Here is a 51,976-nt window from a genome sequence, read left to right as displayed (position 1 = left end):
AAAAACACTCCAACTGTTCCGCCCAGTGTCCAGTCAGACTTAAACTGTGACCCCCCCTGAATCTGAACCTGTGGTTTTATTTCGGAGACAGTTAAAAGTTCGGTCCAAAACATTGTCTCTATAAATTTCAATTATTATTGTCCTGAAACTGATGCTTTTTGTATCTGCCGAGATGAGAACCTGATGTGTCCTGGAATCTGGATCGTAATTCACCCGCCACCCAAACCCACTTTATAATAACAACCTTGTAGTTCGCTCGATTAATAGTGAGACAGGTCGGAACACCGCACACTCCCTGGCGCCGTTTCGGAGTCTCCGCCTCTGCCGGGCGAGTCCCAGTCGTTCTCCCGCACCCACCTGGCGGGACAAGAAAACACTTGTACAGAAGGATATTTTTTAGTATGTGAGTTGCCCAGTGCATCCTTCCAACTGATGAGCTGTAACCGCAGCAATGTACAAACACGGCCTGCTGGCTCCAGACATTTAATTGGTGCAATTTTAAGCTACCCTTCCACAGTGCTCTGGACTGGGCCTGGACTTTCGGCATTAGTCCGATCCTGGGGGAGAATATTATGGCCTGGGTGTTCCTTCCTGGCATTAACTTCCTCTCATTTCTGGTGTCCCTTGTTCAATGTATTATTTTTCTAACACCTATCAGGAATGAATGAACAGGCTGAGGCTCTTTTCTCCACAAAATGAAGACTGACAGATGACCAGTCTTTGATATTATGAAGGGGTTCGCTCGGGTAGATGTAGAGAGGATGTTTCCACTTGAGGGCAGTCCAAAAGTTGAGGCCATAAATATAAAATAATTACCAATAAATCCAATAAGGAATTCAGGAGAAACTTATTTACTCAGAGAGTGGCGAGAACATGGAACTCACTACCACGTGGAATGGTTGAGGCGAATAGCAGAGATGCATTTAATGGGAAGGTAGATAAATACATGAGGGGAATAGCAATAGAAGGATATGTTGATAGGGTGAGATGAATTAGTGCGGGAGGAACATCATGTGGAGCTTAAATCCCGACATGGACCTGTCGGGCTGAATGGCCTGTTGCTCTGCAGTAAAATAGTATGCAATTCTGTATTTTTTGCATTATACCTGGCCTTCATTAACACAGATACTGTCAGTAATATCAGCGCTATATTGAGCACAGATACTGTCAATAATATCAGCGCAATATTGATCAAAGATTCTCTCAGTAATATCAGCTCTATATTGAGCTCAGAAACAGTCAGTTATATAAGCTCTAGAATCAGAACAGGTAATGTCATTAATATCAGCTCTATAATCAATACAGGTAATGTCATTAATATCAGCTCTATAATCAATACAGGTGCTGTTCGTGAATTCAGCTCGATAATGATGAGGGGTACTGCCAGTAAAATCAGCGATAGAACCAATAAAGATACTGTCAGTAATAACAAGTTGATAATCATTATAGACAGTGAGCATAATACCAGCTCTATAATCAGTACAGATAGAGTCAGTAATAGCTGATGTATAATCATCACAGATATGTAGGAACAGATATGTAGGCAAATCTCAGAAAATTGTGCAAATAATAGGGTAATAATAGTGGGGGATTTCAACTTCCCCAATATTAACTGGGATACTCAGAGTGTAAAAGGCTTAGAGGGTCCCAAATTCTTAACGTGCATCCAGGAGAGCTTTTTGAGCCAGCATGTAGAAAGTCCGACAAGAGAGGGGGCGGTACTGGACCTAATTCTAGGGAATGTGGCCGGCCAAGTGGAAGAAGTGCTAGTAGGTGAGCACTTTGTTGACAGTGACCATAATTTGGTGAGATTTAAGGTGGTCATGGAAAAGGACAGGGAGGGGCCGGAAATACAGGTTCTAAAGTGGGGGAAGGCCGATTTTAATAGGATAAGGCAGGATCCGGCCAAAATGGACTGGGATCAGCTGCTTGTAGGAAAATCCGCATCGGAGCAATGGGAGTCTTTCAGAAGGGAGATTGAGACCATACAATGGCAACATGTTCCCGTAAAGGTAAAGGGTGGTTACAAGAACTCCAGGGAACCTTGGATGTCAGGGGATATACGAGAATGGATTAGGAAAAAAAGGAGGGCTTTTGGCAGATACAAAAGGCTAAAGACGGAGGATGCCCTAGAGGAGTACAAAAAGTGCAGGGGGATACTTAAAAAAGAAATTAGGAGATCAAGGAGGGGCCATGAAATAACACTGGCGAGCAAAATAAAGGAAAATCCTAAGATGTTTTATAAGTATATTAAGGGTAAGAGGATGACTAGGGAAAAAATAGGGCCCATTAGGGACAAAAATGGCAATCTGTGTGTGGAGCCGGCAGATGTAGGAGGGGTCCTAAATGAATTTTTTGCATCTGTTTTCACTATGGAGAAGGACGATGTAGACATTGAAATACGGCAGGGGGACTGTGATATATTCGAACATATTAACATTGAGCGGGAGGAGGTATTGGCGGATTTAGCAGGCCTAAAAATGGATAAATCCCCAGGCCCGGACGAAATGTTTCCCAGGCTACTGTGTGAGGCAAAGGAGGAGATTGCGGGGGCTCTGACACATATATTCAGAACCTCTCTGGCCACAGGGGATGTGCCAGAGGACTGGAGAACCGCTAATGTAATACCATTATTCAAGAAGGGGAGTAGGGAAAAACCGGGGAACTACAGGCCAGTGAGCCTAACATCAGTGGTCGGAAAATTATTGGAAAAAATTCTGAACGACAAAATTAGTCTCCACTTGGAGAAGCAAGGATTAATCAGGGATAGTCAACATGGCTTTGTCAAGGGAAGATCATGTCTGACTAATTTGATTGAATTTGTTGAGGGGGTGACTAGGCGTGTGGATGAGGGTAACGCAGTGGATGTGGTATACATGGATTTCAGTAAGGCCTTCGATAAAGTCCCCCACAGGAGACTGGTCAAGAAGGTACGAGCCCATGGAATCCAGGGTGCCTTGGCACTTTGGATACAAAACTGGCTTAGTGGCAGAAGGCAGAGGGTGATGGTCGAAGGTTGTTTTTGTGACTGGAAGCCTGTGGCCAGTGGGGTACCACAGGGATCGGTGCTGGGTCCCTTGCTGTTTGTGGTCTACATTAATGACTTGGATATGAATGTAAAAGGTATGATCAGTAAGTTCGCTGATGATACAAAAATTGGTAGGGTGGTAAATAGCGAGGAGGATAGCCTCAGTCTGCAGGACGATATAGATGGGTTGGTCAAATGGGCGGAAAAGTGGTAAATGGAATTTAACCCGGAAAAGTGCGAGGTGATGCACTTTGGAGGGACTAACAAGGCAAGGGAATAGACAATGAATGGGAGGACCCTAGGCAAGACAGAGGGTCAGAGGGATCTTGGTGTGCAAGTTCACAGATCCCTGAAGGCGGCGGAACAGGTAGATAAGGTGGTAAAGAAGGCATATGGGATACTTGCCTTTATTAGCCGAGGCATAGAATATAAGAGCAAGGAGGTTATGATGGAGCTGTATAAAACACTGGTTAGGCCACAGCTGGAGTACTGTGTGCAGTTCTGGTCGCCACACTACAGGAAGGATGTGATCGCCTTGGAGAGGGTGCAGAGGAGATTCACCAGGATGTTACCAGGGCTGGAGCGCTTCAGCTGTGAAGAGAGACTGGGAAGATTGGGTTTGTTTTCCTTGGAGCAGAGGAGGCTGAGGGGGGACATGATTGAGGTGTACAAAATTATGAGGGGCACAGATAGGATGGATACTAAGGAGCTTTTTCCCTTCGTTGAGGGTTCTATAACAAGGGGACATAGATTCAAGGTAAAAGGCGGGAGGTTTAGAGGGGATTTGAGAAAGAACTTTTTCACCCAGAGGGTGGTTGGAGTCTGGAACTCACTGCCTGAAAGGGTTGTGGAGGCAGGAACCCTCACAACATTCAAGAAGCATTTGGATGAGCACTTGAAATGCCATAGCATACAAGGCTACGGACCAAATGCTGGAATATTGGATTAGATTAGACAGGGCTGATGGCCGGCGCGGACACGATGGGCCGAAGGGCCTCTATCCGTGCTGTATGACTCTATGACTCTATGACTCCATACTGCCAGTAATATCAGCTCTATAATCAGAACAAGTACTGTCGTTAATATCAGCTCGATAATCAATACAGGTGCTGCCAGTAAATTCAGCTCGCTAATGAATAAAGCTGCAGTCAGTAAAATCAGCTCAAGAATCAATAAGTCTACTGTCAGTAATAACAACTCCATAATCAGTCGACATACTGAGCGTAATATCAGCTCTATAAACAGTACAGGTACAGTCAGTAATAGCAGATCTACAATCATCACGGATACTGCAAAAAATATCAGCTCTGCAAACAGCACATATATTATCCGTAATATCAGCTCTATAATCAATACACGTACTGATAGAAATATCAGCTCTATAAGCAGTACAGATACTGTCTGTAATATCAGCTCTATAATCAATATACATACTGACAGTAATATCAGCTGTATAATCGTACTGATACTGTCAGTAATATCAGCTCGATAATCAGTACAGATATTCAGGGGAATATCAGCTCTATAATCAATACAGGTATTGAGCGTAATATCAGCTCTATAATTAGTGCAGATACTATCAGTAATATCAGCTCTATAATCAGTAGAGAAACTGCCAGTAATATCAGCTCTATAATTAGTACAGATACTGCCAGTAATATCAGCTCTATAACCAGTGCAGATACTGTCAGTAATATCAGCTCTTTAATCTGTTTAGGTACTGTCAGTAATATCAGCTCTATAATCAATACAGATACTGTCAGTAATATCAGCTCTACATTAGTAAGGCCACACTTGGAATACTGTATACAGTTCTGGTCACCCTTCTATAGAAAGGATATTATTAAACTAGAAAGAGTGCAGAAAAGATTTACTAGGATGCTACCGGGACTTGATGTTTTGACTTATAGGGAGAGGTTGGATAGACTGAGACCTTTTTTCCCTGGAGAGTAGGAGGTTTAGGGGTGATCTTATAGAAGTCTATAACATAATGAGGGGCATAGATAAGGTAGATAGTCAAAATCTTTTCCCAAAGGTAGGGGAGTCTATAACAAGGGGGCATAGATTTAAGGTGAGAGGGGAGAGATACAAAAGGGTCCAGAGGGGTAATTTTTCACTCAAAGGGTGGTGAGTGTCTGGAACGAGCTGCCAGAGGCAGTAGTAGAGGCGGGTACAATTTTGTCTTTTAAAAAGCATTTGGACAGTTCCATGGGTAAGATGGGTATAGAGGGATATGGGCTAAGTGCAGGCAATTGGGACTAGCTTAGTGGTATAAACTGGGCGACATGGGCATGTTCGGCCGAAGGGCCTGTTTCCATGTTGTAAACTTCTATGATTCTATGATTCTATAATCAATACAGGTACTGTTCGTCAATTCAGCTCTAAAATGAATAAAGGTACTGTCAGTAATATTAGCTCTGTAATCAGTACAGATATTGTCAGTAATATCAGCTCTATAATCTGTTTCGGTACTGTCAGTAATATCAGCTCTATAATCAATACAGATACTTTCAGTAATATCAGCTCTTTAATCTGTTTAGATACTGTCAGTAATATCAGCTCTATCATCAATACAGATATTGTCAGTAATATCAGTTCTATAATCTGTTTAGGTACTGTCAGTAATGTCAGCTGTATAATCAATACAGATATTGTCAGTAATATCAGCTCTACAATCTGTTTAGATACTGTCAGTAATATCAGCTCTATCATCAATACGGATATTGTCAGTAATATCAGCTCCATAATCAGTACAGATACTGTCAGTACTATCAGCCCTATAATTAGTACAGATACTGTCAGTAATATCAGCTCTATAATCAGTACAAATACTGTCAGTAATATCAGCTCTCTAATCAGTACAGATACTGTCGGTAATATCAGCTCTATAATCAGTGCAGATATTGTCAGTAATATCAGCTCCATAATCAGTACAGATACTGTCAGTAATATCAGCTCTGTAATCAGTAGAGATGGTGTCATGAATAGCAGCTTTGTAATCGGTTCAGATCCTCTCAGTACTTGCGGCTCTATAATTAATACAGTTAATATCAGTAATATCAGCTGTTTTCAGTTCCACAGATGCATGCTGTAAAGGGGCTTATTGAGGGTCTGGGTAATAAGGGTGTCTGATGTGCTTAATGTCTAAGTAAGTGAAAGCTGTGCGTTAATGTATCGATTGGACAACATAACTGACTGCTGCTTATTTACTGAAATGCAAATTGTACTAACTGTGACTGCTTGCTGGAACTGGTTTCCACATTGTGAAACGAGACAGGTTTGTGATGAGACAATGAGCCTCCGATACTGATAGAAGCCGGACAATGTTGCGAGATTTATATTGTTAACTATATGATTAATGTTAAATCAATTGGCCATCTGGAGTTCTATGACGAACTAACTCATTTCTGGGGGTCTTGCGAACAACAATAAAACAATAATGGTTGTTCAGTGAGAACAAACGGTGAATATAAACGCAGGACAAACCGACATCTTTATTGTAGAGGTCGAGATGAAGCACCGCAGGGAGCAGTTGAACTTTTCGGTCCACCGAGAGGAGGAACGGGGTGGTATCATTTTACTTGAGGGAACGGACCAGTCTCTGAGCGGACGGGTCGGGATCTGAGGGGGCGGGCCGGGGTCTGAGGGGACGGGCCGGGGTCTGAGGGGGCAGGCCGGGGTCAGTGGGGACGGGCCAATGTCTGAGGGGACGGGACTGGTTCTGAGGGGACGGGCCAATGTCTTATTTAAGGTTGAGTGCCATCTGTTCCGAACTTCACAGAATTCCAGGGGAGTAAAAGATCAGACAATATTTGCGAGAGGATCGAGAGAATAAATGTTAAATATAGTTTAGTAACACCCACTGTTCCTCCCTGTGCCAGAATTAAAGAGTGACTCCCTGAAACTTAAATGTGATTCTATTTCGGGGACAGTTAAAAGTTCGGCTCAAGACATTGTCTATTAAAAAATTTCAATTACTGGGGTCGTGAAATTGAGGCTTTTTGTATCTGCTGAGATGCGAACCTGCTGTTTCCTGGTTTCTGGATCGCAATTCACCCACCACCTAAACCCACGTTATAATAACAACCTTGTTGTTTACTCGATTAATATTGAGACAGGTCGGGACACCGCAATCTCTCTGGCGCCGTTTCGGAATCTCCGCCTCTGCCGGGCGAGTCCCAGCAGTTCTCCCGCACCCACCTGTCGGGACAAGACAACAATTCCACAGAAGGATATTTTTTAAAATGTGAGTTGCCCAGTGTAGTCCTTCTAACTGATGAGCTGTAACCGCAGCAATGTACAAACACGGCCTCCCGGCTCCAGATATTTTATTGGTGCTATTTAAGGTATCCTTCCACAGGCTCTGGACTGGGCCTCGATTGTCGGCATTAATCCGATCCTGGGGGAGAATATTATGGCCTGGGTGTTCCTTCCTGGCATTAACTTCCTTTCATTTCTGGTGTTCCTGTTGAATGTATTATTTATCTAACAACTATCAGGAAAGAATGAACAGGCTGAGGCTCTTTTCTCGACTAAAGTGAAGACTGGCAGATGACCAGTCTTTCATATTATGAAGGTGTTCGCTCGGGTAGATGTGGAGAGGATGTTTCCAACTCAGTGCAGTCCGAAACTAGAGGCCATAATTATAAGATAGTTGGAAATAAATCCAATAAGGAGTTCAGGACAAACTCCTTTATTCAGAGACTGATGAGAATATGGAAGTCACTACCACGTGGAATTGTTGAGGCGAATAGCAGAGAAGCATTTAATGGGAAGGTAGATAAATACATGAGTGGGATAGCAATAGAAGGATATGTTGATAGGCTGAGATGACGTCGTGCGGGATGGGCGTCATGTGGAGCATAAATCCCAGCATAGACTTGTTGGGCCGAATGGCCTCTTGCTGTGCGGTAAAACAGTATTTTTTTCATTATACCAGCTCTTCCATTAACACAGATACTGTCAGTAAAATCAGCTCTATAATCAGTGCAGACACTCTCAGTCATATCAGCTCTATAATCAACACAGGTACTGTCAGTCATATCAGCTCTATAATCAATTCAGATACTGTCAGTAATATCAGTGCTACAATGAGTACAGATACTGTCAGTAACATCAGCTCGCTAATCATCAAATATACTGTCAATAATATCAGCTCCATGATCAGTGCAGATACTGTCAGTAATATCAGCTCTATAATCAATTCAGATACTGTCAGTAATATCAGTGCTACAATGAGTACAGATACTGTCAGTAACATCAGTGCTACAATGAGTACAGATACTGTCAGTAATATCAGCTCTCTAATCATCAAATATACTGTCAATAATATCAGCTCCATGATCAGTACAAATACCGTCAGTAATACCAGCTCTATAATCAGTACATATACTGTCAGTAATATCCGCTCTATAATCAGTAGAGATACTGTCAGTAATATCAGCTCTTTTGAGTTTCACAGATGCCATTTCGGGAATTGAACTCAGGAACTTTAGGATCCTGGTGCAGTTTTGTCACCACTGGGCTTGCACTTTCGAACGGTCCCGAAACCCCAATGCCATGCCACATTCCCTCGCCACATTATTTCAGGGACTCTATAGTCGCTCTGATGCTCCGACGCGGGATAATAACGTACCCCCACGGGTTTTCTGCCAACCGGGTGCTCTATTTCACACACAAACCCACTGGAGTCATTATCAGGAGCGGGGCCCGGGACGCTGTATCATTAAATCTCTGATTGTCCCTTAGTGTGGGAGGGAGTTTAAGCCACTGGAGTTTGTATAAGGAGCGGGGACCAGGACCCGGTATCAATAAATCTCTGATTGCCCCTCAGTATGGGAGAAGGTTTAACCAACTGGAGTCTGGGTAAGGAGCGGGGCCCAGGACCCTGTATCAATAAATCTCTAATTGTCCCTCAGTGTGGGAGAAGGCTTAACCCACTGGAGCCTGTATAAGGAGCGAGGCCCGGGACCCTGTGTCAATAAATCTCTGACTGTCCCTCAGTGTGGGACAAGGTGTAACCCACTGGAGTCTGTATAAGGAGCGGGGCCAGGGACCCTGTATCAATATATCTCTGATTGCCCCTCAGTGTGGGAGAGAGTTTAACCCACTGGAGTCTGTATAAGGAGCGGGGCCGGGGACGCTGTATAATAAATCTCTGATTGTCCCTCAGTGTGGGAGGAGGTTTAACCCACTGGAGTCTGTATCAGGAGCGAAATTTCGGGGCGTTACTGTTCAATTCTGACTGGGCACCGAGGGATCAGTGGGTGTTTTTAACAAAATTGATATTACAAAGTTTGTCCTAGATTCTCTCGCACCGATTATTTGATCTTTTCTCTCTTGGAATTCTGCGAAGTTCAAAACAGATGGAACTCAACCTTAAATAAAACAGCCAAACATATCCGTTTAAAGGGAATGATCAAACATTCCAGCACTGAATTCAATGTGGAGGGAGAGTTCACATGAAGACAAATATTGGGGGATTTTTGGGACCGCTGCTTCAGGCTGTGCTTCCAGCCCGAATCAATCCTTAATCCTGGTCAAAAACAGAGGGGAAATCAGAGAGAAATGGGGAAAATATCGCAATCGGTCCCTGGGATTGATCACAATAATCCGTCCCTCGGGATTATCACCACAATCTGTCCCTGGGATTGATCACAGGAATCCGTCCCTCGGAATTATCACCACAATCTGTCCCTGGAATTGATCACAGGAATCCGTCCCTCGGAATTATCACCACAATCTGTCCCTGGGATTGATCACAGGAATCCGTCCCTCGGAATTATCACCACAATCTGTCCCTGGGATTGATCACAGGAATCCGTCCCTCGGAATTATCACCATAATCTGTCCCTGGGATTGATCACAACAATCCGTCCCTCGGAATTATCACCTCAATCCGTCCTCAAACACTTTCTCACTGCGGACACTTCCATCCCAGGGAATGGATATTTATTCAAAAGCAAAATACTGCGAATGCTGGAAATCTGAAATAAAAACAGAAAATGCTGGAGAAGCTCAGCAAGTCAGACAGCATCTGTGGAGAAAAAAACAGAGTTAATGTTTCAGGTCGAAAACATTTCTTTAGAACGGGAAGGTGTGCAATGAGTCAAATTTTTGAGCAAGTGCAGAGCTAGGGCAAAGGGATAATTCTAACTGTTTGATAACCTCCCTGAAAATGAGGATAATCCAATCTTTATACCGACCACAGCTCAGGAATAGTCCTTTCTGGATTTAACAATGTAACGGGTGTATCTGCTGAATATTTACCATGATAAATTTAACTGTGGAAAGTCAGTGCTCATTTCACCAGTCACTGAGGTGATTGATGCTCAGGGACAGTTTAATTCGGCGGTTAAAAGGTTAATGTCCTCACTCACAGAAACAGCCTCCCCCTCAGCTCACTGACGCACACTGGCGCTTGGGTCCTGGATTGAAAGCGCCAAAACATCAGGGGCTTTTAGCAAACAATGTCCCAGATGGAAATGTAACAAGTTCTTTCTAACCAAGTATCTGATTTACTGAACTTCCCTGGAACAAGAAGAGTTAGTTAAATGAATAACTAACTCTGTTCACAGTTGAAGTGGCAGCGAACTGTCAAACCGGTTCGATCAGATTTCACCAGAAAGGCCGCTCCCTGTTCTCAAACAAACGAGGAATGTTTGAGTTGAAATCCATCCTGAGGTTTGACAGCAGCTTTCACACAGAGGGCGGAGTTCAGATCAAATTCACAATGAGTGACTTGTTCAAATAAAACAAGGAACTTCCAACTGATTGGTTGTGATGAAATAACAAGGATATCAGTTGCAAAATCTACACGGACATTGAGAGAGAGAAAATCCTTGCGGGATCAAGGTAAGTTAATGTAGCTTCTCAGCTTCATTTTGTGATTTTGTTATCGTTTTCTCCCTTTCCTCTTTGTTTCTAAAGTCGATTTCCCGCGGTCAGATATGTTTCCCGGCGTGGGGAGCTCTGTATTCATCGCGCGTGCAACAATTCACCGGGTGTTCGCTCGGACAGTGACTGAAGGCGGGCTATTTTGCACCGGGGATTTCAGTCAGTGGGTCGGTGTGGGACTGTGTTAGTGGGGTGTGGGTGTGGGAAGCGTTCAGTGGGTGTGGGACTGCGTCAGTCAGTGTTGTGTCGCTGTGAGACCTTCTCCTGATCTCAACTCGTCTCCCCACGGACACAATATTAGAAGAGCGGTTACAGGACAGAAAGCAGGAACATGAACTCTGGGAATTTACCATTTTAGAATTTGTAGTTCAGTAAACAAAAGTTGAACCTGGGTCCATGTAACTCCGTACGGATTTTTCCTGTAACACTGGCTCTTTTTACTCACTGGACCGTTTGGTGCGCGGTACACTTTTATTTAACTGATCAAAGGCGGGACCAGCTGTTCAGGCCGAACACACAATTCAGCTCAGTGAAGGGTTCACACATTCGCACTGGCCGATTATCGATCTCTGCCGGGCGCCTGGAAAATCAACCTCTGGTTACCTGAAGCCGGACTGAACGCGAACCAGTCACAGGATAGGAGCAATTTCGGAGATGAAACGTGTGGCGATTAATTACAATAATGAATTACTATTTAATGCGGCACTGTCAGGTAGAAACGGACGCGCATTCGGTTGGAAAATCGAGCAGGGACTTTTGTTTTTGATAAATAAGTTCATGTTAATGAGGAAGTTATTTGCCAAACTGGCTCAACTGAAAAAAACAAAGGCCGCTCCCTTTAGAGAGAAATAAACTTCAGGAATGTTTTCGATCGAAACTGGTTCAGGGCTGAAACGATCTTTCACACAGATAGGAGGTCCCTGATCGTTAATCTTGGTAATTAGTTTAGTTACTTTTTATATCAACTGGTAGGAGGGTCCATCACTAATCTTTATATAAAAAGTAAGTACACAAATTTCCAACAGCTGGGAGGGTCCATCACTAATCTTTATCTCAAAAGTAACTACACAAATTACCAAAAGGTATTAGAGTCCATCGCAAATCTTTATATAAAAAGTAACGACACAAATTACCAACAGGTAGGAGGGTCCATCACGAATCTTTATATAAAAAGTAACTACATTAATCACCAACAGCAAAATATCTTTCGATAAGATGTAACTGCTCTAATTACCAACAGGTTGGAGGATGTCCGTGTGGGACTGGGTCAGTCTGGTGTCGGTGTGGAACCGGGTCACTGGGCTATTGGTGTGGTACTGCCTCAGTGGGGGTTGGGACTGGGCCAGTAGGGTGTTGGTGTGGGTTTGCATCGGTGGGTGTTGGTGTGGGGCTGGGTCAGAGGGGTGTGGGTGTGGGAATGGGTCAGAGGGGTGTTGGTGTGGGACTGGGTCAGTGGGGTGTGGGTGTGGGCCTGGGTCAGTGGGATGTCGGTGTGGGACTGGGTCAGTGGGGTGTCGGTGTGGGACTGGGTCAGTGGGGTGTCGTTGTGGGACTGGGTCAGTGGGGTGTCGGTGTGGGACTGGGTCAGTGGGCTGTCGGTGTGGGACTGGGTCAGTGGGCTGTCGGAGTGGGACTGGGTCAGTGGGGTGACGATGTGGGACTGGGTAAGTGGGGTGTGGGTGTGGGACTGGGTCAGTGGGCTGTCGGTATGGGACTGGGTCAGTGGGGTGTGGGTGTGGGACTGGGTCAGTGGGGTGTCAGTGTGGGACTGGGTCAGTGGGGCGTCGGTGTGGACTGGGTCAGTGATGTGTGGGTGTGGGACTGGATCAGTGGGGTGTGGGTGTGTGACTGGTTCAGTGGGGTGTGGGTTTGTGACTGGGTCAGTGTGGTGTCGGTGTGGGACTGTGTCAGTGGGGTGTCGGTGTGGGACTGTGTCTGTGGCGTTTCGGTGTAGGATTGGGTCAGTGGGGTGTGGGTGTGGGACTGGGCCAGTTGGTTGTCGGTGTGGGAATGGGTCGTTGGGGTGTGTGTGTGGGACTGGGACGGTGGTGTGCTTGGGGGACTGGGTCTGTGGGGTGTGGGTGTGGGTCTGGGTAGGTGGCGTGTAGGTTTGGAACTGGGTCGGTGGGGTGTGGGTGTGCGACTGGGTCAGTGGGGTGTCATTCTGGGATGAGGTCTGTGTGGTGTCGGTTTTGGACTTGGTCAGAGGGATATCGGTGTCCGAGTACGACAGTGGGATGCAGATGGAGGGATGGGTCGGTGGGTTGTCTATGTGGCACTGTGTCTGTGGGGTGTCGCTGTGTGATTGGGTCAGTGTGGTGTCGGCGTCACACATATGTGAATAAAAATATTCCAATAGCCCCAGACTGTAAAATCGTGTGAAGGAACGTTTAGTTCATCAATTTTACCCGGTCCACATTGCGATGCTGAATATTCACTGCCTCAGGATTAAGGCTGGTGCTGACCTGAGCTGTGAGTAAATCTTACCAATGGGTGCTCCCAGGGCAGAGTCTCAGCCGTCTGGAATTTGTTTGTGGAGATCAGCAGGACTCACTGGAGTTCACTGGGCAGCTGTCTGTGTGACACCTGATGTGGAGCTTTGAACATAACATTCGATAAATGTTCAATCCCAGAGCTAACAGCTGTTGTACTGATGGGGGAGGAGGGACTTGGTATCATGTTTAAAAAGGGACCGCTCTCCTGCTCATTTTAATATTTCTGTCTAAACCCCCTATTAATATGATATTTATTACAGAGCATCAGAATCTGGAAATTTGTCACCACCATGGCTGAAGGTTCAAACAGGGGAGAAGTTCCAACATCATCAACAAGAATGAGAATGGACACAGGTAGGTTCAGAAAATTCTTCAAAATATAATTTCTGTCCTGACAAAGGGTCCAGATCACGAGCAAGAACCTGCAGCTCAAACAGGAAGAGGTAACATCACAGATACTGTGTAGATAAAGGTAAGTGAGTGACAATATAGAGGGACAGTGCAGTCACAGATGAAGGGATCTCCTGAGTACTGGAACTGTCCAATGGATACCTGGTGCTGGGGAATGTAAGGTGGATAGAGACAGTGACTCAGAGGATGGTCTTCCTGAGTAACAGTGTGAAACCAGGGAGCAGGGGGATACCCCGAGTGGGGCGGAGGTGAGAGGCAGGTAGGTCATAGGAATGGTAGAGTGATAGTGGTGCGATATTCCATAGTCAGTGGAATAGACGGACTCTTCTGCAGCCCTGAGCAGGTCCCGACTAGTAAGTTGCCTCTCTGGTGTCAGAGGGAAGAACATCCTGGAACAGGTGGGACCAACTCTGGGATGGAAACGAGAGCAGTGAATAGTTATGGTCGGAATCAATAACACGGATAGAAATACATTTATGGAGGGAATAATAAGGATTAGGGTCTGGACTAAAAACAAGGCCTCTAGCTGGTGATCTCCGAATTGCTTTGCACAGGGCTGCTGAAGGAGGTAAGCAAATGTATGGCTGCAGGGCTGTAGCAGGAGGGAAGGGTTCACGGTCTTGGGGACTGGAGTGAGTTCAGGGAGAAGGGAAGGGATGGTCACGGTGTGAACCGACCGATAATAGTTTTACAGACTGGGTGAATGGAGCAGTGGAAGGGTTTCAGCTGATATGACTGGAGGGTGGGAAATATCCGGGTCTGAGGCTAGAGATTGGAATTAAGAAATCTGTTGGAGAAGAAACGGAAGATTTATGGAATGGTGAAAAGTTATTAGTGGGAAAATGGAAGGTGGTTTTGAAGTATTGAGTGATAAAGTCACTTGGTATTAAAAAAACGAAGAAACGAAAACGGGTCAACATTCCAATAAAATCGGATTGTGTGTTCTGTCTGTGAATCTACAAATCATTCCAAAGACATTCGGAAAGTCAGAAGTATAAGTGATGTGATTTCGTTTCGTTTCTAAGTTTTCACAGGACTCAGAGCGAAACGTTCTAGTTATAACATTTTGAGGGGAGAGAAAAATAGTCTGGACTCCAGTATTAATAAAGGGTTCAATGACAGAGCTGGAGCAATAATAACTTGCATTTATATAGCGCCCTTAATGTAACAAAACGTCCCAGGGAGCCTCACAGAAGCGATTATCAAACAAAAGTTGACACCGCGTCAAATAAGGAGATATTAGGATGGGTGACCAAAAGCTTGGTCAAAGAGGTAGGTTTTAAGGAGAGTCGAAAAGGAGAAGAGAGAGAAGGAGAAGTTTCGAACATAAGGATGTTCCAGGGTGCTGTGTTAACATAGAATCCATCTGAACGCAGTTAAGCAATAGGAAGGGAAATAGCACAATTCCCAGTGGGATTTGAAGACCAGTAATCAGTGGAGGTGAGATAGAGGGAGAACTGGGGGAAACTAGTTGTGGATGAAGTTTTGGGGAGATACAGAACATTTCCTTTATTTTCGAAAAATGATGGTGGAAGTGAAAATGTTGGTGTACTCCAGGAGGATGTGGGAGCATAGTTAGAGATAACTGTATAGAAGCTTTTGGATCTGAGAAACATCGCCGAGGTGGATAAATCACTGGGCCCAGAGATAACACACCCGAGGTTGTTAAAGGAAGTCAGAGAGGAGGTAGGAGGGACTCTGACCATAATTTCTCAATCCTCGTTTGTTATCAAAAATATCCAGGTGGACTGAAGGAGCCCAAGTAATGTCTCTGATAAAATAGGAGAGTGGGTCAAGGGGTAACTGGAGACCAATTAGTCTCCGTCAGTCGTGGGCAAACTCCTCGAATCTGTAATTCCAGGTCGATTTAGTTAACATTTAGAGATACAGGGGATGATCAGGGGAGGCTGGAACTGATTCTCTGCAGACAAGTCGTACTTGACAAATCTGTTACAGCTTTGTTGAGAGGTGACGATATAGATCGATGCAATGTAGCCCAGGTGGTGTCTATGGGTTTTCAGAAGGTGTTTGATAATGTGGTCACAGGAGGCTTCAGCCGTTTGGTACAAGAGGAAATGTAACCGCCCGGATAGAAAGTCGATAATGTGTTTAGTTTTCTCCATTTTTGTTCACAGATCCGAACACTGCAATCACTGAGTTCCTCACAAAGTGCGACGATTACCAGCTGTTCCAGATGACGAAATTCTACCGGGACAGACTAGAACAGGCGATTGAAGAAGTGGTGGACGGAGTCAGCTCATTGTTAACATACGCGAGGCATTTCAGTGGACAGGAACATCGGGTAAGTGGGAGGGACACAGAATGAGTTTGGATTATTTAAACATCACAGAACTAACAGGATATCATATCTTAGAATCGTAGAATGTGACAGGGCAGAAGCAGGCCAAATAGGAAAGAAATGGATCAAACTGAAAATGCAGTGAATCTGAAACAATGATACAAAGAGATGAAAATACCCAGTGGATCGGTCGGTGTCAGTACAAAGGGCAGGGGAACGGTTCAGGTATAACTCTTGTGTGGAACTGAAAACAAAAGGGAAACAGTTTAAGTGGGACTGGGAAAAGGAGGGACCAATATATTCAATATTATTCTTTACAGAAAGTCGTTGATCTCGTGGAGAAGGGAAACAGGGCGGACAGTTCCGACCTTCTCCTAAATCTGGTGATGGAGAAAGGCTCTCGGGCCCGAAGGGTGATGTGGGAATCCTTTGTGAAAATGCACCATACGGTACCAAAGTTGGACAAAATACTGAAAGAGATGCAGGAACTTGGTACGGTAAAATCACACACTGAATTCAATTTCAGATTGAAACACTGCTGAACTTACAATAATATTGCACAGATCTGATTTCATGAAAGCTCATTGATTTAAACAGGTCCTGATCCATTTGATTATATGAACATCGGACGAGGTTTATCTGAAATACCCAGTCACCTGAAAGGTAAGTGATGAAATGGGGATTTCAAACCGTTTATTTCACGTCTGAGAATCAGAATGTTTGACTGTAGCCGTTTAATTAGAGATTGTCACAATCTGGGAATCAGAAATACGAAGGGTGGAGGCAACAGAAATTAACATTGTTTGGATTCATCATCAATCCTCAACTATTCTGCATAGATTCAAATTATACCACATACTATTTCTGACATATCCTGTAAATATACGGAAGTTGAATTTTTTCACTTGCTCCAAATGCTGATCACTATCAGTTCAGAAATCTCATACACATCTGGAAGGATTCAGATAAACCGTGATTCCCCATACAGACCTGGCAGGATCCCGATATACTGCGAATCCCAATACACACCCGGCACGGTCCAGGTACATTGTGAAACTCCATACACATTCAGCATGATCCTGATACAATGTAAATCTCCTCACACACCTGGCAGGATCATGATTCACTGTGAATCCCCAGGCACACCAGGCAGATTCCTGATAGTCTGTGAAATCCCATGCACAACTGGTTGGTTCCTGATAAAAAATGTGAAGTCCCGTACACACCTGAAAGGGTCCCGATACACGGTGAAACCCCACATAAACCTGATAGGTTCTCGAACCACTGTGAATCCCCATACACATCTGGCAGTATCCAAATACACTGTGAACCCCCGAACACACCTTAAAAGATTCAGAGTCACTCTGAATCCCTTTACACACCTGGCAGGATCCTGATACACTGTCAATCGCCGGACCCAACTGGCAGGATCCTGATTCACTGTGAGCTCCATACACACCGCTCAGGTTTCTGAAAGACTATGAATCCCCATCCACACCTGGCAGGATATTGATACACTGTGAATCCCCATACACACCTGGCAGGCTCCTGATACACTGTGAATCCCCATACAAACCTGGCAGAATTCTGATACACTGTGAAAACCCATACATTCCTGGCAGTATCCAGATACACAGTGAATACCCATCCACACCTGGCAGGATGCTGAAACACTGTGAATCCCCATCCACACCTGGCAGGATCCAGATGCACTCTGTATTCCCATACATACCTGGCAGGATCCTGAAACACTGTGAATCCCCATCCACACCTGGCAGGATCCAGATGCACTCTGAATTCCCATACATACCTGGCAGGATCCTGAAACACTGTGAATCCCCATACAAAACTGGCAGGATACCGATACACTGTGAATCCACATCCACATCTGGCAGGATGCTGAATCACTGTGAATCCCCTTGCACACCTGGCAGAATCCCTGATACACTGTGAATCCCCATCCACCTGGCAGGATCCTGATGTATTGTGAATCCCCGTACACACCTGGCAGGATCCTGATCCTTTATGGCTCCTCATACATATCTGGCAGGATCCTGATTCAATTTGAATCCCCATACAAACCGGGTAGGATCCTGATACACTGTGAAAACCCATAAACACCTGACAGATTCTGACAATTTCTGAATCCCCATGTACACCTGGGTGGTTCCAGAGACACTGTGAATCCCCATATACACCTGACAGGATCCTGATTCATTCCGAACCACCATAAACATCTGGGTGGCTTCTTACACACTGAATCCCCATACACACCTGGCTGGATCCTAATACACTGTGAATCCCCATACACACCTGGCAGGAACCTGATACAATGTGAATCCCCATACACACCTCGCACGTTCCTGATGGACTTTGAATCCCCATACACACCTGGCAGGATCCTGATACACTGTGAATCCCCATACACACCTGGCAGGATCCTGATACACTGTGAATCCACACACACACCTGGCAGGACCCTGATTCAATGTGATTACCCAAACACACCTGGCACGATCCTGATGGACTTTGAATCCCGATACAAACCTGACAGGATCCTGATACACTGTGAATCCCCATACACACCTGGCAGGATCCTGATACACTGTGAATCCCCATACACACCAGGCAGGATCCTGATACACTGTGAATCCCCATAAACACCTGGCAGGATCCTGATACATTGTGAATCCCCACACACACCTTGCAGGATCCTCATACACTGTGGATCCCAATACACACCCGGCACGGTCCAGATACATTGTGAAACTCCATACACATTTAGCATGATCCTGATACATTGTAAATCCCCTCAGTCACCTGGCAGGATCATGATTCACTGTGAATCCCCAGACACACCAGGCAGATTCCTGATAGTCTGTGAAATCCCATGCACAACTGGTTGGTTCCTGATAAAAACTCTGAAGGCCCGTACACACCTGACAGGGTCCCGATACACGGTGAAACCCCACATAAACCTGACAGGTTCCAGAACCACTGTGAATCCCCATACACATCTGGCAGTATCCAAATACACTGTGAACCCCCGAACACACATTAAAAGATTCAGAGTCACTCTGAATCCCTTTACACACCTGGCAGCTTCCTTATACACTGTGACTCCCCATGCACATATGCAAGGAACATGAAACTCTTCGAATCCCCATACACACCTGGCAGGATCCTGATACACTGAGAATCCTCATACACACCTGGCAGGATCCTGATTCACTCTGAATCCCCATGGACACCTGGTAGGATCCATAAACACTGCGAAACCCCATACATACCAGACATGATCTCGATACACGGTGAATCCACATTCACACTTAGCACGATCCAGAAACTGTGCATCTCCATATACGCCTGGCAGGATCCTGAAAGAATTTGACTCCCCATACACACCTGGGAGGAATATGAAACACTTCGAATCCCCACACTAAACTGGCAGCATCTGGCTACACTGTCAATCACCGGACACAACTGGCAGGATCCTGATGCACTGTGAGCCCGAAAACACTGTTCAGGTTCCAGAAACACAATGAATCCCCATCCACACCTGGCAGGATATTGATACACTATGAATCCCCGTACAAACCTGGCAAGCTCCTAATACACTCTGAATCCCCATACACACCTGTCTTGATCCCGAAATTCGGTGAATCCCCATACACAACTGGAAGGTGTCCGATACATTCTGAATCCCCATACACACCTGGCAGGACCCTGATACAATGTGACTTCCCATACACCCCTGGCGGAATCCTGATAAACTGTGAATCCCCATACACAACTGGCAGGATCCTGAAACACTGTGAATACCCATACACACCTGGCAGGACCCTGATACATTGTGAATCCCCATACACACCTGGCAAGATCCTGATACACTGTGAACCCTCATACACACCTGGCAGGATCCCGATACGCTGTGATTCCCCACACACACCTGGCAGCAACCTCATAAACTGTGAAGCCCCATATACATCTGGCAGGGTCCAGATTCAATGTCAATCCCCATAAATATCTGACAGAACCTGATCGCTTGTGAATCTCCATACACACCTGGCCTGATCCTCATACAATCTGAATCCCCATAATTAACTGGCGGGATCCTGATTCACTTTGAATCCCCATGGACACCTGGTAGGATCCAGAAACACTGCGAAACCCCCCACACACCTGTCTGGATTGCGATACAAGGTGACTCCCCATTCACACCTGGCAGGATCCCGAAACGCTTTGAATCCCCATAAATACTGGGCAGGAACCTGAAACACTCTTCATTCCCTTACACACCTGGCAGGATCCTGAAACACTGTGAATCCCCATGAACACTTGGCAGACGCTTGATACCCGGTGAATCCCCATACAGAGCTGGCAGGGTTCTTATAATCTCTGAATTGACATTCACACCTGACAGGATGCTGGTACACTCTGAATCCCCGTATATATATAAGAGATCCTGATATATTGTGACACCCCATGCACAACTGGCAGCATCCTGATATTCTCTTCAACCACACACAGCTGCTGGGATCCTGATACACTTTGAATTCGCATACACATCTGGCAGGATGTTGATACACTGTGAAAGCCCACACAAACCTGGCAGGGTCCAGATTTACCAGCGGGATTCCTTTTTTTTATTCGTTCACGGGATGTGGGCGTCGCTGGCGAGGCCAGCGTTTATTGCCCATCCCTGATTGCCCTGGAGAAGGTGGTGATGAGCCGCCTTCTTGAACCGCTGCAGTTAGTATGGTGAAGGTTCGCCCACAGTGCTGTTAGGAAGGGAGTTCCAGGATTTTAACCCAGCGACAATGAAGGAACGGCGATATATTTCCAAGTTGGGATGGTGTGTGACTTGGAGGGGAACCTGCAGGTGGTGTTGTTACCATGTGGCTGCTGCCCTTGTCCTTCTAGGTGGTAGAGGTCACGAGTTTGGGAGGGGCTGTCGAAAAAGCCTTGGCGAGTTGCTGCAGTGCATCCTGTGGATGGTGCACACTGCATCCACAGTGCGCCGATGGTGAAGGGAGTGAATGTTTAGGGTGATGGATGCGGTGCTAATCAAGCGGGCTGCTTTGTCCTGAATGATGCCGAGCCTCTTGAGTGTTGTTGGAGCTGCACTCATCCAGGCAAGTGGAGAGTATTCCATCACACTCCTGACTTGAGCCTTGTAGATGGTGAAGAGGCTTTGGGGAGTCAGAAGGTGAGTCACTCGCCGCAGAATACCGAGCCTCTGACCTGCTCTTATAGCCAAATTAATTATATAGCTGGTCCAGGCAAGTTTCTGGTCAATGGTGACCACAAGGATGTTGATGGTGGGGGATTCGGCGATGGTAATGCTGTTGAATGTCAAGGGGAGATGGTTAGAATCTCTCTTGTTGGAGATGGTCATTGCCTGGCACTTGTCTTGCGCGAAAGTTACTTGCCACTTATCAGCCCAACTCCGGATGTTGTCCAGGTCTTGCTGCATGCGGGCACGGACTGCTTCATTATCTGAGGTGTTGCAAATGGAACTGAACACTGTGCAATCATCAGCGAACTTCCTCATTTCTGACCGAATGATGGAGGGAAGGTCATTTATGAAGCAGCTGAAGATGGTTGGGCCCAGGACACTGCCCTGAGGAACTCCTGCAGCAATGTCCTGGGGCTGAGATGATTGGCCTCCAACAACCACTACCATCTTCATTTGTGCTAGTTATGACTCCAGCCACTGAAGAGTTTTCCCCCTGATTGCCATTAATATCTATCAAAAAAAGCAGTGGTCCCAGCACCGACCCCTGGGGACACCACTGTATAGCTTCCTCCTGGCCAAAAAGCAACCGTTCACCACTACTCTCTGTTTCCTGTCACTGATCCAATTTCGTATCCATGCTGCCAATGCCCCTTTTATTCCATAGCCTTCAACTTTGTTAACAAGCCTATTAAGCGGCACTTTATAGAACGCCTTTTGAAAATCCCTGCGCACATCAATCGCATTGAACTCCTAAATGCTATCTGTCACCTAATTTAAAAACTCAATCAAGATAGTTAAACACGAATTGCCTTTAACAAATCGATGCTGGCTTTACTCAACAAATCCACATTTGATCGAGTGAAGATTAATTTTGTCCCGGATTATCGTTTCTAAAAGCTTCGCCACAACTGAGGTTAAACAGAAGAATACTGCCCATTCAGTCTATCCAGTACACACAATATCCCAGATAATCTGCCCTGGACCTCACACAATAACAGTGGAACTTCTGTACATTCACAGTCTGTCCCTCTCCCAGTGCCCACAATATCCCAGATAACCTGCCCAAGACTTGATACAATAACAGTGGAACTTCTGTCCATTCACAGTCGGTCCCTTTCCCACCACACAGAAGATACCAGATAACCTGCCCAATCCCTGAAAAGTAACACTGAATATTAAAATGATATTGAGAAGTTGTTATTTTTTCAAAATAACTAACATTGAGAACCACTTTCTGTCTGTTCCAATTGAAGATGTTCAAAAGAAACACAAGGAAACACTCCGGGTCCGAACTGAAACACTGAGAGTAAACACTATCCTAATAAAAGAGAAGATTAAGATTTTCCAGCTGGTCACTCTATACACTGAGCTAACGGTCATCTCTACTGTTCGAGATCGGACACTTGTAGAACATGAACTGCTGGCAAGAGGCCGAGACCATGAAGAGTGGAGAAAGAAACATCTCCGGAGAGAACTGGAAAAAATCCGAACTGATCAATTGTTCCACAGCAGTTTTTCCAGGAGGCGCAGTTTGCACCAGAAAATGAAGAGTTCCTTCCGGCGAACCAATTCTGGGAGTTCAGCAGCAGTGAGCGGAGTCGCGGGGATTGGAAAAACAACAATGGTACAAAAGATTGTTTATGACTGGGCCACTGGGAAAATATACCCACACTTTCAATTTGTTTTCAGTTTTAAATTCCGGGATTTGAACGCTATTAACTGTAAAATAAACCTGAGGAATCTGATACTGAATCTGTATCCTTACTTTGGGAATATTCTGGGAGAGCTCTGGAAGAACCCAGAGGGATTATTGTTTATATTCGATGGTTTAGATGAATTCAAGGATAGTATCGATTTTGCTGACAATCGGAGAAATACAGAGGCTGATTACATCTGCACAGATCCTGAAGACTGGTGTGAAGTGTCTGAAATTGTGTACAGTTTAATACAGCACAAGCTGCTCCCAGGATGTTCAGTGCTAGTGACCAGCCGCCCCACTGCATTACATGTATTGAAAAAGGCTGAGATCAGTGTCTGGGCTGAAATCCTGGGATTTGTTGGTGAGGAACGGAAGGAATATTTCAACAAGATTTTTGAAGATCAGGTGGTGGCAGCAGCTGTTTTCAAACATGTGGAGGAGAACGAGATCCTGTACACGATGTGTTACAACCCTTCCTACTGCTGGATCCTCGGTCTGTCACTGGGCCCCTTCTTCACACAAAGCGACAGGGAACAGCGGCAAATTCCCAAGACCATGACCCAACTATATTCCTACTATATTTACAACATTCTGAAAAACCATGGCCGAGAGATTGAATGCCCCCGTGATGTGTTACTGAAGATCGGTGAGATGGCCTTCACTGGAATCTCCGAGAAGAAGATTGTGTTTAGAAATGGAGATTTGATCAAGTACAATCTGCAACCTTCCCAGTTCCTGTCTGGGTTCATGATGGAACTTTTGGAGAGAGATGATTCTGGCCAGAGTGTGGTTTACACATTCCCGCACCTCACCATCCAAGAGTTTATAGCCGCACTCGCACAATTCCTGACTCCAGATCCAGGGGACATCCGGAATCTCCTCAGTGAAGCCCACAGCAAGAAAGATGGGCAATTTGAGATATTTCTCCGTTTTGTTGTTGGTCTCTCCTCCTCACAGTCAGCTCGGCCCCTGGAGGAGTTTCTGGGTCCATTTCTTCATCAAACAATCTGCGGAGTGATTGAGTGGGTTAAGGAAAAGGTTGAAGGAACGTTTGGAAAGGCAGAGAGTATAACTGCGAAAAGGGTCCTCCTGAAAACATTCCACTACCTGTTTGAGTCTCCGAATCAAACACTGGCTCGGACCACGGTGGGATCTGCGAAAACACTTACATTTAGTAGATTGGGACTGACCCCGATTGACTGTGCGGTCCTGTCTCACGTCATTGGACTCTGTGATACAATAAAAGAACTCAATCTGTGGAACTGTTCCATTCAGTGTGAAGGACTCCAGCGGCTGGGACACGTACTGCACAAATGCCAGGTGTTGAGGTAACTGTTTATTTGTTTCCAACTGTTCGGCCAATTGTAGAACAGTCATTGCTGCTCCGTAATGAAGGGAAACAAACAGTTCAGTTAAACCAGAGAGAAGCAGATTCAACACAAATATGACAAATGATAAGAGGATCGGTTAGTGATCCCCTAAGGACTGGAGAATCTAAAATGTATCATTGTGAACACGTGGAGATTTTACAGTCTTTATCGGATCATTAAATACAGGTCACTGAAAGAGTCTGATAATTTAATTGTAATAAATTATATTTATTGCTGTTTTTCTCACTGCCTAAGATAAGTCCATTGAAGAGGCTCCTTCTCACTGTTGCTTAAACGTAGACCGACACTAACTGCAGCAGTCGATGTGTCGGAGCATCCCACCCTCTTACCGAGGTGACAGTCACCGGACTGTTAACGTGTGTAGGAGAGGGAAGCAGAAACACCAAACATTCAGTAACAAAGAGCAAAACAAGCTTTCGGGCAGTCAACCATCAGTGGGCGAGCTGAACTTTCCCCGCAGGACGTCGTTCCGTTATCTTAACTCATCAGTGACACAGCCCCTCACACTCTCCAATACATCCACCATCTCTTCTGCACTCGTGCCTGTGAGTCAGAAGATCGTGGATTCAGGCCCCTCGCTCATTAATCCAGACCGACACTTCAGTGGGATTTGTGAACTAAAATCTGACGGTAAAGAGGTTCAGGTCTAACGGGTTGTGTGATATTAGCCCAGCAGTACAGACACACACCGGCCAGCGGTGGGGCCTCACACACAGCGGGAGGCTTCTGGGTTAGCCAGGAAGGGGTAGTGAACGCGGAAATTACCCATAATCTGCTCCCTGTGAGTGAGGCCCCGCTTGAGGAGGGAACTTCAGAAAATTCCCCATAAGCTATCGGGCCCGTTACACCTGAAATAAATGTAGAGCCATTTTAATGGGAATGAACTGAGGAACCCCCTCCCTATAAACGAGGAGTACAGGGACATTTAAAACTTGTAAACGGGACATAATAAACTCTCCTTGTTACATGAAATCCTGGGGAACGTATTTTACAGCAGCCGTTAGCGCCGTTTCACAATATAACTCAACCCAAGATATTATACAGACTAATATAATACTACATAAAGTACAGGTAATCACCGCTTTATCATTTAATTCAGGGAAAATCGCCCCATTCCCATAAAATCTGGGATTTACGACATAGGTAGGTCTAAGAAAAAGGTTCTGCAGAGAGAGTTTGAGCAGCTAGGGACTAAATTAAAAAGCTGAACCATAAAGGTAATAGTCTCCGGATTATTACCTGAGCCACGAGCAAATTGGCACAGGGTAAATCAGATCAGAGAGATGAATGCGTGGCTCAAAGAAGGGTTTGAGAAGGGTTTCGATTCGTGGGGCACTGACACCAGTACTGGGGAAAGAGAGAGCTGTTCCTTTGCGACGGACTACACCTGAACCATGCTGGGATCTGAGTGATCGCGAATCGAATAACTAGGGAGTTAGATAGGGCTTTAAACTAAATATGGGGGGTGGGGGTAAGGTCCCGGTGGAGAGAAATCTAGAATGCTAAAGAGAAAAGTCAAAGAAACAGTGCAGGAAAGTGATTGAGGTAAGGATAACCAGATTGTGTCAGGAAGGGACAGAGCACACAAGCAAAAGACAACAGATAGGGTCCGGGTAAGAAAAAATGGTAATAAGACAAATAAGACCAAAGTACAAAAATTTTTTAAGATATCTAAAAATGTGAAAAAGACAAATCTAAATGCTCTGTATCTGAATGCACGAAGCATTTGTAGTAAGGGAGACGAATTAACAGCACAAGTCGATGTAAACGGATGTGATATCATAGCAATTACAGTTAGATGGCTTCAGGGTGACCAAGGCTGGGAGCTGAATATCCAAGGGTATTCGTTATTTAGGAAGGACAGGCAAAAAGGAAAAGGAGGTAGGCTGGCGTTGTGAGTGAAGGATGAAATCAGAGCATTCGTGAGAAAGGATATTGGCTCAGAAAATCAAGATGTGGAATCAGTTTGGGTGGAGTTAAGAAGCACCAAGGGGCAGAAAACATTGGTGGAAGTTGTCTATAGACGTCCATACAGTAGTGGTAATGTAGGGGATGGGATCAAACAGGAAATTAGAGATGCATGTAACAAGGGAACTACTGTAATCATGGGTGACTTTAATCTGCATATAGACTGGCCAAAACAAATTAGCAATAATACTGTGCCGAATGAATTGCTGGAGTGTGTACGAGATTTTTTTAGACCAGTACGTTGAGCAGCCATCCAGGGAGCAGGCAATCCGAGATTGATTATTGTGCAATGAGAAAGGGTTAATTAATAATCTTGCTGTGCGGGGACCTTTAGGGAAAAGAGACCATAACATGATAGAATTCATCATTAAGATGGAAAGTGAATAGTCCAATCTGAAACTAGGGGCTTAAATCTAAACAAGGGGAACTACGAAGATATGAGGAGTGAGTTGGCTTTGATCGATTGGGAAGCTTCATTAGAAGGCATGATGATGGATCGGTAATGGCTAACATTTAAGGAACGAATACGTGAATTGCAACAGTTATACATTCCTTTCTGGTGCAAAAACAAAAAAGGAAAAGCGGCCCATCCTGGCTAACAAATGAAATTAGGGATAATATTACATACAAATAGGAGTCATATCAAGTTACTACAAAAAGTAGCAAGCCTGAGGATTGGGAGCAGTTTAGAATTCAGCAAAAAAGCACGAATTGATTGATTAAGAGGGGAAAAATAGAGTATGAGTGTAAACTTGCAAGGAACATAATAGTGGACGGTAAAAGCTTCTACAAGTATGTGAAAAGAAAAAGATTAGGTCCCTTACAGTCAGAAACGGGAGAATTTATAATGGGGAACAAGGAAATGGCAGAGCAACTAAACAAGTACTTTTGTTCTGTCTTCATGGAAGAGGACACAAATAACTTCCCAGAAATGCTCGGGATCCAAGGGACTAGTGAAAAGGAGGAATTAAAGGAAATTAGTATTAGTAAAAAATAGTGCTGGACAAATTAATGGGACTGAAAGCCGATAAATCCCATGGCCTGATTATTTGCATCCCAGAGTACTAAATAAGGTAGCCATGGAAATAATAGCTGCATTAGTTGTCATCTTCGAAAATTCTATAGATTATGAAACATTTCCTGTTGATTGGAGGGTTGAAAATGTAACCCCACTATTTAAAAAAGGAGGGAGAGAGAAAACAGGGAACTACAGACCAGTTAGCCTAACATCAGTAGGATGGGAAATGCTAGAATCTATTATAAAGGATGTGATAACAGGACACTTAGAAAATATCAACAGGATTAGACAAAGTCAACATGGATTTATGAAAGGGAAATCATGTTTGAAAAAACCTACTGCAGTTTTTTGAGGATGTATCTCATAACATAAATAAGGGAGAACCAGTAGATGTGGTTTATTTGGATTTTCTGAAGGCCTTTGATAAAGTCCCACGTAAGAAGTTAGTGTGCAAAATTAAAGCACATGGGATTGGGAGTAATGTACCAGCATAGATTGAAAATTGGTTAACAGAAAGGAAACAGGAAACAGGGAGCAAAAATAAATGGGTCTTTTTCGGGATGGCAGGCAGTGACTAGTGGGGTACCGCAGGGATCAGTGCCTGAGTACCAGCTATTCAGAATATATATCAATGATTTGGATGAGGGAACCAAATGTAATATTTCCAAGTTTGCTGATGACACAAACTAGGTTGGATCGTGAGTTGTGAGGAGGATGCAAAGAGGCTTCAAGGCGATTTAGACAAGTTGAATTAGTGGACAAATACATGGCAGATGCAGTATAATGTGGATAAATGTGAAGTAATCCACTTCAGAAGGAAAAACAGAATGGCAGAGTATTATTTAAACGGTGATAGATTGGGAAATGTTGATGCACAAAGGGTCCAGGGTGTCCTTGTACACGAGTCACTGAAAGCAAACATACAAGTGCAGCAAGCAGTTCGGAAGGCAAATGGTATGTTGGCCTTCATTTCAAGAGGATTTGATTACAGGAGCAAGGATGTTTTACTGCAGTTATACAGGGCCTTGGTGAGGCCACAGCTGGAGTATTGTGTCCAATTTTGGACACCTTACCCAAGAAAGTATATACTTGTCATAGAGGGAGTGCAGCGAAGGTTCACCAGACTAATTCCTGGGATGGCAGGACTGTCGTATGAGGAGAAATTGGACCGACTCGGCCTGTTTTCACTCGAGTTTAGAGGAATGAGAGGGGATCTCATTGAAAAGTATAGAATTCTGACAGGGCTAGACAGACTGGATGCAGGTCTCCAGAACGAGGGGTCAGAGTCTCAGGATACTTGGTAGGATGTTTAGGACTGAGATGAGGAGAAATATCTTCACTCAGAGGGCGGTGAACCTGCGGAATTCTCTACCACAGAAGACTGTGGAGGCCAAGTCACTGAATATATTTAAGAAGGAGATGGAGAGATTACTAGAAAAAAAGGCATCAAGAGATTTGCGGATAGAGCGGGAATATGGTATTGAGATAAAGGATCAGCCATCATAATATTGAATGGCGGAGCAGGCTGGATGGGCCGAATGGCTTACTCCTGCTCCTACTTTTTATGTTTCTTTATTTTGATGTACTTGCCGCCATTTTGTCCAAGACAGCCGCCTTACTTGCTGCCATTTTGTCCAAGATGGCTGCCATACTCGCCGTCATGCTGGCCTTGTGTAAATACAGATATTGAAAACATATATATTCCTTATATCTTATAAATACAAGTTGTTGTTGTTGAATATGTAGTTGTTGTTGTGGTTGTCTAAATAAAAGGAATGCCATTCTGGGATCACTCTGGGGTCTCTCGGTGCTCTCTGGGATGCATAGATGATCACTCTTCTTTGTCTGGATGCACTCTGGGATCCCGGTGTGCAATCTGGGATACCTGCGTGAGCTCTGAGATCAATCTGTGGTGACTGGGTGCGCTCTGGGATCCCTGGGTGTACTCTGGTTTCCCTGAGGGGGTCAATGGGACAATCTGGAGTCACTGTGGTATCACTGGGGACACTCTGCATGATACTTGCCGCAATTTTCTCCAAGTTGGACGACGTACTTTCTGACGATTTGTGCAAGATGGCCGCCTTACTTGCCGCCATTTTGTCCAAAATGGCCATTGTACTTACTGCTATGCTGGCCGTGTGTAAATGCACCTATATATAAATATAAAACACATATATATTACAAATACAAGTTGTTGTTGTATTGTTAATTGTTGTTGTGGTGGTCTAAATATAAAGACTGCCACTCTGGCATTACTCTGGGGTGACTGGATGCACTCTGGAATCCATTGGTGCACTTTGAGATCACTTCATCGTGACTGGGTTAAATCTGGGATCACTTTGGGCTGCCTCGGTGCACTATGGGTTGCTGTGTGAACTCAGCGGTCACTCTGGGGTGACTGGGTGTAATCCGGTGTACTGGGGGGTCACTGGGACATTCTGGGGTCACTATGGGATCACTTGGGACACTCTGCGCCGTACTTGCGGTCATTTTGTCCAAGACGACCACCATATTGCCGCAGATGGCTGCTATACTTGCCACAATTTTGTCCAAGATGGTCGCTGTGCTTACCGCCATTTTTTCATAGATGGCTGCCGTACGTGCCACCATGCTGGCCGTTTGTAAATACAAATATATATAGCAAATATAATATGAATATACGTTGTTGTTGTAGTAGTAGTTGTCGTGATTGTAGTCTATTTTAAAGACTGCCAATCTGCGATCACTCTGGGGTTACTGGGTGCATTCCGGGATCAGTCTGGGAGACTGGGTGCAATCTTGGCTTCCTGGTTGCATCCTGGGATCACTCTGGGGTGTCAGGGTGCATTCCAGGGTCCCTGGGTGCAATCTAGAGTCAATCTGGGGTAGCTGGGTGCAATCTGGGATCACAGATTGCACTCTGGATTCACTGCGTCGTCACTGGGACATTCTGGGGTCACTGTGGTTTCACTGGGGACATTCTGCCCGGTACTTGCCGCCATTTCGACCAAGGTGGCCGACAGACTCATCGCCAATTTGTCCAAGATGGCTGCGGTACTTGTGGCTATTTTGTCCAAAATGGTCGCCATACTTGCGGCCATTTTGTCCTTGATGGCCGCTATGCTTGCTGCCACTTTGTCCAAGATCCGGCCGCACTTTCCGCGATCTTGTCGAAGATGGCGGCCGTACTAGCTCCCATTTTGGCCAATATTGCCTCCGTACTTGCAACCATTTTGTGCAAGACGGCCGCCATACTTGCCGCCATTTTGTCGCATTTTTCCTCTGTACTTGATGCCAATTTGCCCAAGATAGCTGCCGTACTTGCTGCCATTTTGTACAAGATGTCCGCCAAACATACCGACATTTTGTCGAAGATGGCCGCCGTACTTGCCGCCAATTTTTCCAAGATGGCCCATTTACTTGCTGCCAATTTTTCCAACATGGCTGCTGCATTGCGGCCATTTTGTACAAGATGGCTGCCGTACATGCTGCCATTTTTTCCAAGATGGCTGCCACACTTGCGGCCACATTGACAATGATGGCCGCCATACATGCTGTAATTTTGTCCAAGATGGTCGTTGCACTTGTGGCCATTTTGACCAAGCAGGCCGCCGCACTTGCTGCCATATTGTTGAAGATGGCCGCCGAACTAGCCGCGAATTTGTCCAAGGTGACCACCATATTTGCTGCTATGTTGTCCAATGTGGCTGCCGTTCATGCCGCCATTTTTTCGAAGATTATCGCTCTACTTGCTGCCATTTTGTCCAAGTTGGCCCACCTACATTCAGTGAGGTGGTCACACCGCAGGTAAAGAATACACTGGCTGAAAGGAAATGGCAGAGTAAAAGGACTAGGCAGGTAGAGCAGGAGTCCCCTGGGGCCATCTCCCTCTCAAACAGATATTATGCTTTAGATACTGTTGGGGGAGATGGCTTATCAGGGGAATGCAGCAAGAGCCAGGTTCGGGGCACCACGGGTGGCTCTGCTGCACAGGATGGGAGGAAGAAGAGTGGCAGGGCTATAGTGATAGGGGACTCAATTGTAAGGGGAACAGATAGGCGTTTCTGCGGCCGCAAACGTGACTCCGGGATGGTATGTTGCCTCCCTGGTTCTAGGATCAAGGATGTCACGGAGCGGATGCAGGGCATTCTGGAGGGGGAGGGTGAACAGCCAGTAGTCGTGGTCCATCTTGGTACCAACGACATAGTTAAAAAAAGGGATGAGGTCCTGCAAGGTGGATTTAAGGAGTTAGGAGATAAATTAAAAAGCAGGACTTCAAAGGTAGTGATCTCAGGATTACTACCGGTGCCACGTGCTAGTGAGTATAGGAACAGGAGAATAGACAGGATGAATGCGTGGCTGCAGGGATGGTGTAGGAGGGAGGGATTTAGATTCCTGGGACATTGGGACCGGTTCTGGGGAAGGTGGGACCTGTACACGTGTGACGGGTTACACCCGAGCAGGACCGGGACCAATGTCCTCGCGGGGGTGTTTGCTAGTGCTGTTGGGGAAGGTTTAAACTAGAGTGGCAAGGGGATGGGAACCTGAGCGGGGAGTCAGAAGGGAATAAAGTTGAGAGCAGCAAGAGAGGGGAAGACCCAGGGGAAATCTACAATACAAATAGTACAAACAGTTTTTCAAGAACAAGTGAAAGGGAAAATCGTAGAGCAGAGGAAAGAAAGTGTACTTTAGGCACGAGAGATAAAATAAAAACTAGAAGGTGCAAGGCGATTAACCCAGCATCAAAGCTGTGGCAGGGGGTTGGGAACCTGAGCAGGGAGACAGAGGAAAGCGTGTCAGGAAGGGACAGAAGGTATGGAGAAAAAGGTAAAGTGTTAAAAAAGGAAAAAGCAGGAACTAAGTGTCACAAAACATATTTGAAAGTTCTTTATCTGAATGCACGTAGCATTCGTAACAAAATGGACGAGTTAACGGCACAAATAACGACGTATGGGTATGATCTTGTGGTCATTACAGAAACATGGTGGAAGGGTGACAACGACTGGGAATTAAATATGTCAGGGTATTTAACAATCAGGAAGGACAGGCAGGAAGGAAGGGGAGGTGGGGTGGCTATGTTAATAAGGGAAGGAATCACTGTAATACAGAGAAAAGATATTGGGACAAAGGATCAGGATAATGAAACAGTTTGGGTAGAGATAAGGAATAATAAAGGGAAAAAAACACTCGTGGGCGTAGTATATAGGCCTCCTAATAGTTGCAACTCTGCTGGAAGAAGTATTAATCAGGAAATAGTCGGGGCATGTAATAAGGGAACAGCTATAATTATGGGGGATTTTAACTATCATATTAACTGGACAAATCAAATTGGGCAGGGCAGCCTTGAGGAAGAGTTTATTGAGTGTATTAGGAATGGATTTCTTGAGCAGTATGTAACTGATCCTACAAGGGGGCCAGCAACCTTGGAACTGGTCCTGTGTAATCAGCCAGGATTAATTAATAATGTCCTAGTTAAGGATCCCCTTGGAATGAGTGACCATAACATGGTTACATTCCATATCCAATTAGAGGGTGAGAAGGTTGGTTCTCAAACAAGCGTACTGAGCTTGAATAAAGGAGACTATGATGGTATGAGAGCAGAATTGATTGAAGTGGACTGCGAAAATATTTTAAAGGGTAAGACGGTACTTGAACAGTGGTGTTCATTTAAGGAGTTATTCTACAACTTTCAAAAAATATATATTCCACTGAGGAAAAAAGGGTGTAAAAGAAATGACAGCCATCCGTGGCTAAGTAAAGAAATTAAGCATAGTATCCGACTAAAAACAAGGACATATAAGGTAGCCAAACTTAGTGGGAGGATAGAAGATTGGGAAGTCTTCAAAAGACAGCAAAAAAGTAACGAAAGGATTGATTAAGAAAGGGAAGATAGATTATGAAAATAAATTAGCAAAAAATATAAAAACAGATAGCAAGAGTTTCTACAGTTATATAAAAAGAAAAAGTGTGGCTAAGGCTAATGTAGGTCCCTTAGAGGATGAGACCGGGACATTAATGGTGGGAAACATGGAGATGGCAAAAATGCTGAACAAATATTTTGTTTCAGTCTTTACGGTAGAGGACACTAAGAATATCACAACAGTGGACAAACGGGGGGCTCTGGGGGGCGAGGAGCTAAATACGATTAAAATCACTAAGGAATTGGTACTTAGTAAATTAATGGGACTCAAGGCGGATAAATCCCCTGAACCTGATGGCTTACATCCCAGGGTCTTGAGGGAAGTGAGAGTAGGGATTGTGGATGCTATGGTAATAATTTTCCAAAATTATCTGGACTCGGCAAAGGTCCCGGCAGATTGGAAAACTGCTAATGTAACACCGTTATTTAAAAATGGTATTCGGCAGAAGGCTGGAAATTATAGACCAGTTAGCCTAACATCTGTGTTGGGTAAAATTTTGGAGTCTATTATTAAGGAGACAGTAGCGGAACATTTGGATAAACATAATTTAATAGGACAAAGTCAGCATGGCTTCACGAAGGGGAAGTCATGTCTGACAAATTTGCTTGAGTTCTTTGAGGATATAACGTACAGAGTGGATAAAGGGGAACCAGTGGATGTAGTGTATTTAGACTTCCAGAAGGCATTCTACAAGGTGCCACATAAAAGATTATTGCTCAAGATAAAGAATCACTGGATTGGGGGTAATATTCTGGCATGGGTGGAGGATTGGTTATCTAACAGGAAGCAGAGAGTTGGGATAAAGGGTACATTCTCGGAATGGCAACCAGTAGCCAGTGGTGTGCCGCAGGGGTCGGTGCTGGGTCCTCAACTCTTTACAATCTATATTAACGATTTGGAGGAGGGGACCGAGTGTAACATATCAAAGTTTGCAGATGATACAAAGATGGGAGGGAAAGTGGAGAGTGAGGAGGACATAAAAAACCGACAAGGGGATATAGACAGGCTGGGTGAGTGGGCGGAGATTTGGCAGGTGCAATACAATATTGGAAAATGTGAGGTTATGCACTTTGGCAGGAAAAATCGGAGAGCAAGTTATTATCTCAATGGCGAGCAACTGGAAAGTACTGCAGTACAAAGGGAACTGGGGGTCCCAGTGCAAGAAAATCAAAAAGTTAGTATGCAGGTGCAGCAGATGATCAAGAAGGCCAACGGAATGTTGGCGTTTATTGCTGGGGGGATAGAATATAAAAACAGGGAGGTATTGCTGCAGTTATATAAGGTATTGGTGAGACCGCACCTGGAATACTGCATACAGTTTTGGTGTCCATACTTCAGAAAAGACATACTTGCTCTCGAGGCAGTACAAAGAAGGTTCACTCGGTTAATCCCGGGGATGAGGGGGCGAACATATGAGGAGAGGTTGAGTAGATTGGGACTCTACACATTGGAGTTCAGAAGAATGAGAGGCGACCTTATTGAAACATATAAGATTGTGAAGGGGCTTGATCGGGTGGATGCGGTAAGGCTGTTCCCAAGGATGGGTGAAACTAGAACGAGGGGGCATAATCTTAGAATAAGGGGCTGCTCTTTCAAAACTGAGATGAGGAGGAACTTCTTCACTCAGAGGTTGGTAGGTCTGTGGAATTTGCTGCCCCAGGAAGCTGTGGAAGCTACATCATTAAATAAATTTAAAACAGAAATAGACAGTTTCCTGGAAGTAAAGGGAATTAAGGGTTACGGGGAGCGGGCAGGAAATTGGACATGATTTTAGATTTGAGGTTAGGACCAGATCAGCCATGATCTTATTGAATGGCGGAGCAGGCTCGAGGGGCCGATTGGCCTACTCCTGCTCCTATTTCTTATGTTCTTATGTTCTAAATGCCCCTATTTTGTCCAAGATGGCCACCTTACTTGATGCAATTTTGTCGAAGATGGATTCCATAAATGCAGCCATTTTTTTCTCGATGGCCCCCACACTTGTGATCGCTTTGTCCAATATGGCCGACATACCAGCACAATTTTTTCCAAGATGATCGCTGTGCTTGTCGTCATTTTGTCCAAGATGACTGCCGTACTTGTGACTATTTTCTCCAAGATGGCTGTCGCTCTTGCTGCAATTTTGCCCAAGATGTTCGCCATACTTGCAGTCATGCTGGCCGTGTGTAAATGCAAATATATATAATATACATTATGTATTGTAAATATAAGTTGTTGTTGTAGTGGTAGTTGTTGTGGTGGTAGTCCAAATATAAAGACTGCCATTTATATTTAGTGGCAGTCTTTATATTGCTCTGCAGTCACTCTGAGATGATTGGGCGCACTCTGGGCTCCCTGGGTGCACTCTGCGATCAATCTTGGATGACAGGGTCCACTTTGGGTTCACTTTGGGGTCACTGTGACACTCTGGGTTCACTGTGGTATCACTGGGGAGAGTCTGCCTGGTTCTTGCCGGCGTAAGGCGAAGATGACTGCCGTACTCACCGGCAATTTGTCCGAGATGGCTGTGGTACTTGAGGCAATTTTGTCCAAGATCGCCACCGTCCTTCCCGCCAATTTGTCCAAAATGGCCACCATACTAATACAGTTGTTGCATTAGTAGTTGTTGTGGTGGTCGTCAAAATATACAGACTGCCACTCTCGGATGCCTCTGGGGAGACCGATGCGTCCCCCAGAGGGGACCGACTAAGGCCTCCTCCAGAGGCTGCACGCAAATCGGGCTGACGTGAGTTCAGTCTGTTTATTGCCCTGGGGTTTCATTTCCTCTCTGGGCCATGGTTTTGGGACCTCAGTTTAACATGTTCCTGTTCGATTGTAACCGTTGTAATTTAACCAGTTTAAAGCCTGGGGTTTAAGTCGCCCAGCCTGTAATGTTATACAAACACGTTAACCCAGTATGAGACAAACAGGGGCCGAGAGGAGATTAACGTCTGAAACGTGAACCCCTGTACGGGCTTCGAGGGTTTGTTATAATTTCAAAATGATGATTGTGTTTCGGGGAGATGCGACAACTTTGAGGGGTCAGAGCGGCCATTTGAGGTGTTGTGATGGAGAAAATGAGGAGATACTGTTTCCGGTGGCATGGGGTCCGTAACCAGACGACACAGATTCAATATAATTGTCAAAAGAGCCAGAGGTGACATGAGGAAGGATTATTTTTTTTTGCAGCGAGTTGTAATGATCTGGAATTCACTGCCTGAAAGGGAGGTGGAAGCAGATTCAATAGTAACTTTCAAAAGGGAATTAGATAATTACTAGAAAAGGAAAAAAATGTGTTGGCCACAAGGAAAGATCAGGGTAATGGGACGATCTGGTTAGCTTTTTAAAAGAGCCGAAGGGGCAACAAATAGACAACAAATAGGGTCCGGGTAAGACAAAAAATGGTAATCGGACAAATAGGGCCATCGTAAACAAAAAATGTTAAGATGTCTTAAAATGTTAAAAAGAAAATTCTAAACGCATCTGAATGCAGGAACTATTCGTAATAAGGTAGACGAATTAGCCCCGCAAATAGACTTTATTTTTAATTCGTTCATGGGATGTGGGCGTCGCTGGCGAGGCCGCCATTTATTGCCACATATGTAAACGGATAGGATATAATTGCAATTACAGAGACATGGCTGCAGGGTGACCAAGGCTGGGAGCTGATTACCAAGTGTATTCTATATTTAGGATGGACAGGCAAAAAGGAAAAAGAGTGGGGTGGCGTTGTTAGTAAAGGATGAAATCAGAGCTGAATGATAAAGTATACTGGCTCAGAAAATCAAGAGGTAGATTCCGAGTGGATGGAGTTAACGAGCTCCAAGGGGCAGAAAACACTGGTGGGAGTTGTCTATAGGACTTCAAACAGTTGTGGCAATGTAAGGGACGATATCAAACAGGAAATTAGAGATGCATGTATCAAGTGTACGACAGTAATCATGGATGACTCTAATCTACATATAGATTGGTCAAACCAAATTAGCAATAATACTGTGGAGGATGAATTCATGGAGTGTATACGAGATGGATGTTTAGACCAGTACGTTCAGGAGCCAACGAGGGAACAGGTTATCCTAGATTGGGTATTGTGCAATGAGAAGGGGTTAATTAACAATCTTGTTGTGCGGGGTCCTTTACGGAAGAGTGATCTTAACCTTATAGAATTCTTCATTAAGATGGGAAGTGAATACGTCCAACCCGAAAATAGGGTCCTAAATCTAAACAAAGGAAACTACGAAAGTATGAGGAGTGAGTTGGCTATGATAGATTGGGAATTTTCATTAAAAGGCATGATGGTGGATGGGCAATTGCTAACATTTTAGGAATTAATGCATGAGTTGCAACAATTATACATTCCTTTCTGGTGCAAGAACACAAAAGGCAAAGCGGACCAACCATGGCGAAAATAAGAAAATAAGGATAGTATTAGGTCCATCGAGGAGTCATATAAAGTTGCCAGAAAAAGTAGCAAGCCTGAAGATTGGGAGAAGTTTAGAATTCAACAAAAAAGCACCACGCGATTTTTTTTTTATTCGTTCACGGGATGTGGGCGTCGCTGGCGAGGCCAAAATTTATTGCCCATCCTTAATTGCACTCGAGAAGGTGGTGGTGAGCCGCCGTCTTGAACAGCTGCAGTCCGTGTGGTGATGGTTCTCCCACTGTGCTGTTAGGAAGGGAGTTCCAGGATTTTGACCCAGCGACAATGAAGGAACGGCGATATATTTCCAAGTCGGGATGGTATGTGACTTGGAGGGGAACGTGCAGGTGGTGTTGTTCCCATGTGCCTGCTGCTCTTGTCCTTCTAGGTGGTAGGGGTCGCGGGTTTGGGAGGTGCTGTCGGAGAAGCCTTGGCGAGTTGCTGCAGGGGAAAAATAGATTACGAGAGTAAACTTTCAAGGAATATCAAAGTGGGCTATAAAAGCCTCTACAAGTATGTAAAAAGAAAAAGATGAGTGAAGACAAATGTAGGTCCCTTACATTCAGAAACGGGAGAATTTAAAATGGGGTACAAGGAAATGGCAAATCAATTAAACAAACAATTTGATTCTATCTTCTCCGAAGAGGACACAACTAACTTCCCCGAATTGCTAGGGATCGAAGGAACTAGTGAGAAGGAGGAATTAAAGGGAATTAGCATTAGTAAAAAAATAGTGCTGGAGAAATTAATGGGACTGAAAGCCGATAAAGCCCCAGGGCCTAATAATCTGCATCCCAGAGTATTAACGAGGTAGCCATGGAAATAGTGGATGCATTAGGTGTCATTTTCTGAAATTCTATAGATTATGGAACAGTTCTTTCAGATTGGAGGGTGGCAAATGTAACCCCACTATTTAAAAAAGGAGGGAGAGAGTAAACAGGGAACAGACCGGTTAGCCTAACATCAGTAGTAGGGAAAATGCTGGAGTCTATTATAAAGGATGTGATAACAGGACACTTAGAAAATATCAACGGCATTAGACAAAGTAAACATGGATTTATGAAAGGGAAATCATGTTTGACAAGCCGACTGGAGGTTTTTGAGGATGTAACTGGTAGAATAGATAAGGGAGAAGCAGTAGATATGGTTTATTTGGCTTTTCACAAGGCCTTTGATAAAGTCCCACATAAGAGGTTAGTGTGCAAAATTAACGCACATGGGGTTGGGGGGTAATATACTGGCATGGATTAAAAAATGGTGAACAGACAGGAAGCAGAGAGTAGGTATAAATTGGTCTTTCTCGGGATGGCAGGTAGTGATTAGTGGGTTACCACAGGGATCAGTGCTTGGGCCCCAGCTATTCACAATATGTATCAATGATTTGGATGAGGGAACCAAATGTAATATTTCCAAGTTTGCTGACGACACAAATCGAGGTGGGATCGTGAGTTGTGAGGAGGATGCAAAAAGGCTCCAAGGCGATTTAGACAAGTTGATTGAGTGGGCAAATACATGGCAGATGCAGGACAATGTGGATTAATGTGAAGTTATCCACTTGAGAAGGAAAACCAGAAAGGCATAGTATTATTTAAATGGTGATAGATTGGGAAATGTTGATGTACAAAGGGACATGGGTGTTCTTGCACATCAGTCACTGAAAGCAAACATGCAGGTGCAGCAAGCAGTTAGGAAGGCAAATGGTAGGTTGGCCTTCATTGCAGGAGGGTTTGAATACATGAGCAAGGATGTCTCACTGCAGTTATACAGTGCCTTGGTGAGACCACATCTGAAGTATTGTGTGCAGTTTTGGTCTCCTTACCTCAGAATGGTCATACTTGCCATAGAGGGGGTGCAGCGAAGGCTCACCAGACTGATTCCTGGGCTGGCAGGACTGTCGTCTGAGGAGAGATTGGGTCGACACGGCCTGTATTCAGTCGAGTTTAGAAGTATCAGAGGAGATCTCATTGAAACATGTAAAATTCTGACAGTGCTAGATAGATTTGATGCAGGGATGATGTTTCCCCTCGCTGGGGGGACGCGTCCAGAACGAGGAGGCACAGTCTCAGGATACGGGGTAGGACATTTAGGACTGAGATGAGGAGAAATGTCTTCACTCAGAGGGTGGTGAACCTGTGGAATTCTCTACCACAGAAGGCTGTGGAGACCAACTCACTGAATATATTTAAGAAGGAGCTGGATTGATTTCCAGACACAAAAGGCATCAAGGGGTAAGGGCAGGTAGCGGGAATATGGTATTGAGATAGAGGATCAACCATGATCAAATTAAATTGCGGAGCAGGCTCGAAGGGCCGAATAGCCTACTCCTGCTCCTATTTTCTATGTTTCTTTGTTTCTATGTCGGGAGCCGCAGAAATGAGACAAGTTTCCCCAAACATGATGGAACCGGTCATTGACCATCAGAAGGGTAATTCGGAACATTACGGAATGAAACCGGACTGAGGGACATTTTAAGGCTTTACACAGACAGCACTTTATTTAATAAATACATTTAGTGACAGTCCCTGAATCTATGGTGCGTTGGATGTGTGAGATTCATTGTCAGTGACAGGGAAATCTGGTTATTAATTTCATGAAGATTTTTCAGTGTTTCCTGTAATATCAGCGAGAAAAATTGTGTCAGATCGGGAATTGAATCCAGTTTGTTTCTCACTCTCTTTCTGTTTGTGTTTAGACTGGGGAGAAATAAACTGCGAGATTCAGGAGTGAAACTACTGTCTGCGGCTCTGAGGAACCCGGACTGCAAAATACAGAAACTTTGGTAAGTATTAGACTGTGTGAGATTGTGTTTATAATAACTGGATGATGAACACTGAATATTATTATTAGTATCAGTAGTAGTGTTATTAATAAACATTGGGGATTAATTGTTATTTCTCTCAATTTGATCACCAGTCTCTGGGCTAACAATCTCACAGCTTCTTGTACCAAGCATCTCGTCTCCGCTCTCACTACAAACCGGTCACTGACGGATCTGAACCTGAGTAATAATATACTGGGAGATTCAGGAGTGAAACTATTGTCTGCGGCTCTGAGGAACCCAGAATGTAAAATACAGAAACTGGAGTAAGTATCAGACTGTGTGAGATTGTGTTTATAATAACTGGATGTCTGAACACGGTGTAAAAATGTCAGTATATGTAATAATAATACAAATACATACTGGGAACTTACTCTGATTCCTGTTATCTCTGTTCCTTTCTCTGTCTCTCTCTCCGATAAGGTTATGGGGTAACCATCTCACAGATTCTTGTACCAGTGATCTCTCCTCCGCTCTCAGTACAAACCCGTCACTCACGGTTCTGAAACTGGGTAATAATAAATTGGGAGATTCAGGAGTGAAACTACTGTCTGCGGCTCTGAGGAACCCGGACTGTAAAATACAGACACTGGGGTAAGTATCAGACTGTGTGAGATTGTGTTTATAATAACTGGATGTCTAACACTGAACATTATTATTCGTATCAGTAACAGTGTTATAAATAAACACTGTGCATAATTATTAGTATCAGTAATAGAGTTATTAATGAACACTGTACATTAATATTAATATCAGTAATAGTGTTATTAATAAACACTGTACATTATTATTAGTATCAGTAATAGTGTCATCAATAAAAAACTGTATATTATTATCAGTAGCAATAAGACTGTTATTAATAAACACTGTATATTATTATTAGTAACAGTAAGGATGTTATTAATAAACACTGTATATTATCATTAGTATCAGTAATAGTGTTATTAATAAACACTGGGGATTTACCCTGATTCGTGTTATTTCTCTCTCCCTGATCCCCAGTCTGGATGATGTCGGTCTCACAGATTCTTGTACCCAGGATCTTGTCTCTGCTCTCAGTTCATTCCGGTCACTGACGGTTCTGATCCTGAGATCAAACACCTTCACAGACCGGTCTGTCCCCGCTCTCCGTTCCCTCATACTGACCTGCAGGAGTCTGGAGTGGATCGGGTGAGTGTTTGTGATAATGTTTAATGTAATAAATAAAGTATCAATGGGATTCAGTCCCTTTTATGGGTAATATTTGTCTGTAATTATTATTGAAATATTAACCCCAGTCTCCCTGTGATTTACACTGTTGTTCAAACTGTTTATTTCCTGTTTAATCTTTAATCTGTTTCAGGCTGAGGGAGAATCAGTTCAGTCCAAAAGGAAAGAATCAGCTGAAGTCACTGTGGGAATCCAGACCCGGACTGAGAGTGGGAGTGTGAACATTTCAATCTATAACCATTCCTGGTCTCATTATATGAACATTTCAATTTATAACCATTCCTGGTCTCATTATATGAACATATCAATTTATAACCATTACTGGTCTCAGTATATGAACATTTTTGGCCGATTCTCTGTCCCTCCCCTTTAACCGGCCGCGCTTCAGGTTTGAATCCGAACGGCCCTTGAACGGTTTCCAGCTCGAGCTGAGCGAGCGTCGTCTCCCATTGTGACGTCAGAGGCCAAGCGACAGGGTCACGAGACTCAGTCACCCGGTCCCACAGCGCTGATTCTGCCGGATATCCGGGGCTGGATGGTCCCCAATGGGGCACTGGGTCAATGTACAGACAGGAAGGGCCCAGAGTGGGGCTCTGTCTGGGCTGCAGTGGGACACTGGGTCAATGTACAGACAGGAAGGGCCCAGTATGGGGCTCAGTCTGGGCTGCAGTGGGACACTGGGTCAATGTACAGACAGGAAGGGCCCAGTATGGGGCTTAGTCTGGGCTGCAGTGGGACAGTTGGTCAATGTACAGACAGGAAGGGCCCAGGGTGGGGCTCAGTCTGGGCTGCAGTGGGACACTGGTTCAATGTACAGACAGGAAGGGCCCAGGGGGGCTCAGTCTGGGCTGCAGTTGGACACTTGGTCAATGTACAGACAGGAAGGGCCCAGGGTGGGGCTCAGTCTGGGCTGCAGTGGGACACTGGGTCAATGTGCAGCCAGGAAGGGCCCAGGGTGTGGCTCAGTCTGGGCTGCAGTGAGACACTGGGTCAATGTCCAGACAGGAAGGGCCCAGGGTGGGGCTCAGTCTGGGCTGCAGCGGGACACTGGGTCAATGTACAGACAGGAAGGGCCCAGAGTGGGGCTCAGTCTGGGCTGCATTAGGACACTGATAATTTATTTCGGTACTGCTAGGTGCCTCTCCCAGTGACGAGTCAGAATCTGGAACGTGTCCCTGTGTACCGTGCCTTCAGCTGCCGAGGCCCGAAGCTCTGGAGTTCACTCCCTAAACCTCTCCGCCTCTCTCCATCTCTCTCCTCCTTTCAGATGCTCCTGAAAACCTCCCTCTTTGACCAAGCTTTTGACCACCTGCCCTGATATTTCCTGATGTGGCTCAGTGTCAAATTATGTCTGATTGCTCCTGTGAAGCACCTTGCGAAGTTTTATTACCATAAAGGCGCAATATAATTGTAATGTGTTGTACATATGCTGTGTGAATAAAACTCCACCGTTTACTTCAGCTCCGGCCTGGTCTCCTCATTATTTTAAGTAAAATTACTTGTTTTCGTATTTTAAAATATTGAATAATTTTTCCTGGAAAGTACATCACACATCCCCCAACTGGTATAGTAGATTTGACCAGTCAGTCGATTGAACCGGCTGGGCCTTACCCGTGGTGGGGGGCTGGATATGCAATTTACACAAATTGTGTGGAGCTCAGCTGGTACTCTACAAAATGGGCACCTGACATGCGACATAAAATGGCTGCAATGCAACGCAAAATGACTGCCATGCACCTGTTCCAAATGGCCACCAAGAACCAGTCAGCAATATCACAGAATGATCTATCACTGAAGCAGGCCATTCGGCCCTTCGTGCCTGTGCAGGCTCTTTGCAGTTGGTCCCACTCCTTTCCCCAAACCGAAAAATTTGATCCTTTTCAAGTATTTATCCAATTTCATTTTGAAAGTTACTGGTCATTCTGCTTCCACCTCCCTTTCAGGCAGTTAATTTCAGATCATAACCACTCGCTGCAGAAAAATAATCCTTCCTCATGTCACCTCTGGCTCTTTTGACAATTATTTTGAATCTGCGTCCTTTGGTTACTGATCCCCTGCCACTGGAATCAGTTTCTCCTCATTTACTCCATCAAAACCCCTCAAATGGCTGCTTTGAGCATCATTTTGAAATTATAACAAACCCTCGAAGCCCGTACAGTGTTTCACGTTTCAGACGTTAATCTCCTCTCGGCCCCTGTTTGTCTCACAACGAGTTACCGTGTTCATATAACATTGCAGGTCGGGCGCCTTTAACCTCAGTCTTTAACTTGGTTAAATCACAACGGTCACAATCGAACAGGAACACGTTAAACCGAGGCCCCAAAACCAGGGCCCAGAGAGGAAATTAAACCCCAGGGCAATAAACAGACCGAACTCACGTGGGCCCTGTTTGGGTGCAGCTTTTGAATCAGGCCTCGGTCAGTCCCCTCTTTGGGAGGCCTCGATTTGTCGCCTCTGGGAGAGGCATTGTTCTCCCCAGATTGATCCCAGAGTGGCAGTCTTTATATTTGGACCACCACAACAACTGCGACTACTACAACAACAACATGTATTCCTACCGTGGCCCTCTTGGACAAAATGGCGGCAAGTGGGGCTGCCCTCTTCGACAAAATGGCTGCAAGTCCACCGGCAATCTTGGTCGAAAAGGCGGAAAATACCGCGCAGTGTCCCCAGTGATACCACAGTGACCACAGAATGTCCCAGTGACCCCCACACGGAATCCAGAGTGTACCCAGTCACCCAGAGTGATCCCAGAGTGCACCCAGGTATCCCAGGGTGCAGCCAGTCACCCCTGAGTGATTCCAGAGTGTCAGTCTTTATATTTAGACCACCACAACAACAAACAACAACAACAACTATTTATAATAAATATAATATAAGCGTATTTAGTCACGGCCAGCATGGCGGCAAGTACGGCAGCCATCTTCGACAAAATGGCGGCGAGAATGCCAGACATCTTGAATAAAATGGCGGCAAGCACGATGGCCATCTTGGATAAAATGGCGGCAAGCTCGTTGGCCATCTTGGACAAAATGGCGGCAAGCTCGTTGGCCATCTTGGATAAAATGGCGGCAAGCACGGCGGCCATCTTGAATAAAATGGCGGCAAGCACGATGGCCATCTTGGATAAAATGGCGGCAAGCTCGTTGGCCATCTTGGATAAAATGGCGGCAAGCTCGTTGGCCATCTTGGACAAAATGGCGGCAAGCTCGTTGGCCATCTTGGATAAAATGGCGGCAAGCACGGCGGCCATCTTGGACAAAATGGCGGCAAGCTCGTTGGCCATCTTGGACAAAATGGCGGCAAGCTCGTTGGCCATCTTGGATAAAATGGCGGCAAGCTCGTTGGCCATCTTGGATAAAATGGCGGCAAGCACGGCGGCCATCTTGGATAAAATGGCGGCAAGCTCGTTGGCCATCTTGGATAAAATGGCGGCAAGCTCGTTGGCCATCTTGGATAAAATGGCGGCAAGTTGGGTAGCCATCACAGTTTATCAGGATCCCACAGTGACCCCAGAATGTCCCAGTAACCCCCAGTGACCCCAGAGTGCACCCAGTCACCCTAGAGTGATCTCTGAGTTCACACAGGGATCCCAGAGTGCAATCAGTCTCACCTGAGTGATCCCACAGTTGACCCAGGGATCCGAGAGATCACCCAGTCACCCCAATGTGATCCCGAACCGCGCCCAGGGATTCCAGTCTGCACCCAGTCACCACAAATTGATCCCAGAGTAGCAGTCTTTATATTTAGACCACCAACCCAGCAATTAATATAACAACAACTTGTATTTATTATATATATTTCATATATATATATGATATATATGTGTATTTACACAAGGCCAGCATGACGGCAAGTATGGCAGGAATCTTGGACAAAATGGCAGCAAGTACCGCTCAGATTGTCCCCAGTGATCCCACAGTGACCCCGGAATGTCCCAGTGACCCCACAGTGGCTCCAGATGGCACCGAATCACCTCAGTCTGATCCCGGAGTGCTCCCTGGGATCGCAGAGTACACCCATGCACCCCAGAGTGATCCCAGAGTGCATCCAGGTATCCCAGACTGCATCCAGTCACCCCAGAGTGATCCCAAAGTTCACACAGCGATCCCACAGTGCACCCAGTCACCCCAGGGTAACCCATGGTGCACCAAGGTATCCTAAACTGAGACCAGAGTGAAACCAGTCACACCAGAGTGATCCCAGAGTGCACCCAGGGATCCCAGATTGCGCTGAGTCAACCCAGAGTGATCCCAGATTGCACCCAGTCACCTCAGAGTGATCCCAGATTGGCAGTCTTTATGTTTAGACCTCTACCACAACAACGACAACTTGTATTTATAATATATATATATATATATCAAATATTACTACGGCGGCGACCTTGGACAATATGGCCGCATGTACGGCGGCGATCTTGGACGAAATAGCGACTAGTTCCTCAAGGCTGTTCGACAGAAACAGAAGGAGGCCATTCAGCCCCTCGAGCCTGTTATATCGGAACATGAGGAGGCCATTCAGTCCTCCGAGATTGTTATGCACGAAATGGAGGCCAATCAACCCATCAAGCCTATCATACAGCAACAGGAGAAGTCCATTCAGCACTTCAAGCCTGTTATCCGGGAACTGAAGGCCATTCAGCGCCTCGAGCCCGTTACAGCGGAACTGGAGGCCAATCAGCCCCTCAAGCCTGTTACATGGGAACAGGAGGAGGCCATTCAACCCTTCGAGCCTGTTACACAGGAACTGGAGGCCAATCAACTCCTCAAACCTGTTAAGTAGGAACAGGGGAAGGCGATACATTCTCCGGGAACTGAAGGCCATTCAGTCCCTCGAGCCTGTTTCACAGGAACAGGGGGAGGTGATTCAGCCCCTGAAGCCTGTTATACAGGAACTGAATGTGATTCAGCCCCTCAAGCCTGTTGCACAGGAACTGGTGGAGGCCAGTCAGCCCCTCGAGCATGTTATACAGGAACTGGACGCCATTCAGCCCCCCAAGCCTGTGACATAGGAACAGGAGTAGACCATTAAGCTCCTTGAACCCGTTCCGCCATTCAATTCGATCATGGCTGATCTGTATCTTAACTCCATCTACCCGCCTTGTTTCCGTAATCCTTCATACCCTTGCCGAACAAAAATCTATCAATCTCCGTTTTGAAATTTCGTATTAACCCCACCCCTTGATATTTCAGCCCTCTTGAAATAAAAGCCGACATTGTATTAGCCTTGTTAATTATTTTTATAACTGTCCACTAGCTTTTAATGATTTCTTTACTTGGACCCCTAAACCTGTCTGCTCCTCCACAGTTCCGAGCTCCTCACCATTTAGAAAACTCCGAAGTGGATGACCTCACATTTCCCCACATTGAACTCCATTTACCGACTCATATACTCTCTCAATGTTCTGGGAATGCTTCGTGCTTTTGTTTGGTTGGAGAATGCTTTAAATCAGATCGTTATTTTAAAGAGATTACAATTGATTTTTATTTTGTACAGTTTGAACAAGATCAATATAAAATGTCTGTGTTTTTCAGATAGTGGCGACAGTTCAGAGATAGTTGCCTTTTTGCCTACTTTGATAAAGTGAAATTTTGCTGATTTAAAGTCAGCTGTATTTCAAAGCTTGAAAAAGCAGCTCTTCTGATAGGTGAGGGTTCACTCCCAATGTCTCAGTGTTTCCGCTTGTCCTGATATCAGTGTAACACTTGAAGGGCTCCAGGTAATGAACAGTGAAACCCCTTCAGATTATCTCAGCCACTCGTTCTATCCAGTGCCTAATAGTGCCTGCTCTTCAGAGGGTGACAGATTCACACTACACTAGACCTTGTTTTAGATTTAACTGCCAAACAAATTGATGAAACAGTAAGAGAATAAACAAATAGTAGCAGTAAGACAACAGTTTTACTGTAAAGCTCAACCAGTTCCTTATTGGAAAAGAAAATAATAAATAATTCACAAATACTATACGAAACTGTGACCGAACTTTTGAACATCCTGGTTCTTTGTTGTCTTTCTCTCACAAACTATGGAACTCACCAGTTTGAAAAAGACAGGCTGATAAATGCCTTCAAAACAGTGACTGGGAGGCAGTCATTTTAAGCAATGGTCTGTTTAATTCAAAAGAAGCTGCCAATCAAAACTGTACGAGAAGAAATGACCCCGGACGTTTGTATCTGAATCAAATGTTTGACTCGTTCCCCCGGCAACTGCCCGGCAACAAGTTGGTAATTGGTGCAGTGCGTGTATTAAATTAACCTGGGACATTATTTCTGTGTGAAGCTAGTTTCTAATGCCTTATGTACCACGTACTCCTTATGTACTCATTTGAACGAGCTATCCAGTAAGTCCCTTAAAGAAGCCAATACCAGGCTAAATCTTCGACAACATTGCTTCATTTTGTCACACGGGATTACTTTGCTGGACCACATGGCGTGTTACACAGCATGGCGTTGGCTGTAATTAAAATCAGCGTTTTCTCAGACTCACTCTGCCCATCAACATGGGAGATCTGCCACTGTTTACAAACCGCACAGAGAAAGGGCTGAATCATGGAAATTTACAGCACAGAAGGAAGATATTCGGCCCATCCTGTTTGTGCCAGCCGAAAAAGAGCCCTCCAGCCTAATCCCACTTCACATCTCTTGGCCCGTGGCTTTGTAGCTTGCGGCACTTCAAGTGCAAAAGTTTCTTCTATCCCAGACAGCAAAAAGACCAGAGAGGTTTAGACACTAATATTATCGTGTTACGACTCAGAAGCCTGTCTGCACTCATGAAATAATTCAAATTTTCTCTTTTAAAAAAAAACAAACTTTTCCCCAACAATTGATGAAAGCGAAGCCCAGCTTCTCACTCACATAATCCCACACTAGTCAGACAGGAAACCTGAAACTGCCAAGGCAACATTCAGTGTGGGGGCCGCTGGCACAGGTACAGGCAAATGGTGAGGGTGTAGTAGCCTAACACATAGGTATCTAAGTTACTGCCACAATGGGCACTCAATGTGACGGGCCACAGTTTATTGCAGTAAAGGTATCAGATTTATTTAACAGGATCCTGCAAACTCATTCGAATCAAATTGTTTGTTGTATATTAAAAATGTTGAGAGAATTACTGACTGCAATTCCTGTATTGAGAATCCCTGCTAGAAATTATCACTGACTGGAGGGCAATGCAGAGCCTGCAGTATAACTCGACTCTACAATCCCTGCTTCACTCGTCTCAACCTGTACCTGCAGTCTAACACCATCCCTCTCTATTTAAGACTCAGCAAAATGGAACTGTGCACCTATGATCTAAACATGGGCAACACGAAAGGGTATAGCTAGGGGTGTGGTATCATCGTATCATCGTAGGTAAAGCAGAGAAGGAGGCTATTCTGCCCATCATGCCGCCTCTTTGAAGGAGCTATCCAGTAAGTCCCATTCCCCTGCTCTTTCCTCATAGCTCTGTACATTTTATCCCTTCAAATATTTATCCAATTCCCTTTTGATAGTTTCGATTGAATCTGCTTCCACCGCCCTTTCAGGCAGTGCATTCCAGATCATAACAACTCGCTGCGTAAATAAATGTTTCCTCTTGTCCCCTCTGGCTCTTCTACCGATCACCTTATACCTGTGTCCTCCGGTTAGAGACCCTTCTGCCACTGGAAACAGTTTCTCCTTATTTACTCTGTCAAAATCTTTCATGATTTTGAACACCTCCATCAAATCTCCCCTTAACCTTTTCTGTTCTAAGGAGAACAGCCCCAGCTTCTCTAATCTCTCCAGATATCTGAAGTCCTTCATCCCTGGTATCATTTTGGTAAATCTCACCTTAACCTTCTCGACTCTAAGGAGAACAACCCCAACTTCTCCAGACTTTCTACATGACTGAAATCCCCCATCCTTGGTCCCGTTCTGGTAAATCTCTTCTGCACCATCTCTAAGGCCTTGACATCTTTCCAAAGGTGTGGTACCCAGAATTGGACAAAATATTCCCGCTGAGTCCTTACCAGCATTTTATAAAGGTTTAGCATAAATTCCTTGATTTTGTGCACAATTTCAAAGCAATATAATTCAAAATAATACAAAACAGATCGTACAAAATATGATCCCAATATTATAATTCAACCGCAGTACATATTTTATAATACATGGTGACCAATACAAGGTGGGATGGCTTTCCACGGTTCCCTTTCCCCATAACGCCTTTGCGTAGGTCGCACCTCGCTTCAGTGCGTCCCGCAGCACGTAGTCCTGGACCTTGGAGTGTGCCAGTCAGCAACACTCGGTCGTCGACAGCTCCTTTAGATGGAAGGTCAGCACGTTTCGGGTCGACCAAAGGGCCTCTTTAACTGAATTGATGGTCTTCCAGCAGCAGTTGATATCTGTCTCGGTGTGTGTCCCAGGGAACAGCCCGTAGAGCACAGCGTCCTGTGTTACCAAGATGTTGGGGATGAGCCGGGACAGGTACCAACGCATCTCTTTCCACAACACCCGCGTGAATGGACAGTCTATCAGCAGGTGGATGACGGTGTCACCATGCTGCAACCTCGAGGCCAGCACACGGTGGTGCTGAGATTCCGTGCATGTTGTAAGGACTGCATTGGAAGGACCTTCTCACCACCATCCAGGCCACATCCCGGTGCCTGCTGGTCAGTTCCGGCGATGAGACGTTCTGCCAAATGGCATCGGCCGTCTGGTCCAGGAACTGCCCGTTCGGACCCATTCCCTCCTTTACCTGCAGGACGCCCAGAACGTTCCGTGCCGACCACTGTCAGAGGGCTTTGTGGTCAAAGGGGTTCCTCCGCAGGGACTTCTCCACCTGGGACAGGTGGTGGGTGATGGTCCAGCTGGACGGGGCGTCCTGCATCTGCTCGGCCAGCGTAGAACCTAAGCGCGCGGTGATTTTTCCGCAAGCTCAGCCTCTTCTCAGCTTCATTCGACATTGACTGGGACAGCCATAGCATTAGGGGCTTGGATGGAGAGAAATTTGTTGAGTGTATTCAGGAGGAATTTCTCATTCAGTATGTGGATGGCCCGACTAAAGAGGGGGCAAAACTTGACCTCCTCTTGGGAAATAAGGAAGGGCAGGTGACAGAAGTGTTAGTGAGGGATCACTTTGGGACAAGTGATCATAATTCCATTAGTTTTAAGATAGCTTTGGAGAAGGATAGGTCTGGCCCAAAAGTTAAAATTCTAAATTGGGGAAAGGCCAATTTTGATGGTATTAGACAGGAACTTTCAGAAGTTGATTGGGAGAGTCTGTTGGCAGGCAAAGGGACGTCTGGTAAGTGGGAGGCTTTCAAAAGTGTGTTAACCAGGGTTCAGGGTAAGCACATTCCTTATAAAGTGAAGGGCAAGCCTGGTAGAAGTAGGGAACCTTGGATGACTCGGGAGATTGAGGCACTAGTCAAAAAGAAGAAGGAGGCATATGACATGCATAGGCAGCTGGGATCAAGTGGATCCCTTGAAAAGTATAGAGATTGCCGGAGTAGAGTTAAGAGAGAAATCAGGCGGGCAAAAAGGGGATGTGAGATTGCTTTGGCAGATCAGGCAAAGGTGAATCCAAAGAGCTTCTACAAATACATAAAGGGCAAAAGGGTAACCAGGGAGATAGTAGGGCCTCTTAAGGATCAACAAGGTCATCTATGTGCGGAACCACAAGAAATGGGTGAGATCCTGAATGAATATTTCACATCGGTATTTACGGTTGAGAAAAGCATGGATGTTAGGGAACTTGGGGAAATAAATAGTGATGTCTTGAGGAGTGTACATATTACAGAGAGGGAGGTGCTGGAAGTCTTAACGCGCATCAAGGTAGATAAATCTCCGGGACCTGATGAAATGTATCCCAGGACGTTATGGGAGGTTACGGAGGAAATTGCGGGTCCCCTAGCAGAGATATTTGAATCATCCACCGCTACAGGTGAGGTGCCTGAAGATTGGAGGGGAGCAAATGTTGTGCCTTTGTTTAAGAAGGGCGGCAGGGAAAAGCCTGGGAACTACAGACCAGTGAGCCTGACATCTGTAGTGGGTAAGTTGTTACAGGGTATTCTGAGGGACAGGATCTACAGGCATTTGGAGAGGCAGGGACTAATTAGGAACAGTCAGCATGGTTTTGTGAGAGGAAAATCATGTCTCACGAATTTGATTGAGTTTTTTGAAGGGGTAACCGAGAAGATAGATGAGGGCTGTGCAGTAGACGTGGTCTACATGGACTTCAGCA

At 45.1% G+C, this 51,976-nt stretch overlaps 1 protein-coding gene across 2 annotated transcripts; it reads left to right on the top strand.

Annotated features, from left to right (window-relative positions):
• The first annotated feature begins 10,844 nt into the window (after nt 1–10,844).
• Nucleotides 10,845–43,231, top strand: LOC137314547 (NACHT, LRR and PYD domains-containing protein 3-like). 2 transcript variants are annotated; one of them, XM_067979850.1, is made up of 11 exons: nt 10,845–10,882; nt 13,680–13,773; nt 15,966–16,132; nt 16,450–16,621; nt 16,727–16,792; nt 22,622–24,395; nt 40,436–40,522; nt 40,657–40,827; nt 40,985–41,155; nt 41,564–41,731; nt 41,904–43,231. In XM_067979850.1, exons 2-11 carry the CDS (start codon nt 13,710–13,712, stop codon nt 41,989–41,991), a joined length of 2,928 nt encoding a protein of 975 aa, XP_067835951.1. In that variant the 5' UTR covers nt 10,845–10,882; nt 13,680–13,709; the 3' UTR covers nt 41,992–43,231. The 2 variants fall into 2 exon arrangements, with proteins under 2 accessions (XP_067835951.1, XP_067835950.1); XM_067979849.1 differs by lacking the exon at nt 10,845–10,882 and adding an exon at nt 11,573–11,636.
• The last annotated feature ends 8,745 nt before the right edge of the window (nt 43,232–51,976 follow it).

Source organism: Heptranchias perlo, unplaced genomic scaffold, assembly GCF_035084215.1.
Source record: "Heptranchias perlo isolate sHepPer1 unplaced genomic scaffold, sHepPer1.hap1 HAP1_SCAFFOLD_52, whole genome shotgun sequence".
NCBI lineage: Eukaryota > Metazoa > Chordata > Chondrichthyes > Hexanchiformes > Hexanchidae > Heptranchias > Heptranchias perlo.
Note: the sequence above shows the minus strand (reverse complement) of the source record. Positions and strands in the feature narration are given on the sequence as shown.

Bases quoted from the DNA above. Each gene is read 5' to 3' on its own strand.
- LOC137314547 (XM_067979849.1), top strand. From the start codon at position 11,607: ATGAATTACTATTTAATGCGGCACTGTCAG. The intron at 13,774-15,965 runs GTAGGTTCAGAA...TTTTGTTCACAG, and splicing joins AAGAATGAGAATGGACACAG to ATCCGAACACTGCAATCACT. The intron at 41,732-41,903 runs GTGAGTGTTTGT...AATCTGTTTCAG, and splicing joins AGGAGTCTGGAGTGGATCGG to GCTGAGGGAGAATCAGTTCA.